At 43.3% G+C, this 72,089-nt stretch overlaps 2 protein-coding genes across 4 annotated transcripts in view; one reads left to right on the top strand and one right to left on the bottom strand.

The window, feature by feature from the left end:
* Window positions 1-35,786: 35,786 nt before the first annotated feature.
* TRMT61A (tRNA methyltransferase 61A) lies at window positions 35,787-65,114 on the bottom strand. Its single transcript, XM_024217180.2, has 4 exons — window positions 65,059-65,114; window positions 62,717-63,081; window positions 47,214-47,480; window positions 35,787-37,226 (listed from the first exon to the last, which is right to left on the bottom strand). The coding sequence occupies exons 2-4, from the start codon at window positions 63,045-63,047 to the stop codon at window positions 36,898-36,900; spliced, it is 927 nt and encodes a 308-aa protein (XP_024072948.1). The 5' UTR covers window positions 63,048-63,081; window positions 65,059-65,114; the 3' UTR covers window positions 35,787-36,897.
* Window positions 65,115-71,378: 6,264 nt separating this feature from the next.
* CKB (creatine kinase B) overlaps window positions 71,379-72,089 on the top strand; it is an 8,680-nt gene continuing 7,969 nt past the window's right edge. For 2 of the 3 annotated variants that reach the window (XM_026654290.2, XM_026654289.2), the window contains exon 1: window positions 71,379-71,456. The gene's annotated coding sequence lies outside the window, so the exon portion shown is untranslated. The remainder of the gene's footprint in view (window positions 71,457-72,089) is intronic. The other variant, XM_026654292.2, reaches the window with a different exon arrangement.

Genomic DNA, 72,089 nt, shown 5'->3' with positions numbered 1-72,089 from the left:
ATTTGTGGGAAATCTACCCCTTGATGCAGAATTGTGCTTCAGAATCCAAGCTTTCATTTGCATAAAACTGTTTTAGTCGTCATTGTTGCAAAGTCTTCAAAAATATGAACTGAGTGTAAGCAAATTCAACCTTCTCTTCCTGAGTCTGCAAAGAGCCTGAGAGAATAGTTCTCAAAGCTGTGAACTGTCCTACCCTTCCCAGTTTGTTTGTTGACCTCAAAACCTCTGTGAGTGTAAATATCAGTGTTGTCAACTTTTTCCACTGGTGATCATTTTAGCAGGCCCACCCAGCTAGTGCGCTTATCTCACATTTCTGGGTGCTACATGTCCCAGCTGTCTCATACTCAGCTGCCAAAGCCCCAGTCTTCACTGATCACAATTATGCCAGACACAAATCTTTGACACTGAAAAAGTAGACAGAAAAAAAAATCAAACTGAATACAGGGGCTGCTGCACTAACTGTATTATACGTTTTCATATAAAATTCAATACAAATCTCCATTTTATATTTAAAAGGAGCCTGGAAGGAATTTCAGTTCTTCAGTGTTGGCTGTCTGAGAATCCAAGGAGTTTTGCCACCAAATTTAGGTCCAGCTTGTTGCAAAATACATGGGGCCTTGCAGTAATAACACTGTTGCAAGGGGCTGCAATTGTGCCTGGCTCTTTGGGCCTTCCGCAGCCCCATGACACATACACTCAAAGGCCAGAAACATTCTAGTCCAGAATTCTTTGAGTTGGAAGGAAGCGCCAGTATGCTCCTCACAGGGATTAATAGTTCAAGGGTCACTGTCAGGTCCTGTAAATGAAAGCAAGGTACAACCCCCCTGAATTGGGGATAGACTCAGGCCTGGTCTACACTACGACTTTAATTCGGATTTAGCTGCGTTAATCCGAATTAATCCTTAACCCGTCCACACAACGGAGCCAGTTACTTCGAATTAAAGGGCACTTAAAATCGATTTCTGTACTCCACCCCGACGAGCGGAGTAGCACCAAAATCGATTTTGTTAATTCGAATTAGGGGTAGTGTGGCCGCACACCACCGAATTAATGTGGTTAAAATTAATGGGGTAGTGTGGCCGCACACCACCGAATTAATGTGGTTAAAAACCAAATTAATGTGCTTAGTGTGGCCGCGCACAATCGAATTTATACAATCTGTTTCCCAAATTCGAATTATCTAAATTCGAATTAATCTCGTAGTGTAGACGTACCCTCAGACTTTAAGGCCAGAAGGAATCGTCAGGATCATCTAGTCTGACCTCCTGCACATTGCAGGCCACTGAACCTCATCCACCCACTCCTGCAATAGGCCCATAACCTTGCTGGAAAAGATCACTGGACTCCCTCAGAAAGAATTGCTTGGGTACAGAGGGAATCCTGTCCAGCAGAGCTGGCATAGTAAGACCTGGCACTGCATCAGTACAAGGGGTTCTGTTAGGCAGGTCCCTTCTGCTGCTTTCAAAGTGTCATGAGGATCACTGTCTGCTGGCTGGACAACTGCAATGCCTGGTCTGTCAGTCTGAACAATTTTATAACTTTAGGGAACACTATTGTGTAGCTTCTCTGGCAGGAATTGGGGGTCTCAGTCCAGTTCTTAATGGACAGATGTCCATATCACATCACAAAACACATCATTGCAAGTGCCACTAACTGGCACCTAGTGGGCAGTCTTAGCAGAGAGGTTGAAGACTGAATGGGCACGAGACTTTAAAATCTTTGGTTTCAGAGTAGCAGCCGTGTTAGTCTGTATCCGCAAAAATAACAGGAGTACTTGTGGCACCTCTCTAAGGTGCCACAAGTACTCCTGTTATTTTTTTAAAATCTTTGCAGCCCTAGAGGTGACCCAACCAGGTTTGGGTTGGGGCACATTGCTAGGGCAGCATAAGGAACTTTGCATTGGTGGTACCTATTCTGCATCCCTTTTGTCAATACAGGAATTCAGGGTCTAGGGCTGTCAGCCCTTTTCACTAGCAGGACATTCACTTGTAAAGTGTTTTCCTAGCAGCGGTCAGCCAGTCCAGCCTTCCAGCTAAAACACCATCTGCTACTGAATCAGCCCATCCCCGGTCAGGAGTGTCTGAATCATAAGTAAAATTAGTCCTTCACTCCAAGTTCAAGACAATGTGAATCAGGACTGGAACCAGCCCTTCCCCCTCACACCAGGAGGATCTGAATCAGACTCTGAAATAGGCCTTCCCTCTCAGATCAGGAGGGTTTGAGTCAGGAGCTGAATCAGGCCTCCAGTTCCAGATCAGACAGAACTAACATAATATGAAGGCAACAAATTCAGTCTCCAGGTGGGGGAGATGAGAAGAGGGAGAGCCTCACACTACTCAACAATGATCCTTCCACATGGCTGAAAAACAGCACTGACGGGCTCCAGAGGGAGCCAGGTCCAGACCTCGGCTAAAAGGACAGTTACTGTGACATGGACATTCAGTGTGGAGAGAGTGGTGGGAAAGAAGGGAGGGAATCTTTGGTGCTCCAAGGACACTCCTTGGAAGAGGGAATCACATGTCTATTTTAATAGAAGAGCCCCCTTGGCTTTCTGGTGATATCTTCCAATTCCAACTAGTACAACCAGTGCTCCTCTAACCTCTGGTTTTCTACGAAGTTTTGCACTTCACTGCTCATACACCTTATCCAGTGAGATGTCGTTTCTGCTGTTATAGTTTATATTATGGTGGTTTCTCTAGACTCCAGTTGAGATCAGAGCTCCATTGTGCCAGATGTCCTACATACATGCAGTAAGAGAGGCCCTGCCCCAAAAAGCTTAAAATCCAAGTAGGCAAAAGGGAGTATTATCCCCATTTTACAGATGGGGAACTGAGGCACAGAGAGATCAAACGATGGGTCTAAGGTCACACAGGGAGTCTGTGGTAGAGCTCAGAACTGAACCCGGGTCCCTCGTGCCTTAACCCACGTGCTCATCCCTTCTCAGTATATATTCATAGCCCTGTTTTCCCTGCAAATACACTCCTAATAGCATGATGATCATGGGCTCTCTCCTTCTCTAGATACATCCTTTGGGAATGGGGAAGGTGTTTTTCAGTCTGCCAGTCTTTTTGTGCTCACTCCAGACATGCTAAATCTGTGAAAAAACTGCAGAAATTGGGCTTGTTTTTGGCTTAATTGGCTTGTGAATTGCTTGTTGGCTAGTTTTTGGCTTGTAGCTTGTTGCTTCTTTTTTTTGATCGGCTCCTGGCAAGCAGGGCAAGGGGGGACAAGCGGGGCAAGAGGGGAGAGAGAGTCCGGGATGCACAGCAGGCCCATCACAGTCCCAGACTGCACGCCAGGGGGATCTAGTCACATAGAGTGTTGGGGTTCTTAGGGATTGGCTTGTTTTGAAATGGGATTCGCTTGATTTTTGGCTTACTGTGAAAGTCGGGGTGCTTATTCACCACGTGAAAGTTGGCAACTGTGGCTCACTCCTCTGTCTTTCTTAAATCCATCAACATGCTAGTGATTAGAATAATTGCAGGGCAACTGCATTCCTGTATGCAATCGTCCACACTCCTTACCTTATTTATTATTCTCTCTGACATTAATGGTGTTCTCTGGTTGACATCCTTAAGATTCATGCGACACTTATTGTCATCTGAGAACTTAGCTGACAAGACATATTTTCTTCCAGCAAGCGAGGGTGGAATCATCCTCTCAGGCTCCTGTATGTGTCTGAGAGTTGCCACAGTGCAATATTACTATTGCGAGAACCAGCCAGGAATACGGAAGTTCCTGGAACTTTTTGAATCGTATTATGAGGATTTTAACTGATTTCCTAAACTGTGGGATAGGTGAGGGGAAAATGGAGAAAGGAAAAACATAATTAATTAAAAAGTATGAGCCATACTCTGCCCTCAGGTACCTGTGCATAGCTCTGTGATTTTAGTGCATGAGAGGAGAAGGTACACCCATGTTTTACTGCTAACAGCTGAAGTTTGTTAGATATAAGCACATCAGCCAGGATTGCCTGATATTTTTTTTTGTTTACTTTGATGTGTTTCTGTCTACCTGCAAACACAACAGTGAACAATATTCCTCGTGTTCCTGTGTCTGACTCAGTTGTGAGAAAGGCAAAAGACCTCAGAGGGGAAAGGAGGCAGAACAGAATCTCTTAAGATTACTTGAGTAGAAGATATATTATGGTTTGAGACAGGGTTGACTGGAGCCTATGCTGTTAAACATTTTTATCAAGGACCTGGAAGAAAACAAAATCATCACTAAAAAGATTTGCAGATGACACAAAAATTGGGGTGGGGGGGTGAGTGGTAAATAATGGACAGGGCAGATCACTAATAGAGAGATCTGGATAAATTGGCAAGCTGGTTGCAAGCAAACACTATGTGGTTTAATACAACTAGGAACAAATAACATAGGCCATACTTACAGGATGGGGGACTCTGTCCTGGGAAGCAGTGACTTTGAATGAAATTTGGGGATTGTGGTGGATAGTTAACTGAACTTGAGTTCCCAGTTTGATGCTGTGGCCAAAAGTTCTAGGGCGATCTTGGGATGCATAAACAGAGGAATCTCTATTTTACCTCTATATGTAGCACTGCTACAACCACTGCTGGAATGCTGAGTCCAGTTCTGGTGCCCACAATTAAAGAAGAATGTTGATAAATTGGAGGATTCAGAGAAGAGCCACAAGAAAGATTAAAAGATTAGAAAACATGCCTTATAATGAGAGACTTAAGGAGCTCAATCTATTTAGCTTAACAAGAAGAAGGTTAAGGGGTGACTGATTACAGTGTAGAAGTATGTACAAATATTTGATAATGGGCTCTTCAGTTTAGCAGAGAAAGGTATAACATGATCCAATGGCTGGAAGTTGAAACTAGACAAATTTGGACTGGAAATAAGGGGTAAATTGTTAACAGTGAGGGTAATTAGCCATTTGAACAATTTACCAAGGGTTGTGGTGGATTCTTCTTCATTGGGAATTTTTAAACCTAGATTGGATGTTTTTCTTAAAAATCTGCTCTAGGAATTATTCTGGGGGAAGTTCTATAGCTTGTGTTATACAGGTCAGGCTAGATGATCACATGGGACCCTTCTGGCCTTGGAATCGATGAAGCCTGGCAGCAATCATCTGCACAAGGCTGATCTATGTAATCTTATTTTTCCCTTTCCTCTTTTCCTTGTCTCCCCTCCCACACTGCTCAGCTGCTTGTAATACCCAACTATTGCATCTTGTCTTAGGGTAGGTCGACACTTACCTCCGGGTCCGGCGGCAGGCAATCGATCTTCTGGGATCGATTTATCGCATCTTGTCTAGACGCGATAAATCGATCCCGGAAGTGCTCGCCGTCGATGCCGGTACTCCAGCTCAGCGAGAGGAGTACGCGGCATCGACGGGGTAGCCTGCCTGCCGCGTCTGGACCCGCGGTAAGTTCGGACTAAGGTACTTCGAATTCAGCTACGTTATTAACGTAGCTGAATTTGCATACCTTAGTCCGAAGTGGGGGGGTTAGTGTGGACCAGGCCTAAATTTAGGATTTCATGCAAGGGCTATTGACGTTAATGGGAATCCTTCAATTGATTTCAGTGGGCTTTGGGTCAGACCCCTCATCTATAAATTATCTGAGCAGGTACTTTCTCTATTTATGTTTGTACAGCACCCATAATAGGGCTGTTGGGAGCTACCAGAACAGCAATTATGAACAAATAAATAACTGAATGGCATCTTCAGCTTCTGAACAACACAAATAGTAAAAAATAAGTTAGATTTTCCATAATGGAATTTTCAGTTTATAATCTAAAGTGTTATGAGGAAAGAATGTTTGTTGTTTAAATATACATGGATGATTTCTAATGTGAGTGTTCTTTTAAAAGGAACATTCATGAGAAGCATGTTTTTCCACAAGTAAGGCTATGTCTGCACTGGAGAGCTTACAGTGGTGCTGCTGTACCAATGCAGCTGTGCTGCTTTAAGATCTTTTGTGTAGTTGCTCTATACCGACAGAGAGAGCGCTCCCATCGACATAATTAATCCACCTCCAATCAGCGGTAGTAGCCACTGTGCACACTAGTGCTTATGGTGGTGTAACTTATGCCACAGGGGGGTGGACTATTCACACCCCAGAGTGATGTAAGTTTTGCCGAGATAAGTGGTAGTGTAGACATAACCTTAGGGTTGTTTCATTGTATTAGGCTAGGAAATAATCCTGAGGCTATGTCTACACGGCACTTTTGTTGTTAAAACTTTTGTTGGTCGGGGTGTGAAAAAACCATACACACCCCAACCGACAAAAGTTTTAACAACAAAAAGTGCGGGTGTGGATAGTGCTATGTGGCAGGAGATGCTCTCCTGCTGACAGAGATACCGCCCCTCATTGGGGGTGGTTTTATTTTGCTGGCAGGAGACCTCTCTCCTGCTGGCAAACCGCAGCTACACTGTGTGCCTTACAGCAGCACGGCTGTAGCGGCACACCTGTGCTGCTGTAAGGTACTCAGTGTAGACTAGCTTTGTGTAGTAGGTCAACTCTGGAATCAGCTTCTGAATAATGCTTAGTAGGGGTTGCAGACAAAGGGTAAGGCTTGAAATGCGAAATAGTATGCCACCTGCGTACAGAGCAATAGAACAAGCCATATTTCTACATCCACACGAAGCTCGAGGATTTTACAACATCAAGAAACCGTTAGAGGCAAGCATACCAGAAAGCAAGAATCCAGAAAGCAAGAAGATGAAACCAACTTTTGGTCTTCGGTCCTAAAATGACGTGAACGTACGTACGTGTGTAAAAAAGAGACACTGTTAGTTTTCACTGTGCTGAAATGTATGCAATTTATGTGGTGATTATCAAAATGCATCTTGGGTAAAACAGCTGGCACACACTCCCATTCCACACGGTTGATGTATTTTGTGTGTCTAATGAGGTATCAGCAGTGGACATTTGAACCCACTCAAGCACAGAGCCAGGGCTGGCTCCAGGCACCAGCCGAGCAAGCTGGTGCTTGGGGTGGCAGCTTGTAGGAGGCGGCATTCCGCCCAATCCTAGGGCGGCACGGCTGCTTTTTTGTTGTTGTTGTTCTGCTCTGGCCGCCCTGTAGGGGGCAGCGGTGTGGAGGACGAGAGCACCCTGCAGCAAGCCCAGCAGGGCAGCCCGCGTCCTTCCCTCCCAGCCGACCAGAGCGGTGCAGAGCCCTCCCAGCAGGGGGCACGGCGGGAGGGACCGCGTGGCAGCGCCCCGCTGAAGCCCTGGCCACCCCCTTCTCTTTCTTCCCCCGCTCCCTCCCCCTCCCCCTACTAACCGGGGCACATCTGCAGGGCAGGGAGTCCCACTGCACCCTGGCTCCGGCCGCGCCCCAGGTTTTTTTTTGTTTTTTTTTTTTTGCTTGGGGCGGCCAGAAAGCCAGAGCCGGCCCTGCACAAAGCCCAATCCTACAAACACTTGCTACTGATATAGGGCCAGATTTTGATCCCTTTGATCCCTAGCATGCAGTATCTTACTCCATGAGGGGTCCATTGACATCAATGGGCTACTTGTGGAGTAAAGTGCTACTCAGCATGAAAAAGGGTATCTGCATCTGGCCCATGGACCTTACTATTGTGAGCAGTCCTGCGGAGTACAAGAGGCCTATTCACTGTAGCAAGCAGTATCCCAGCTGGTAAGTGTTTGGGAGTCAGGCCCTTAGTCATTTCAATCTGAGATCACTTTTTTCAAATGAATTACTTGTGAGAAATTCCATTTCTCTAGCTGAATTAAAATGGAAGTTGCTCTCTCCAGACTCATGTCCCCCAGCTTGACAAGACTGTGCAGTTTTAGCAAAACAAACTGAGATGAACTGCTTTTCCCTCATAATGAACCTGGAGACATGCACTAAACAGAGCAGAAGGCTTATTCTCCAGAGCTGCAGAACAGGAAAAGAAGTCTAGCCTTGGGCTTAAAGCAGCAGGCTGGGCATCAAAGGATCTGGGTTCTAGTTCTGGCCCTGCCACAGACTTGTTTTGTGACTGTGGGTGAGTGGCTGAACCTCAGTTTCCCTATGTGTAAAATGGAGATACTACTTTCCTACCTCACCGGGATCTTGTGGACAATTTTCTACAAGTCTGTATCAAACCTGTACATCAGGCTCAGCCTAGGACAGGCCAGAAATGTTTGTGGAGTTTCTAGATTAGCATTTACAAAGACGTTAGTTAACATGAGCGAACTGTCAATTAACACAAGTTACAACAGAAGCAAAAACTCTAGTCTACAGCTATAGATTTAATTGCAGGAGGTGAGAACCTGGATGAATTTTTGTTTTATTATAGGCATTTTGCATTGTTCAAGTATTAGTAGGAAGAATATTCTTAAAAAGCTTCCAGGATGACAGGTGGAGAGAGAATGACTTTTATATGCTTTCAAAGAATACCAGCCAACAAGAACTAAAGTAGGATTAGGAGGATTAGCTATTTATGTGATTCCACATAGCATTTGTAGTTACATTAGTCAGGGTGAAAGTGACAATGGTTATGGATCCTCATGCTTCAGGGCATAAACCTCTCACCAGCTGGCGTCAGGAAAAAGTCCCCAGCTCCCAGTGGTGTGGTACAGCACAATTACACGCATCATGGGTGTTTTAAGTTTCCTCTCAAGCATCTGGCATTAGCAGCTGCTGGAAAGTGGAAATTAATCTAGATGCACCTAACAGGACAGTAACTATGATCCTAACCTGTAGACAGGAATGTCATTGGTAGCAATTACTCCCCCAGATTTGGGTCTCTCCAAGTATCTTACCATCCCTCCCATCAACGCGAAGCTGCAAGGAGCAAAAGTAAGTGCTTTTGTTCCTGCTTTTTAGACATTTATTTTCCTTGCCTGCAGCATCACTAAAGGCTCCAGATTGCCTGACCCTGTCTGTTTTCCCTTCTCTGCTGCTCCAACTGCCAGTACCAGTGTGCCCCAGAAGACTTTGCTTCTCCGTTACAGTGGAGTAAGCACTTCTGGGGTTGTCAGGGCTGGAGGCAGGTTCAGAAGCTGTAAGGAGACAAAGAGGAGGAAACTGAAGATAGGATGGAGGCAGACCAGGGGAAGTGGTGGGTAGCGGCATTTGGAGGAAGCGTGATGGCTAATTGATTTGGGACCAATTTGTCCTCACTTGCCCCAGTGTAACTCCCCTGACTAAAGTGAGTTAATCCCAAAGGCCCTGGTGGTAGTGAGAGCAGAATCAGGACCTTCAGGTCCATACTGGCTCTCATGAGGAGTGTGCTGTTTTGATTCACATGCATTTAATGCTGTTACTGAAAGAGAGTTTGGGGATTTAGTGGAGGAGGCCTAAGTGCTGTGGCTCACCCATATAAGATGAGCTCATCTCTCTGACATTTTCCTTCTGATACCTTTTAGAATCTACTCCCCAGATGCACCATTTCTCCTGCCCGCTGCAATCTGCTGTACTTTGGGATGGGGACATTCTAATAAGTAAGTGACAAGCAGACCAACTGAATCATTTTAAAAAGGCCAACAATGGCCCAGAGATAAGAAAAAGTACTCATTCTCCCAGCCCCACATTTTTTTAAACAATACTTCTGCTTGCAGACAGAGTTCTGTATAAGAACATTTATTGATTACTTTTTTGGCCTGTTATTGGCTGCCCGGGGAGCAAATAATGTTTTAATTTATCAAGCTGATATATTGATAGGCAGGATATGACAAGCAGTGATTAAACACCTTTAGGACCTGAACAATTAAAAACAATTAACTGTAACATATACATGTACTAATAATAAAGAAGAAAGTTTACTCATTGCAGGGGGATGAAGGATGTTCCAGCTACTCCAAATCCCATCTCACTAATAAACTGAGAAGGATTTCTATGGGAAGGTAAACTCTATAAATATACTCTGGAAAACAATACAAATTTCCTCTCCAACTGGAAAGCCAGCATGACCCACAGAAGTTAGGGTTTGATCCAAAGACCATAGGCGCTGACTCTGTGGGTGCTTCAGGGCTGGAGCGCCCACTGTCAGCCCCCTATCAGCACCTCTCCCTTGCTCCCAGCACCTCCCACCCACCACGGATCAGCTGTTCTATGATGTGCAGGAGGCACTGGGAAGGAGAGGGGAGGAGCAAGGATGGGGTGCCCTCGGGGGAGTGGGTGGAACAGGGCAGGAAGAAGTGGGGCCTTGGGGGAGGGGGGGGAGGGGGGGGGGGGCAGGGTCTGGGGTGGCACCCCCCCCCCCGCCACAAGTCGGCACCTATGCCAAAGACCACTAAAGTCAATGGAAAGACTTTGGATCAGGCACGTAAAGCCTGACTATTACCACTAGAGCCTTTCAATTTAGTTAGTTAAAAACACACCATCATATATGGCAGCCTTGGAAACTACTCTGCAAGCTACTATATTACCCGCTCCATTCCCAGCCCCCAGTGTAGGGAGCCCTGCAAGAAAAGAAGCATAACTGGGATGTCCCAGCACTTCAGCAATGTGGCTACCAAAACAGCACCTTGGGGTTGTGGGAAGCTGATGGTAAGTTACCTCAGCCCTGTCACTGATCTAATTTATGCTTGAGACTGCACTGGCCTGGCCCCTAGCCAGCCCCTTGCTATTTTTCTGTGCTGAGCCCAGCTTGGCTAGGCTGGGGGAGCCAGTCCCATGGTTCTCTATAAAGAACAGAATGCTGCAGTAAACCATTTGGAAAACCTGTATGACAAGGTGATCTTGAGGTTAACACATGACTTTCCAGTCAAAGAAGAATCCATATATCATTTAGTGACGTGTATATAGTTCACCACTCAGCCTGGTACCATGCATTACCGTTGCGTAACCCTGGATCATGATACCCTAATCTAATATGCCTGGGACCGGGAGCACATGCAGATTTATCTGTTGATATGAGCTATATGCACAGAAAGGATGGATTTTTACATGATTTGTGGTGAAATATGCTCCAATAATAGGGTGACCAGATAGCAACTGTGAAAAAACGGGACGGGGGGTGGGGAGGTAATAGGCGCCTATATAAGAAAAAGTCCCCAAAAACGGGACTGTCCCTTTAAAAACGGGAGATCTGGTCACCCTATCCAATAAAATAGTGACAGAACTGGAGAGATCCCCTGACACTCTTGACATCCTAGATTATTTTATCAAAAATAATAATAATAATAGCCGCTCAGTCACTGGTACCATTATTTTCAATGTGGCTGAAAGGCATTTCAAAGAGTTAGACAGCAGGTGGTGAAAATATCAGCAGTGAGATAGGAGTAAACAATTGAAGGTTATAAATTCAAGGGTGGAGCAGACCAAGGCAGGGCTAAGGAGTGAATTTAAAGTCAGGCACTCACCTTGCAATTTCTTGGCTACACATGAATTAAAAGGAGTTTGAAGGTCAATGATTACATTTTCTATCAGGCTAAAGCAAGAAAAATGTATGCAAATAAAAAGTTTTCATCTGGAGTGTGTTACCATAGAAGCAAAGTTCACTTTGCTTAACAAGGGCAACAGCTCCGTAAAAATCTTTAACCCTGCTGTGACGCTGGCATTGCTCTCCAGCAGTATATGGCCACGCAGCCTGAGAAGAGAGGAATGTGGAGTTATTTCACACTTACAGAAGTTATTACACTAAAAGCTATAGTTAAAGAACTATAGTAGCTCCTAGAAAATTCTACTTATGGCCCTGGTTCTGCAACTCTTTGCATACAAGCATTGTTCAGTGAACTTTCTGCTCAGGCACACAGACTAGCCACATACAACAAGATGCAAGATCGGGGCCCTAGAGATGAAGGTTGGGAGCAACTCAACACAAGTGCTTCTTGTAATAGGCTTCCTTTTCCGTCCTTCGAATCACCAGAAACCAGGCTGGAGGCTTCCAAGTTTATAGGCCCCAATGTGTTATTTATTGGGTCCCTTCCACCAGTACACTGTGTATAGCAACATCCAATTGGAAGTAAACTTCCCCCTTAGTCCACTCTCTGGAAAGGGAGAGATCACACAATCCTGTATCTCCCAGCCTCTCCCCTGCACAGCCTTCCTGTCCTTTTAACTGTTCCCACCCCACAGGTTGATTGCTCTCATTACCTTGTCAGCCTCTTGCCTAGTTAAGCCATTGACCACCTATCCCCACCCAGTTACATCCACTCCAGGGGGGAAAATAGCTAGTACCTTATGCCTTGTCTACACTACACATTTTTGTTGACAAAACAGTGGAGGTGTACACACTACAATGCTCCTTCCACCGACAAAACTCTCCTGCTTTGCCGACAAAATAAAGCCACCTCGATGAGAGGCATAGAGCTTTTTGCGGCAAAGTGTCAGTGTAGACACTGCGCTTGGTTATGTCACTAAAATTGGCCTCCATGTGGTGTCCCACAATGCCCATCCCGACCGCTCTGGTCAGCAGTTCGAACTCCGCTGCCCTGCACCCAGGCATCTCCCCCTTTAAAGGCCTGGGGATTTTTGAAATTCCACTTCCTGTTTGCTCGGCGTGGACAGCTCACATTGCATCTTCCCAGCTGATGATGACAGCTCCACGCAGCAAACGCTCTCCTGCTTCGAGCGCACCTGAGTTGTTGGATCTGCTGGTACTATATGGAGAGGAGGCTGTGCAGTCCCAGCTCCACTCCAGTCCTAGGAACTTTGATACCTACAGTCAGATTATAAGAGACTAATTCTCAAAGTCTGACCTTATTTCCATGGAAGCAAGTGGCAAAACACCCACTGATTTCAGTGGGAAGAGGAACAGGACCTTTGTCTTTGGGTGTCTTCTAATTAAAATGGATATTCCCTTGTGATATTTCCTAATTGGCTCCACTCAGCCTTTGACAGCCCTGCTGAACTGTCTTGGTAGAGTTAGATGCAGTGTTATATAACTGATGCTCTTTTTCAGACATAGCATGATTTGGAGGAGGGGTGAAAAAAGAAGCTCTTACTTTGGAAATATGCCAACACACATAAAAGCTTTCTTTCAATTTTAAATGATATGCTATTAAAAAATAAAAGGTTCTCCTGAAGAAGCGATGTTCATTAAAACCACCTAGAACATCCCTGTTACAAAGGAGTGGCCTTTTCATCCAGCTCTGCTGCTGTGTATTTATAATGAGAACAGGCTGTATTTGGAGGACATTTTTCAGGCTGTTTTTTAAAAATTAAAATGAATGAACATCTTGTTCACTGACATCCTGTATTAGATAACATATTGCTTAAGAGAATTGCCAGCAGTGTGAAAGGACAAGCATCTTAGTATATTCTGGGCAATAACATGGCTCCACTGGCTGAACATTCTAACCCTTCCTTTGGGAGCTGAGATGCCAGCTTGAGCCGCATAAATGATTGATGGACTTTTCCATCATGGGTCTGATCTTGAGTCTACTGAAGACAATGGCAAAGCTTCCAGGGCCTGATCCAAATGTCACTGAGGTCAATGGGACTCAATAGGCTTTGGATAAGGCCCTTATTGATTTCAGTGTTGCACAATCAGGTGCTATTTGTGGAAGGATTTAAGATATATATTTATGCAAGTAAAAAATAATTAAAAACACATGAAAGGTTCTTCACATTATTTTAAGAACTGATCCAGCTGGTGAGAGGTCTTCATAGCAGAATGTCATTACACCGTCATTTTGGGCAAAAGCACCGATGTTATAAAGGTTAGTTGGGAGCAATTAACATAAGGCAAACAAGCTGATGGAATGGTTGAGGATGACTGTAGGAGTGAGACGAGGATGCACGTTATCACCAGATTTGTTCAACTTGGTACTGGAATCAGTAATGGCTGTAGCATTGAGGGATGAAACAGGAGGAGTCATGTTATGTGGTAGGACAGCACATAACCTTAGATTCGCAGATGATATTGACCTCAGAGCATTGAACAAGGAAGATTTACAGAGAATAACTGACAAGGTAGACCGGGATAGCCTAAGATTCAAATTGAAGATCAGCATATGAAAGACAAAAATTATAGCAATCGGAAGACAAGACAAAAAGGTACAGATCAAACTCTGATAAAGAAATAGAAGATGTGAAAAAAATTACGTACCTTGGAGGACTAGTATCAAGGAATGGGAATAGTGAAAATGACAAAAAGAAGAACTGGAGTAGCAGTTTCTGCATCAGAAAACTCTGCAAGATCTGGAAGGGTAAAGACATCACAATAAAAATAAAAATCAGCGTATATGAGACAACTGTCATGCCGATATTGCTGTATGGGTTGGAATGCTGGAGTTTGAGGAAAGCTGGTGAATTAAAGATTTTGATTGCAGAAAAGGATTGGCTGAGTGGAATGAGAGTTTCATGACTGCAGACAATAAAAGAAAGGAAGCGATAAGAAAACAGTTCGGGCAAGAAATAAATCTGTTACAGAAGATTCGAGAAAGACGACTGTGATGGTTTGGACATGTGTCAAGAATAGACCTGGAAAGGATACCATGCATGGTGATACATACCAGAGAGCAAGGAACTAGAAATAGAGGAAGACTGAGGATGCATTGGATAGATATAGCGAAGATAAATGAAGCTGTGAAGCTGATAAAAGATAGAAAGTGGTGGAAAAACTTCATTCGGCCTCATCGTCACTGTTGAGCTGACGGATAGGAATCAAAGAGAAAGAAAGAAACAAAGCAGGTATGCATGGCGCACACACTCACCCCCCCGCCTTCTTGAATCCTGTCTGATGCTAGCTTAATGTATTTCCTACCTAACCCACATTTTTAAGAGATCCTGGCTATAGCAACAATGCTTTAGAGACCTCTAAATGGTTTGCTTTCAAATTGCTAAGAGGACAATGAATATTGATTGCCTGTCTCATATAGAGGAGAGACTGAATTATCAACTGCATTTGATCACTTCTGGACTTTGGGGAAATTTGAATCTGAATCCCAGGTGTGAAATATGTGGCTCACGCCTGCTGCTAATTTCATTGTATATAAGAAATAACGAAATAAATGAATAATACAATAAATACTTTGCACTTATAAAGCACCTCTCTCATCTTCTTTTTTATAAAGATATTATTTATCAGCAGGCATTAATTGAGCAACCCTCATGAGACTTATGCAAGGCAGGCAAGCATAAACATTTAGAGGGTTTAGTGTGAACTGAAGCATAAAGCTGTCCAGGCCCTGATCCTGCAGCAAAATCTGCTAGCGTAGATGCCAGGCTGCACTTGTGCAGAGTCCCAGGATCCTGGTACAGGACTGGGTCCTAAGTGACTAGTCCAAGGTCAGATCATTAATCCGTAGACTGAGCCAAGCAGTGACACCTGCCTCCTGGTCTAGCTACCAAGTGGCATTCTCATGCGTGTGTATTAATATTTTTCTGGATTTCTTTTCTTTGAATTACTCAAGAAACTGAGTACATAGGGCCAGAGTCATGTGAAAAATACATATACAGGTTGGTGCTACCCAAACCCAGATGGATTCATTGTTTAAACCAGACACACACAAAAAGGAATCAATCAGTTTGGCCCAGACCTATTTTACAACTAGGGCTTCTGGCTTTCTATATTTGAAAATAGAGTTTTAGTTGGAAGGAAAAGGGTGGAGCAGCGAAGCAATCGGACTAATTTCAGCAAGGAAAAGAAAAAACAAACCTCCCAATTTCAGGCTCTGAGATTTGCAGTTTTTCAAGATGTCCCAGATCCTCATGGTCCCTAGGTTATTGCCAGTGCCACATACAGCTTCTCCAATGTGACAGAGGAAGAGTGATGTTACTTCAACAACTGTGAAAATTCAGGAATGTTGAGAATAATGCTAAGGACTGATGTACACACACACACACACACACACTGTTTTTACCTAACTCCTTCCATCAGGCTTTTACCAATAAACATAACCTCATAGTTTAAGGTGAAAGCAGGGAATTTCTATCTCCAGGGATAATTGGGCTACTGGACATCATTGGATTTGTAGTTCATATTCATTAAGGAGTGTAGTTTTGTGTATTTGAGGTATGACTTTGGTTTCCCAAAGCTAAATCTGTAAAGCAGAAAAGAGCAAACTGGTTTCTGAGTTTTCAGTACACGGTACAGTCAGTTAAAGCAATAAAGGTGATCAAGGAGATAAAGCAAAGACTGCTGACTGTGTTACATTCACATATGCTAAAGTGCCAACCTGCTTTCAGGACATAGGACTGACCTACTCTGTACATATGAGTGTGCAAAGCCATGACATCACTGAGAGCCAATGAGAAGGCACAGCAAACAGAATACTTGGAATTGCTCCTTTCAAGAATGACCTTTAAAGTTAACACGCAGCGTTAAAATGGCCCAGGAAAGGTTTTTAAATGGTATATTAAAACTTACAGACCAAACCTAAAAGTTATAGATCTGATTTTGAAATGTGCTTAAAAGTCCATGGGACCTGTGCTCTGAAATCACCTGGGTGCTTATGTACACCCCACCACCTATATTTCTACATAACTCTTTGGAAAAGTGAATTCCTGATGGAGTTCAAAATGCAACAGGGGCTCAAGGCCACTGAATATATATTTGTTCTGTCACTGAAAAAAGCCTGATTTCATTTAATGCCTTTACATATAGCAATCATCAGAATTTGGAAAAGAAGCATGTTTGTAATGTACATGTTTACACAAGATTTATTAGGATTATTGATTTGCTAAGCAATAAAAATTTATTATACAGCACAAAATGAGACTGTCCCTGTTTCTGAAAACTTACAAAACAGAGCAGACAGGACAGGACACACTGAAAAGCCCAGAGGATAGATTAATTTTGAATCTTATCTTCATACTGTTTTTCCCTGTTTATCTAAAAGGTCTCTGTACTGATTTTTAAGGTATTTAATTATAGGAATTCTCTCCAGGATATGGTGGCATTTAACTTGTTAGTTTTCTTTTCAAAATTTTATTTTTTAAGCAGAAGGAAGAAAACAGGTATTAAAATATGTAGATTTTATTAGAGATTAGTTAGATCCTCCCAGCTCCCCCAAGTTACTAAATCCCAATGAAAAGCATTGTGGGTAGATGGTATGTTAACTGGTGGGAAGGCACTGAAGTTCATCGGTTTACCACTCATTCTGCAGAAGACAACTACCACACAACACTGATCTTGAAGAGGTGGGAAATATTTTTTCCTTATATTTAACTCCTTGCAAGATCAATCGGTTACACTCTTGTTCACATAACATCAGTCGCTGAGAAGCTGTGATTAAACTGAGCTGAAATTCATTGCAATGCTGTTCTGGTACCTACTGATTGTTCCCCTGCAAGTCTACTCAGTTCAGAGCATTTTATACTCCGAGTGCCAGATTCTGATCTCATTTACACTGGTGTAAATCTAGAGTAGCCCCATGGAGTTGCATGGGATTTAATCCAGTACAACAGAGATCAGAAAATGGTCCCTAGACTCTCTTTAGACATTTTCTTTTTTCCCCCACTCCCCATTTTATTTTTTATTTCAAAGATCCTGGGCCAAGTTTAGGGATGAAGTTTGCTCAATAACTTTTAACTGTCAGTAAGAACAGAAGAGTCCTTATGTAAACATGAAGGGAAAATCCAAATTATTGAGGAAAATAATTATATAATATAGGTACATCTATTGGAGTAAGTCCTCAAAGTGAAGTGGTCAGAGATTAATCAAATCAGATAAACTAACAGAATTTTACAAGCCTAATAGGAGCCTTATTCAGATTTTACTTACACCAGTGTAAATCGGGAGTGACCCCAATTATGTCACTAGACTAAAACCAGCGTAAATGGGATCAGAATCAGAAACTTACAACTTACTACAGGCCAAAAAGATGTGTTAAAAAAAAATCCTCTTAAATTTAGCTCAAATATGACTAAATGTCACAGCGTAAATGACAAGACTGTTACTGTGCGAGTTCTAAAGATAGCTTTCAAAACATACACATATTGTTCTTCCATTACCATTCAATTTCCATCAAATGAAATTCCACCAATTCCATAGTTTGTAAAAGATGTGCACAAAGGCCTGTTCAGAAGTATTTGTCCAGCAGTTTTCTCCAGAACCAGCACTAACTACACTTTAATTTGTCAGTGCATTTATCAGATTCTTGTTTGATATCAACAGTTGTTTGGATGGGACATTCATTCTTGAGGCTATTGAGGTTTCCCTGTTTTATGAATTAATATCATGGCTTCAGTCATTCATTCAGAATGTCTCTTACCCCTTCCTCAAATATTTAGTGAATTTAGGGTCTGATCCAAAGCCCGTTAAATCTTTGGGGGACTTTCCACTGACTGCAGTGGTCTTTGGATCAGGCTTGTAGCGAGTGGTTTCTATTATGGTTCTCCATCATTGAATGTAACATCTGTTATAACACCATCTTTGTGACGTTGGCGATCCACTCGGCTGCTTCTCCTATGACTACAGGGATGCCTCTGGATGAAAGAGTCTTCTCTCATAGCCAGGGGCGGCTCCAGGCACCAGTGCACCAAGCGCGTGCCTGGGGCGGCAAGCCGCGGGGGGCGGCCTGCCGGTCGCCGTGAGGGCGGCAGTCAGGCTGCCTTCAGCGGCATGCCTGCGGGAGCTCCGCCAGTCCCGCGGCTTTGGCGGCAATTCGGCGGTGGGTACGCCGAAGGCACGGGACCGGCGGACCTCCCGCAGGCATGCCGTCGAATCCGCATTACCAGTGGACCTCCCGCAGGCATGCCACCGAAAGCCGCCTGACTGCCGTGCTTGGGGGCAGCAAAATACATAGAGCCGCCCCTGCTCATAGCTCTGCAGAATGATCTTGGCTTTATTCTCAGTTTTGTCCACCACTGTAGTCATTTTCCCTTTTTCTTACTGATTTTACAACCTTCCGTTTTCTTTGAATGGGTTTCTTGGTAAATTCAGTATTGATATTCCTGGCCTCTTCTTTGTCCTTATTGGGCCTGGTTCTGATCTTACATTAGTGTAACCCCATTCACTCCAACAGAGTAACTCTTGAATTGCACAGGTGTAAGTAAAAATCAGAATAAGGCCCCTATTCCTACAGGATTTAAAAGAATTGTGATTGCTAATGTACAGATCTCCTAATTTCCCTGCTTTCCCTTAGCAGAAACTTGCCATATAGCTAAATTCCCAGCCACTTCTCCAGCATTTATCTACGTTGCAGAATGGTTCTCTTTGTTGGGGCAGGATTTCTTTATGTGGCAGCAATGATTCTCCTCCCTCCCTCCCTTCCATTGCTAACCTCTTCCAAAGTTCTGAGTTAGAAATCCAGAACTCTTTTGGTGTTCTTATTTATTCTGCATGATCTGCAGGGAAGATCTGGAAGTCTTGTAGAATTGCTACAGCTCAAATTGAAATACCACAAATGGTTACATTAGTAAAAGGCCCCCCAAAAAAGTGCACAGGTAATAATGTCACGCGAAACTCTACTCACAGCTGGAGGCACCTCCTCCTGGCTGCTCTGGGGATTAGATCCTTCCAGATGCTACGCCCTCCTCTGGTGGTCTCTCCACCCATCTCTCTTTTGCTCCTTGTGACTCAGGGTACTCTGTCCCCGTGGCTTGGCCCTTTGGCCAGGTCACTATAGTCTTCCCCATCTGGGGTATCAAAGTCCTGCCACACCCACAGTCTCAGGCAGTCCTCTCGTGCACTGCCCTGATGGTGCCACTTCCCCAGTGCCTGGTGGAGGAACCTGGGCCTGCCCTCTACTCCAGGTTCCAGTCCAAATGTGGTCTGCTTTCCCTCAGACCCTGTTGGTCCTTTCCTGGACTCCTTCCTACAGCTTCCTAGTCCCCCACCCCAGGTGTATCAGCTGCAACTCCCTCCTCTCAGGAAGTAGCTGCAGACTACTGAATCCTGTACCCTCAAACACAACTCCCTACTTCCAAGGAGTGGCTACACACCATTTTTCTGCAGCCTCTTTCTGCTGTCAACTTCCTGTCTTTATAAAGCTGGCCCAGCTCCTCCCCCAGCTGGACTTCATCAGCAAATTAGGCCTTAGCACTGCCTGGCTTTCCTCCATGTACAGCCAATAGATTAATTGGTCTAATTTACCCCTTCAGGCCTTGCGTGAGTTATAATAATGATTGTTAATAAATCACGAGAATGTAAAACATTTATTTTAGCTTTTCATTGCTAAAACTCTCAGCCAAGGTGCAGTGCAGGTTCCTTGTTATTATTATTTTTTTCTAACCTGAAAGGAAGGTCAGGATGTAGTAGTAGTCAGCCGATGCCGACCTGCCATAGGCAATGCTAATCATGAATGATAAGAATGGGAATACTTTACCATTCTGTATCTTTCAGCTGATAATCCCAGATCACCATTTCCTATGGGAAAACTCACTGGAGGGGATTGGGGAAAAGGGAAAAAGTGTGAGGTTCCCCTATGGAATTTCCTTCAAATTCTTCCATCAAAGATGAAGTTGCTCCTCCCATGGGAGAAGTAGGGGCGATTAGCACCAAACTCTACTTGTGCCCCAGGATGCACACAGATCTAAAGGATTTGCTGGATGCTAGGACCCCTTGCCTTGTCCAGTTCCTCGGCAGTGTGGCCACTGGAAGATTTGAAGTGGGGTGTTTCACAGCATGGAGCATGATTATCAGCCACTGCTGTGTTGCTTGCTCCATAGGCAGAGGAGTGTTTAAGAAACCCAGAGCTGTTAAGTATTCCAGAGGGTGTGAATAAAAATGCATCTTTTGCGCTGTGCCATTTTACAAGGTCACTCCAGCTGCCTGACGTTCACAGAAAAAAATCGCAGGAGACAGAAAGCTCAGTGAACAGGATTCCTGTGGAAACTGGCTTGTGGAGGGATGAACATAACATTTTAACATTCATATTCTGTATTTTCCTTAGGGTTCCCTGAAGGTTTGGGGAAGCTAAAAAATGTCTCCTCATCCCACTGCCCCATACACAGGTTCTGCCCCACCTTCCCACATTGAGCTTCTCTGTAAGATCCTGAAAAGAAGGATGAAAGAAAGATGGGGCCAATGTCCTCTTCCTTCTGTGCCGGCTAGGGAAGATCCACACAGAGGGGAATCTTCTGTGCTTGAATGTGCAGGAAGGTAATAATCAGGTCCTAATACATAGAGCCTCAAATCATCTGATTTTATAAGAGGGGAAACTGAGGCACCTAGAGGCTAAACGACTTGCCCATGGTGTCAGCGGCAGCATCAGGAATAGAACTCAGGCGAGTAACTGCCTTGACTGTGCTATAGCCACTTCTTCTGAAACACCAGTCATCTCAGAGGGCTGATCTCCTTTTCTAACAGCACAAGCTCATTTAGAAGATAAATACAGGGTAGAAAATAAGCCAAGCATAATTTGAATGTTTATGGATGCAGCTGAGTGAGCCCAGCGCTTTTCAAAGGGTTTTAAATGCTCAGGAAATCAAATAATAATGAAAAACCTCCCATCGTACAAGTGGGCAAATGTGCTGCTAAGAAGCACTACAATTTTGGTTCACAACAACATATGCTCTATTAGAGCAGCATGCCAGCCAACAGCCCTGGTACTTGATTTTCATAGATACCAAGGGTCTATTACCCTATTCTGGCATTGTCAACGGGCTTTAAAATGGCACTACCAGAGCCTTAGTGTAAATGGGAGCTGGGCCCACAGATTAGTTACATTAATTCATCTCTGAGCATCATTAGGAAGTTTAAAATGGCAAGTGGGATGGGGACCTGAGAAGTTCTATCTTGGTACTAAGAGCCGGAATGGTTGTAGTACCTTGAGCAGCCCCATTGATTATGGCTACTCAGGGAATTAGGGTCTACAGCAGTGGTTCTCAACCCTTTTGGCCTCAGGACCCATTTGTAAATATTTATGGCCTGTCATGACCCAGTAAATAGTCTGGGGGTGGAGGCCTTGGGGTGATTTCAATCGGGTCCTGCCCAGCTCTCACCCCACAATGGCAGCTCCTTTGCTCTGGGACTCGCTGGCCTTGGCTTTCTGCTCCAGGCGTTGCAACCTGTGGGGTTGGAGCGCTGCTCAGGTTTGGCCCCATCCCCTTGACTGGACCAAATTCATGTGAGTGGAGTTGTGAGCTGGCTCATGGGGTTGCAGTGCCGCTCACTCAATTTGGTCTACCTGGAATCCTGTCATCATGATGGCTGGGCTAAACCTGAGTGGCGCTGGGATCCCAGAGGTTACAGTGCCTGGAGCAGGGAGACGAGTCCAGCCAGCCCCGTGGGACAAGAGCCACAGGAGCTGCCACTTGACCCTTTGAAATATTCTGGTGGCCCAGTTTTGGGTGCAGAGGACATAGCAATCTGGCTTTATAGGTATGTCAACATTGTATGCTTCTTTTGGTGGTGTACAGAGGACATATACGCATAACCCCCGCCCCAGCAAGGATATAAATAGCAGGGCAGACAGTAAGGTGTGTAAAGACATGCCTGAAGGGTGTGGATATGTAGAGGACTACATAATTTAGGGCATGTCTACACTTGCCATTTAAAGTGGAAAAAGTCCCTTTTTTTGTGCAAAAACTGTGGGAGCGTCTACACTTGCCAATGACTTTTTGCAGTGAAATGTAGAAGTTTCACCGCAAAAAGAAAACCACCTCCACGAGAGGCATACAGCTCTTACCGGTGATGCTTTTGCGGTGATGTGCAAGTGAAGACATGTTCTTCCTGTTTTCAGAGCTTTTAGCCTCTGCAGAATATCCCACAGTGCCTAGTGACCATTCTGGACAGCAGCTTTGCGGCTCTGACGCAAGGTAAACAGACATCCCTCCCTCCCCCTGTAAAGCCCCAGGAACTTTGAAACTCCCCTTCCTGTTTTCTTGGGCAGTCTATGGATTAGAGGGCTTGAAATTCTCTCTTCTCAGCATATCATCCTGTATTAGAGGTGGAGCTGGCAGCATCTCCTGGAATGAAGGTTGCCTGACAATTGAAGCTCTGGGCTGTGCTGGATTTGGGCACTTGAACTGAGAGCAGGGAGCCTCTCTCTCTTGTGCTCTCAGTGGACCCCTCCTGCTGGGCTCAGGCAGTGTGGAGGAGGAAGATGCCTGTTTTGAATGCAGAGGGGCCAAGAGCTGGACCTGTTGGGATGTGGGGAGGGAGTAGATTGGGACAAGGAGCCTGGGGCAGGGAGGGAGAGGCCAGCAACTGGCATTGGAGATTAGCAGTGGGAGGAGAGAGAAACTGGGACAGGGAGTTGGGGTGTTAAAGAAGTATGGATTGGATGAATGGACTATAAGGTGGATAGAAAGCTGGCTAGATCGTTGGGCTCAATGGGTAGTGATCAATGGCTCCATGTCTAGTTGGCATCTGGTATCAAGCGGATTGCCCCAGGGGTCGGTCCTGGGTCCGGTTTTGTTCAACATCTTCATTAATTATCTGGATGATGGGATGAATTGCACCTTCAGCAAGTTCATGGATGACACTAAGCTGTGGGGAGAGGTAGATATGCTGGAGGGTAGGGATAGGGTTCAGAGTGACCTAGACAAATTAGAGGATTGGGCCAAAAGAAATCTGATGAAGTTCAACAAGGACAAGTGCAGAGTCCTGCACTTAGGACGAAAGAATCCTATGCACTGCTACAGGCTGGGAGCTGACTGGCTAAGTGGCAGTTGTGCAGAAAAGGACCCGGGGATTACAGTGGACAAGAAGCTGGATATGAGTCAACAGTGTGCCCTTGTTGCCAAGAAGGCTAATGGCAAATTGGGCTGCATTAGTAGGAGCATTGCCAGCAGATCAAGATAAGTGATTATTCCCCTCTATTCAGCACTGGTGAGGTCACATCTGGAGTATTGCATTCAGTTTTGGGACCCCAACTACAGAAAGGATGTGCACAAATTAGAGAGAATCTAGCGGAGGGCAACGAAAATGATTAGGGGGTTGGGGCACATGACTTATGAGGAGAGGCTGAGGGAACTGGGCTTGTTTAGTCTGCAGAAGAGAAGAGTGAGGGGGGATTTGATAGCAGCCTTCAACTACGTGAAGGGGGGTTCCAAAGAGGATGGAGTTTGGCTATTCTCAGTGGTGGAAGATGACACCAAGAAGCAATGGTCTCAAGTTGCAGTGGGGGAGGTCTAGGTTGGATATTAGGAGACACTATTTCACTAAGAGGGTGGTGAAGCACTGAAATGGGTTACCAAAGGAGGTGATAGAATCTCCATCCTTAGAGGTTTGTAAGGCCCAGCTTGACAAAGCCCTGGCTGGGATGATTTAGTTAGGGTTGGTCCTGCTTTGAGCAGGGGGTTGGACTAGATGACCTCCTGAGGTCTCTTCCAACCCTAATCTTCTATGATTCATGTGTGGGGTGTGTGTGGGGTAGACTGGGACAGGAAGCCTGGGGCAAAGATGGGAGGGAGTGGGACTGGGAGCAGTAGTTGGGAGGAGATAGATTGGATGAAGAACCTGGGAATGGCAACTGGGATGGGGAGCCAGCAAGGATGTGGGGGAGGAACAGTGACCAGAGGCCAAACTGAGGGAGAGACCCAAATCAGATGAGGAGCCAGGAGGGGGGAAACTGGGACTGGTTGGGCAAGAAGACAGGGGCAAAGGAACTGAAGGCGGGGGTAAGAGCTGAGAATGGCTGGGCAAGGAAACTGGGACTAGGAATGGGTGGCACTGGGACTGGTACAAGGAGTCTGGCTGTGAGGAAAATGAGGACTTGCTGGGCAAAGAGACTGGGAAGATAAGCCTGAGGAGCGGTGACTGGAACTGGGTAGGCAAGGATAACAGGACTGGGATGAGGAGACAGCCTGGGGAAGAGACAAGAGAGGAACAACTTGGAGCGGATGGGCACAGAAAGCATCATGTTTGCAGGGGCAATAGCGTAGCTAGCGGGGGAGCAGGGGAAGCAGCCGCTTCCCCTCAGCACATTTTCCAAAAGCGGCACCTTAGTTAGGGGTTACCATGGCGCCAGCAGGCAAGGGGGGGCAGCACATCCGGAGAAGCCATGGGGAGGGGGCGGCACGGCCGGAGGAGCCATGGGGGGTGCTCTGGGGTGCGTGAGGGGAAGCGGGCGGGTCCCAGGGAAGAACAGAGGCATGCGGGGATGTCAGCCTAGCTGGGAGACTCTGGCTCTTTGCCGCCCGGCCTGAGCCAGGCAAGCGGGGAATGAGTTTGGGGCAGCCAGTGCTCAGCCTGGAGCGCAGAGACTCCCCCAAACTGCCCCGCTGCCCAAAGGGCTCGGACCCGCCAGGAGCTGCATTCCCGGCCAGCCGTGAGGGGTCAGAACCCCTGAGCAGAGCCGGGCCCTGTAACCCCGATCCAGGCTGTAACCCCCTCTGTTCCCTGCACACACACACGGGGCTGGAACTGGGGGGGGCTGCCGCACCCCAGGCTTGAAGTGGGGGCGCAGCATGGCCGCAGTGTGGCTGGAGGAGCCATGGGGGGGGGCACGGGGGCGGCACAGCACGGCTGGAGGAGCCATGGGGGGGAGGGGCGTGGCGCGGCTGGAGGAGCCAGCCAAGGGGGGGAGGCGCAGAGCGGCCGGAGGAGGAGCCAAGGGGGCATGGCCAGAGGAGGAGCCAAAGGGGGGGCGCCTTTTTAATGTTTGCTCCCCCTGCTCTTAGAACCTGGCTACGCCACTGCGCAGGGGGGATGGGCAGAAGAATCTGTTCCCTTGAAAGCACACTCCACTCCAGAGCCTGGAATGGAATCCAAGGTTCCTGAGTCTCACCATTCCTCTGCTGTCTGCAAATACCTGTGAAACCCACTGGCAAAGCATCCCCTGCCCCCAAAGCTGCTCCACACAGAGAAGGACAATTTACTGCTGCTATCAGTTACCCTGCTAGCTCAAGTGGCAGAGGTCTGTGCACAGGATCTAAAGGTTCCAACCCTGCAGATGACTCCTCTGGCTGACAATATGGTGTCACATGATGGATTTTATGTTTTTTTCAGTTTGCTTTAGGGTTTGAATAGTGTGCAGTAAATAAGGCAGGGGGCACACACTGAACAACGAGGAGCAAGCAAAATATTGAATAGCTGCTCATGAAATGAGCGCCATCCATTCTGTGCATTGAATGTGGCAGGGGTCCAGTGGAAATAATTGTATGTGATCATGTAATTAAAGCCTGTCTCATAATATGTACACGCAAAGGGACCGAATTAAGGTTGCCCAGGCAACCTTCATTCTGGCATTTACTCACTTTTGAATGCTTGATTTTGCGATCTGAATAATGTTCTTTTAACATAATTTTTAGTGTTTAATTTAATAGAGCTTTTGTTACGTGCCATAAAATAAATGGTGGGGGCGGTGGAATGGGAGTGGGAGAAGGAAGCTGCAGACTGCGTGAGGTTTCAAATCACTAAAAGTTTATTTGGTATTTCTGCTTCATTAATTTTACCTGAGGAAATTAAGTGCTGTCTATAAAAGTAAAACAAAATATGACCATCTGCTGTTGGCTTTATTATATTGGTCACAGAGTGTAGCTGAAACCAGGACCATGTCTCATCTGGCAGATGCTGTGAATTTAGCTTTACATGGAAAAAGAGTGGAAGCTATATATAGGCACTGATCCTTCTAATTCCTGGGGAATATTATTTTTGTAGCTCCAGTAAAACATCACATCACATAAGCTTCTTTAACTCATTTCTTCTGCTACAAGACCAGCCATGAACAGCTGATTTTTTGGGGGGGCATATGTATTTATGGGCTTAGGAAAGAACATAAAATAAAAACATTTTCTGCTGCAAAGAAGAGATTGCCATAAATATTTTAATCCTGTGTTAAATTTAATTCAGCTAATTAATGAATGTGACTATTGAGTAAAATGAATTAAGAGTTTTAGAAAATCATGATGCATTGATATGGTTGTGTGTGCTGCTTTGGTAATGAGTCATGACACAGTGAAAATTGTCTAATTACATAGTTTCATTCGGGTACTATAGGAGCTTGTGGGCAAAGCCATCCCTATCGTGGGCGAGTGGGAATAACTTTGCTTTAGAGGATGAGAATACTTGGTGGATATTAGAAAGTTGTAATTATTTAGGACGGAGCATAATTGTTAGTGCACAGCCTTGGGACCCAGGACTCCTGGGTTCTGTTTCTGACCTCACAAGTGACTCATGGTCTTGCACAACTAGCACTCCTGTGCTTCAGTTTTCCCTACCCTTAAAATGAGTATATAATATTATAAGTGTCTGTTGCACAGGGGTGCTGTGAGACTGAGGCTACTGTTTCCAAAGGAGCCTATGAGAATTAGGTGCCCAACTGCCAGTGAAAGTTAATAGGAGTTGTGCTCCTGACTTTTTTCAGCTCCTCTGAAAATCTCCACCTCAATTCATATTTGTGAAACGCTTTCAGATCCTTGAGTAAAAAACACATGATATGAAGGACACAATATTATCCATGTATAACTATCTGGTTTAGGATTTCATTTCACCTCATCCTTTTACCTGAGCACCACCCAAAATATCAAGGTCTTATGACAGCTACAAACATTTCCATCTAAGGCCGTGATCAGGCAAACCCTTATCTAGAGGATTAAATGTTTGCAGGATCAAGCCCAAACTGTACTAGAAATTACAGCATATGTTTCATTATGGATCAGAAATAACCTGTGTGACAGAGAGATCTTTATCTTATTGAAATACCACATTTGGTTCTATTCAGGAGGAATGTTGCTTGATAATTCCCCGTTTACAGTTACATTGAGACCTGTCAGTTGACCAGTTTTTAATCCATTTAATGTGTGCCATGTTAATTTTATATCCTTCTAGTTTTTTTTTAAATGAAAATGTTGTATGATACAAAGTCAAATGCCTTACAGAAGTCTAAGTATAGTATGTCAGTACTACTACCTTTATCAAACAAACTTGCAATCTCATTAAAAAAAGATGAAGTTAATTTTCCATAAGCCCATGTTTATTTGCATTAATTACACTACCATCCTTTAATTCTTTATTAAAGGAGTCCCATATCAGCTGGTCCATTATTTTGCCCAGGATCAATGTCAGACTGACAGGCCTATAATTGCCCAGGTCATCCCACTTGCCCTTTTAAAAACTGTACATTAGCTTTCTTTCAGTCTTCTGCAACTTCCCCAGTGCTCCAAGACTTATTGAAAAATTAACATTTGTCCAGCAAGCTTCTCAGCCAGTTCTTTTAAAATACTTAGATGCAAGTTATCTGGACCTACTGATTTTCAAAATGTTTACCTTTAGTAGCTGCTGTTTAACATCCTCCAGAGATACCAGTGGAATGGAAGGAGTGTTATCATCTGATGAGACTATGTCATGTTTTTCCCAAAATATATAACAGAAATATTTGGTAAATACTTGTGCCTTTTCTGCATTATTATTGATAATTATACCATTTCCATCTAGTAATGAACCAATAACATTGTCAGGATTCATTTTTACCCTAATATATTTTAAAATGTCCTTGTTGTCCATAACTCTGTGGCCATACATTTCTCCTTGTGTGCCTTTGCTTCCCTTATCAATTTTCTACAATTCCTAACTTCTGATGTATATTCATTTCCCCTTTCTTCTCTTTATTATATATAATTTTTATAGATACCTTCACTTTCTCTCTAAACCAGTTTTTTAAACTGTACAGCCTTCTTCCTCAATTGTGGCTTTTTGGGCATCTAGTAAAGTGTTCTTAAATAATTCCCAATTATCATTCACATTTTTCTGATTAAAATCTTCCTTCCAGCTTATCTGGCTCATTTTTTCATCCTTCTCACCCTCCAACCCCAGCCATTGCTCAGCTCACGTCTCCACAGCTGATGTACTCTGAGGCATTCTGCTCTTCATGTATTCTTCAAGATCCCCCAACTCTAAAGCAGCAGCAAACAGAGCTTCAGGGATCTGGACTCACTTTCACTTTGGTGTCTACTCATTCACAGAACAGCACATCTGATGAAAGAACTAATCCAGGGGTTCTCAAACTGGGGGTCGGGACCCCTCAGGGGGGTCACAAGGTTATTACATAGGGGGTTGCGAGCTGTCAACCTCCACCCCAAATCCTGCTTTGCCTCCAGCATTTATAATGGTGTTAAATATATAAAAAAGTATTTTTAACTTATAGGGGGGTGCACTCAGAGGCTTGCTATGTGAAAGGGGTCACCAGTAAAAAAGTTTGAGAGCCACTGAGCTAATTGAAAGGGTGGAAAAAATACAGCGTGGCAGCCAACTTTGAGTACACAGGAAAAGAAAAGAGCCAACAAGTGGGATTGCCATGAATATTTACTTTTGCGGCTGAGTTACAGGGAGGAGACAGTGGAAGACACAGTGTGCCTTACTCATTCCTGAAAGGGAATATCTGAAACAGTGCAATAAATCTTAAGCAACCATACAGTGAACCAGCAAATGCCGATTGCTTAAGGAATAGCTTCATAAGCCACAGTAAACGTGGATACAAGGGTTCACCCAGAAGCACTGAGGAAACAAACACTCTAATTGTCAATGAGTCCTTCTCTACCCCTTCTCGAAAAAGTCTAGACTCCAAACATCCTGGCATATTATACTTTGCTCAGCCACCTTTTGTACAAGCTCAGGAACCTGCCATGATGATCCACTAAGACCTGCATCACCAGTGAGTCCTGTTAATATAGTCCTGAACTTCTTGGGGGAACACACAACAAGCACATAGGTTCCATCAGTAGCTCCTGCGCAGCTCAAGAATACAAACCCTCACTGGTCTCTGGCAAGTTTGCCCCTTTGATAACGCACCTCTATGCAGCACACTAGGTATTTCCATGCATGTCTCCATGGCAGCAGCTCCCATTGTGGCTTTCCCTACCCTCAACTGATGCCTTACTCACCAATAGCTATCTGAGGCAGGCAGTTTCCACAGGCCAATCACCACTATTTCCTATGGGGACGGGAGCTTTCTTCCTTGTAAGCCTGATGCTACATTGACAAGGCTCATTCACTGGAGAAGGACAGAAGAAAAAGTCTCCTTACCTGTATTGAAGTTATGCAGCAGCTACCACTCAGCTGACACCTCCATGATTTAGACCCAGAGGCGATGCTCCATCCGGTGAATATAATCCTTGATCAACACACCTTGTTTGGTGGTGAGAGTGAGGAAGAAGGGTACCTGATCATTGCAGCAATAACTAGGATCTGCTGGCATTGACTGCTGCCAGAACATCCTCCATCACCTTGCTGCAGCCACCTAGGTGGCTCACAACTTTTCGAAATCCCCAGCACAAACTTTTATTGCTGACCAAGAACATTCATCCAGGTCTCTCTTTTGAGAAAATGAGTAGGAAACAGCATGGCCACCAAGGTGCTCATGCAAGTTTCCTAGGCTGTATGGAGCTTTTGAAATCTCCCATAGGTCACTGTGTTAGGAAGACCTATGTAACAAGACCTATGGGATAGGTAGTACAGGGCAGCACAACTGCTATAATGTAGCACAGAGTTAAGGTGGCTAATGGGAAAACCTGGAACCAAAAGAACATAGCAAGGGTAGACAATGCACCAGTGATGCTCTCCCACTGGTTCAACCCTAGTACAGACAGCTTGAAAGTCAAAATTGTAGAGGAAATCTTGGGGACAATTTACAGTAGTCATCTGAGAAAGAGACATGCCCATTGCAGGTGGTTCTTGATGCATGTTTCACTGTAACCATAAACCACCATCAGTGCAGCGGGATTAGACAACATGGTGTATAAACACTTAATGCCTGACTACACTATGTCACATCTGGGTCATGGGCAGCTAGACCTAATAGTCAGAGCCAGAATCCACTGTCACAAGACAGGAATCAGCTGGGTCAGGATACCAGCATGTAAGTAGCAGGAGACAAATTGGAGGTCAGACCCATGAATCACATGCCAGGAGTCATGCAGGGTCACGAATCAAGCCAGGAAAGGACAAAATCCAGAACAATGTGGAACCCAGTTGTTCAGACAGCTTCCTGTTCCTGCTGCTGGCTTAAGTAGGGCCAACAGGCCAATCAGCTACTCTAGAGCTCTGCCAATAGGATTGCAGGGGTGGAGCCACAAACTGGGGCTAGGCTTCATAGGTCCCAGATAAGCAAGCATCAGCAGGCTGCCAGATGAAGGGTTGAGGCGTGGCTGCTCCTACAGACCCAGGTTTGAGACCAACGAGTTATGACACACTATATATTTCCAGCATTTCTACCACTGGTAGAGAATCACAGCTATCAAGTTTGGTAATGCAGACATGGTCTAGTCTAGGGTTTAAAGGTGTGTTGATCACAGAAATGTAGGACTGGAATAGACCTTAATAGGTCACCTAGTCCAGTCCCCAGCACTGAGGCAGGACTAAGTATTATTTAGACCATCCCTGACAGGTGTTTGTCTAACTTGTTTTTACAAACCTCCAATGATGGAGATTCCACAACCACCCTTATAGTTAGGAAGTTTTTCCTAGTGTCTAACTGAAATCTCCATTGTTGCAATTTAAGCCCATTACTTGTCCTGTCCTCAGGGGTTAAGGAGAACAATTTATCACCCTCCTCTTTATAACAACCTTTTACATACTAGAAGACTGTTATTCTGTCCCCACTCAGTCTTCAATTCTGTAGACTAAACAAACCCATTTTTTCAATCTTTCCTTGTAGATAATGTTTTCTAGATCTTTAATAATTTTTATTGCTCTCCTATGGACTTTCTCATTTGTCAACATCTTTCCTGAAATGTGGTGGCCAGAACTGGACACAATAATCCATTGCTGAGTAGAGTGGAAGAATTATGCCCCCCCCCCCTTTTTTTGGTTGCGACAGTATTATATTGTTGGCCAATATTTAGTTTGTGATCCACTATAACCCCCAGATCCTTTTCTTCAGTACTCCTTCCTAGGCAGTAATTTCTCATTTAGTATTTGTGCAACTGATTATTCTTCCTTATGTGTAGTACTTTGCATTTGTCCTTATAGAATTTCATCCTATTTATTTCAGACCATTTCTCCAATTTGTCAAGATCATTTTCAATTCTAATCCTGTCCTTCAAAATGCTTGCAACCCCTCCCAACTTGGTATTATCCACAGACTTCAAGTGTATTATCTATGCCATTATCCGAATCATTTATGAAGATATTAAATAGAACTGGACCCAGGGCAGATCCTTGTGGGACGCCTCTCAATATGGCCTTCCAGCTCGATTATAAACCATTGATAACTATTCCATGAGTACGGTTTTCCAGCCAGTTGTACACTCACCTTACAGTAGGTTTGTCTAGGCTACATTTTTCTTTAGTTTGATAGCTTGATCTAACATCTTCTAAACTCTAGTCAAGACAAAGCTCATTGCCCTTTAGCGTGTGCTACGCGAGTTAAAACCAAAGGGGAGCCTAAGTTACAACTCGATCAACTTAGCATGTATTAAAATCAACACTGCCTGGCAACACTAGGCTTTTAAAATGTGTTTAGTTTACATGATCTAGCAACACACCTTTAAATCCTGGTCAAGCCACGACCAAACATGTCTTTTGGGATGTGCATAGATGACTATCCATTTGGATAGCACTATGCCTGTTGCCAAGGTGGCATGCCATTTTAAAAGATAGCCAACTGCAGATGGATTCAGACAGGCAACCTTGCTAACACTCCAAGTCCCATCTTCTCTGCAGGTGCTCTACTCTCCAACAGCAATGCCATCTGAGTCTTTACAATTAGACACATTGACACTTGCGTGCCAAATGACATCCCAACCCCCCCCCCCCCCCGCCTGGACAGCAGCTGAAAGGAAGAGGAGAGCACTTGTGGCTGCCAAAGAAACAGATTGCACTGTATTGGTCACCTGTGGAGCCTAGGAGCAGCACCTTGGACCTCACATGTGCTAGAAGCACATTCCTGCCACCCCTCTGCTTGAAGACAGGCTCACGGCAGGCGATGTTGGGAAAGGAGAGCTCAGTTGCAAAGGAGGTGCAGTCATGACATCCATAATGGACGTTCCATCCAAGCAACCAGCCAGCATGTGTTCATTTTGCATATGAAGTTACTTCATTATTTAGGGAACCATCACACTTCAGTGTTTCCAGCTTGCCCCTGCAATTATTTTTATAGGTTTCTCATAGAGTTAATCTAAAAATTCAAAACCATTTCCCAGTGGAATCAGAAGAACAGCATTACATGCTGATATTGTCAACAAAAGGATACTGAGTCACAGGTGAAGGTAAGGGCTGCTTATGACGCCCACTAGATATTCATCACTTAGGATTATTTTTAAACCAGCTTCACGGATGATTCGTTTGTTTCCTACGTTCATACTAACGCAGACTAATTCCAATCAGAAGAAATCATGTACAGAGAAAGGAAATAACACAATCTGGCTTTTTTTTTCTGGAACTTGAACAAAACAATTCTTTAAATGCAAACAAACGACCAGATCCATTTAAATGCTCTCCTTTGTTGAGACAGAAGTACCATTTCCCTCTGATGCATACATAGACCTTTCCGTTGTGGTGTCCCTCCTACCCCCCTTATTTGACTTGCCACATTCGTGTATACATTGTTGCAGTCTTATAGTTATACTGCAATGTCTCTCCCATTTTCCTCTATTTTTTTCTCTTTATCTAGTTCCTGAAAAGTAGATACATGTTTTAAATGCCTGCCGCACCTAACACCACTATTGGCTTCAACGGGAGCAGAGTTAGGCCATTCATGAATGCTTTTGAAATTCCTACCCTTTATCTATCTGCCTTTTAAGCTCTGCCCATTATTAAAGAAGAAGGAAGCTTAACATCATCTTTTGTCACCACAGCAAGTGATTGGGAGCAGCTGCTACAATCCAGGGGCTGCAGGAGACACAAGCAGTATCCCAGGCCTGGTTTGTCAGCACTTTGATAGAATCAGAAATGCAATACACTGGATTTGTGAAACATCCACACAACTTGCTGTTACCATCCCTGGACTACAGTCTTCCACTACTAGTGTTCCCAGTGCAGCAATAGCAGAATCAGTCTTTTTTTTTTTTTTTTTTTTTAAACAAATGAACAAATGGCCTGATTTTTCAGAGCCCCTGCAGCTCCTACTGACGTCAAAGGGGAGCCTCACACACACAGCCCCTCTGAAAAGCAGCCTGGTGGTGTCTAGTTATCATATTCCGTCTCCTCCCAAAAGGAGCCTTGCATGACCCTGCGGAGAAGAATGCTCCTTGAAGATAGCAGATGAGCACTGCTTGCTGTGGGCAATTTTGCTGGCAGGGGAAGAATATTGACTCTAACTTTGTGCTGCCCTGTCCCTTCAAGACAGTTAAATGGCTTTTACAATCATACTGTCTACAGCAGAGAATTAAAAGCTAACTTGCACTTACGTGATAACAGCTAGGCAGGTGATGAGCTGTGATCGCTGTGCCTGACTGGCTAAGAATTGCACAGTGGGGTCCTGCTCCATGACTGACATTACCATTATTATACCAAAATAATAATAATAGCAGTGCCCATGTTGCTATATTTGTTACCCCCATATGCCCCAAGCTACCCCGTCCCACTTGTTCATCTCATCGACTTGATACTTCCCATCTCCTAGACTGGGAGCTTTTTGGGACAGGACTGTCATTATATATTTGCACAGCACCCAGCATAATGGAGACCAAGCTGGTTGTGGCTGTTAGGTGCTACTGCAATACAAAAGTTCAACAATAACAACAAGTACCACCTCTGACAATCAGCGCACAAAGTGCAGGTGCCGCTAATGCCCACCTGAACTGCTCAGAATTGTGGGGAGGGAGACAAGGAATGAACACACATTTCGTTTTAGACAGAAGACTAAAAATTGATTCAAAACGGACATCAGAGCCTCCGCGTGTGGGACATAAACAAGGTGACACCAGTCAGATTTACCCAGAATGTGAGGCTGGACATAGGTTTGTGAGGCTGGACATAGCTTTGGCAGCATGGAGTGTTAAAAGAAGTTTATAATAAGGGAGATCGTAAGGGTGTTTAAATTAGGGATGTTCCTCGCTGCACAGCGGATATCCAGTTACACAGCCCCTTATCAGTGGAAGCTATGCTGAATTCGCTCTACTTCTTTCAGCAAAAAGGACACCAGGAAGGGATATGGGGCTGGACCTGGCTTTCCAAGAGTTAACATGGTTGGTATCTGAAACACAAAGGCCTTTTACCATTAGAGCACCTTAAAGGTAGAGGTCATTCTCCTCCACTAGAGTATTTGCTCTTCTTCAATATGGGATCAAATCAATGTTCTGTGAACTCAATGTCAAGACTATGGTTGACTTCAAAGGGCTTTGGATCAGGATATAACAGAGCCAAGCTTGGTTGTCACTCTGTAAGGGCCTTCAGTATTTCCATTTCAAGTCTGCTTGTGGGACCGAAACTTGGCTTTTTCCTTTTTTGTTCTAACTTAAATGTTAAGTCATTAAAAATGTCTGTATCATTGGATCTTAGAATCCCATTCTTAACTCACCCTGTTGTCCCAGGTATTTCAGCACATGTGGAATGTAAACTTTGTCACTGTTCAGAGACCCAGCACTACCTATGCTCAACAAGGTAGGGTAAGGACAGGCTTGCAATATTAACTTGGCATTTCTCTGGTCTTTTCTGGTTTAAGTTAGGTCCTGAGCATTACTTCAATAGCTCTGTGTTTAAACACACACACACACACACACACACACACACACACACACACACTCTATAACTACATAACTAAACGAATGGTATAGCAACCCACTTACTGCTTCCTCCAAGGCCATTAACATTCATAGGGAATAGAATCATATCATTTCAGGAGGAAAGCTACATCTGTAGAACTTCTTATATAACAGATTGAATTCAACAGAATTGCTTTCTGCCTTTAATCTGCTCAACAGTTTATCTGTGCTGTCCTGGTTGGTTGAGCTTTCTTTAAACCATTACAGATTAGTGTTCTGCTGTGACTAGTTAAAAGCTTAGCTTTGTTTATTTTTGTCAAGAACAGGGAGAAACCGGGTTCAAATTTTCATACAGCAGTTTGCAATATAAAAAGAACATGCCCAGCATGGATCAATATATTTTGTTTTGCACAAAATACAACATACAGGGAAGCAATGAGCAGAGAGATATTACCAGTGGCTGGGAAGAACATAATAGAGACTTTATTAAAAAAAAAGGAAAGAGGCATGTAGAGCCTCAGAAATATGTACAATCATTTTAACCCGTAAATACAAAATTTAATCTGATGTTCAAAATAGATCAACCACGCCAACCAGCTTTATATAAGAGACCAAATAATAAGTGGTCTAGTAAATTACTGCTAAAGAAGATTTATGTTTTTATTAAGTTTACATCACTGTTACAATTTATTAAGAGAGAAATCCTGCCAATAGTGATTTTTCCATCATTCAGTTGCAGCAGGGTCAAGTAACGTAACACTTATTTAAAAAAAAAAAAAAATAGAACTCAGATACATTGCTTACAAAGCGGTGTTTAGGTAACATTAAAACACTTTGTGGTAAATTCTCACAACTGACTTACGAAAAGTGAAAGCAGCTGATCTATCATAAGATTTTGGCATGAGTGAGCCATCATGCCTGAAGCCTCTATAATGATGTTCCCAATATATTCTTATGGACCAGATCCAACAACTACCATGCTTGTGAGACTTCAGTATAATCTATCTGATTACTAGATGCCAGTTTGGGATGGGAGAAAGAGACCATGTTCTTGAACACACTGCAGCCAAATACTGTGCAGCCAAGTATTGTTCCAGGGAAACACCCATTCTGTGACCGCTCAATGTGACTGCTGTATGAGCTCACAACTTCAGCATCTAAAATGAGTCAATGAGGATCTTTCCAAAGATCCAAAAATGACATAAATACTGAATAACTTAAGCAAAAACCAACCAGCCAAACAACCCCCCCCAAACAGAGTCTGATGGGGGTGGGGAAATCAAGAAAGGATTCCAAAAAGTAAAAAGAAAACAGCTGATTTTAAACAAAACTTATCAGCAAGTGGCTTTATTTTGCAAATTCCAATGAATTGCCATTAGCTATTAATTTATCTTTCCTCTCTGGCAGAAACAGAGTGCTGTTCCAGACCTTCAACTTTCTGTCTATGCTGGGCTGGTTAGTGCTCATGTGTTATTTAAACAAAGCATATTCCAAATGGATCTGACTATATATGGAATTCCCTGACGAGTAAAAGTTTGGATGACCTTAAAGAACAAACAAACCCAAAGTATGCTAAAATAGACTTTTAGTAGCAAAGGTCAGATATCCAGTATGACCCACCATTTCCTTGAGTGGCACACCACTTTTAAACTGGGCAGTTCCCTGCTGCAGAATACCATATAAGCTACCTTGATTTGATTGGTTCGTGCTGTCAAACCCAGTGCTAGAATTATCCTCGGCTGCTTTTCCAAGGTCAGGGATTTGCAAGCTAATTGTCCTAACATTGTATACTCGAAGCAGAATTTCCAAAGTGTTAATCTCAGTAAAACCATGTTCTTCCATAGCCAGGCAGGTTCTTTGAACTTGTTCAATGCAAGGGGAGAAGGAGCAGATGCGTCCACCTACAAAATAAGACAGGCAGTGGGGGAGAGAGGAAAACAACTTAATTAATCTTCGCCAAATTCTCTCAGTTACGCAAAGCATAACTCTTCGTACAGTGCACGTACATAATTAAAAGACCTAATATGCCTAAGAAATAAAGATCTCCAAGGAGATAACTATGCCGTTTATAGAGTCAACATAAAAATGGTGACGATTTTACAAGCTGTTTCAGCCCACTGTAGAAGTACAAATATGATGACAGATTAATCCATTTTTGGAATACACACTTGTCCATGATTTTAGTTCATGGTTCAGCTGCAGAGTTGATTGCATTAGACTGCTGAATTTTTTTGGAATCAACACATATGACCCCTGGACTGATGCACTAAACTGAAGTTGACTCATGCACTAAGATGAAAGTTAGTTTCTAACTCTGCTCCACATTACAGCATTGCCTTTATAATAAAAGCACACACACACTAAACTGGCTGTGTTTATTTGAGTCAGAGATGGTATGTGTAGACAGAATAAAGTAATCTCTAGTCCATAGATGGAGTGTTATTAAAGCTTCACCCTTCTAGTCAAGCAAGCTCTTCTCATGTCTCCCGAGTATTAAATTAAAAACACATTGTAAAAGGCAACCCTGTGTGCGTTTACTGATTGTTAGATCAGGCAGCTTCATGGCATATGCATCAAAACCTTTGCACCACAAGACAAGACTTTAAATTATATACTGTTACTTTCCTTCCCATTGAAGCACCCCCCAGCCTTTTGCTTTTAATTACTGAGTATTTTTACCCCCCCCCTCCCCTTTCATTAGCCCCAATGTCACCTTTAGAGCTGGGAATAGAACGATTCAGATTTACTCTAAAAAGCCACAGCCAAATCAGATCAAGGAATTATAGAGACACTGTCTACCATAAATCCAGGTCATGTGGTCTCACTCATGATGTAATGTCCCATGATGCAACTGCCCTTACTGAAAACTTATATTGGGGGAGGGGAATGATGGAAGAACACAAAAGCTGAAGCTATAATATTTTCAGATGAAAATGTATATCCATCTGCTTTGCATTCCTTCCCATCTCTCTCTCATGCTCCAGGTCTACTAATCCAGGCAAACCTCCTAAGCACAGTTATGTAAGCAGTTAAAGAACCCATGTATTTGACAGCAAAGCATCCTGCTAAAAATAGAGGCTAAACTGGTCCCACACGAGGACTGGTTTATGTCAATTTTTTTTTGGTTTTTAAAGCTACAGATCTAAAAAAGGACAGTGTCAGGTTTGAATGCAAGTGCTGCTGTAATGCCCCAGTTACAGTGCAGCAATGATGTGCTGGATGGTGACTGGGGGAGAATTCTTTCCGTGACCATTAATCCATTCTGCAGTAAATAGGTTTCAGATTGGATTTTATTTTAGTCTTCTAATAGAGTCTTCCGTGCCAAGGATACTTATCACACATCTTCAGAACAAAGCAGCCTTTTGTCAAGCAATTCCCCGAAGTCACAATTAAAAAAACAAATCAAATAATCACCTGCAAAAGTGACTTTGGGATACTGTGTATTCCACCAAGCTTGATGATTGCAATTTAGTTGCACATCCATACAGCTAGTACCAATTAAACAAAATGTTATATGGATTAACCTGCATGGCTACCAAAAGTACTCTGAAGCTGACATGATTCTTTTTGAAGGGGGGGGCAACTAGTACATATTTCTACTACAGTCTTTGTAGACATTACTGCATAGAGGAGAAGCTGGGAGGGGAATTTCCGTTATATAATTAGAAAGCTAGTATGATATATGCATGTTGTAAAGAAAGACATTACATTCTCCTTGTGTAGGAAACCAAACAAGTGTCTAACTTTGTTAAATGTCATTTCACAATAAACTCTTTGTCTTCAGAGAAAGAAGTTGCAGAGAAATCAGTGTTCTACTAGTGCTTCATTCAGTCTTTTCTTTTTTGGTGGTTTAAACAACAAAGCAAAAATGCTTTTCATTTGTAGTAAGTAGATTCTGCTGATTTGTTTGGACTCCGAAGATGGCTTTAGATATACAAATCTGCATTACTTGCCAAAAGCATGAAGCCTGCACGCAGCTGTTGCAATACTGGCCATCGGCAGGTCTTATCAAGCCTTGAAACCACAACAACATGCATTTTTGTTTCATGGGGTGGTTAGCTGACCACAGAATGTCTATACCAAATTTGGTGATGATTAGCAAAACAAACACTGACCGCCCACACACTAGACTGTTCAGAGAGCAAGGGGATTACACAAATTGGCTGTTCAAACCACCTGGTGGTAAAGGAAGAGTTTGTTTGAAATAACTAAGATAACATGCAGAAGGAAGTGCAGAACAAGGGTCACATTGCTTAATGCACTATGGGAAGGCGCTCAGATATTACAGTCATGAAGGCGGTATAAGAACCTGTATGTTGTTTTCAGTTTTTCTACTTATTTTGGATTACCTGTTTCCTCTTGTTATTAAATAGAAGGTGCACCCCGTAACACACCTAAAAATAAGCCTCGGTGCAGTAACCACCAAGCATCCTGCTTTAAGGCTTCCACTAGTTGGGAGAAGGGTCCCACATACTTTTTCCTGTACAGACCAGCCAGCAGGACAGATTTGATTTTTATGACATTGGACTTGCTGAGGGGGGAGTTCAGCTGGAAGGGATTCAGGCTACTATTCTGCAAGCAAATAAGAGATTTGAGGGGTGGGGGGAAACAATATGAAAGACTGAGAAGCTCTGATTGACGTGGAATTTCTGGAGTAGGGAAAACACTGTCGCTTGAGACACATAACTGCTCATCTGAAAACTGGCTCAGCCTAAGAATGGATGTGAGGCTTGCTGACAGGACAGAGGTCGACAGGCTTCCCCCGCCACATCAAGCTCTGGAAGTGCTGGGGATGGATAGTTTTGAACTTCCCCGACAGTGGGTTGCATTGTGCGTCATACCCTTTGGATTATCAGCTATGCAACACTGGGTACATTACAGTCGTCACACAGATGTAAATCTAGTTTCCAGCATTCACAGTTCTTATGAGCCCTGTTGTCCTTTAGACAGCAAGAGGCATTTAGAGTTTAAGAGACTGGGCTTTGAATTGCTTTGTTCTGCCACGTTGAGGAGTCCTTCATGAATGGAGTAAAGACACGTGCTCCCCATTCGCTTGCATGCGCACTGCTCTGTTTCTAGACAACCAGGGGTGGACTGGACCCAACAGTAGTAAAAACAGCTCAAAAGCTGAAACTTCTTAACTGAGTTTGGCTCATTTGAGTGCTTTCCTTTGAGAAAAATCTACTGCTACTACATTTGTTTAATGAGATCTATGTGTCATCATAAATTGATAGAGTAATTATCTGAGATTAATCCTGCTCACATTGGGAAGCTGTGTGAGCTTTTTGATCTGAGGCGCTGTCTAAAAATGTATGTTTATTCATGTATAATGCATCTGACAAGTACTACAGTTGAGGGGAAAAGAATAATGAGTCTGTATGAAAGCGCCTCCCCCCCATTCCTGTTATAGGCAGTGAATTTGTTGGAAATGTTTAACGCAGAGGTTAAATCTCACCAAGCTGTAGGCTGGGGATGAGCCCATAGAGTGTCTGGCAGCCACTATAAATAAGTAGGGGATTGAGAGTTTACAGAAGTCAAAGCACAGCTCAAGTTGGAAAGATTAGAGAGAGAGAGATACAAAAAGATGGGGTGGGGGTAAGAGATAATACTTGGCACCTGCATAGTGCTTTGTATGTTCAAAGCACTGGACAGACATCTAATTAATAATGAAGGGACACAGCTTAGTAAGGACCAATATCTATTCTGGGTCACTTAAGTGAAAACTGAGAATAACTCTGCTGACTTGAAGAGTAATTCCAAATTTAGCAGAATTTGGCTCTTGGTTATTTGCCTGAGCAATGATGAACATCTCCTTGCAGTCAAGAGGAATTTTGCTTAGCTAAAAACTGAGCTGCTACTTCTAGATATGACCCCAGTTAAAAAAGAAAAACTGGAAATGCCCCCCCTTTCACAAGAATTCTAACGCACACTTAATATTCAAAAGGATACATAATATAAACACAAATTATGCACTCTTGTCTTTTGCAAGTTCTCTCTTGTAGATATAGGTGTTCTGCTAGGTTAATTTGTCACTGGTGTGTTCTGAAAGACTACGAGCAGAGAATCTGGAGTTAGCAAAGCACCATTAAGTGCCACATGAAGGGGCCAATTATTCTGAACGTTGAAAGTGATTCTGTGATGTAGGAGATACAATACGTAATTTTATTTTTCTTAGGAAAAAAGAACATAATTCACAGTGTTTTGGGATTTCAGTGTAGTGTCACAATAAGAGCGTTAAATTACAAGGATCCCAGAAAAAAATAGGCACTAATAGTTTGTGGGGGCGAGGCAGCAGTGTCACAGAAAAGCATCACGATGGCATTTACTCCGTGCTAGTAGGGCACTAAAAATATTGCATTTCCAATGGGGGACAGGATGTCCTTTAAGCAAGTGTACACGTGGGTGATGCAATGAAATTAGAGGATCCGGTTGTCAGAGAAAATGAAAGATCTCTTGATTCAGAAAATATTCACTGAATCATTTGCCAGACTGTTAACAAGAGTTTTATGTACAATATTTTTTGGGGGGTGGGTGCATTCCCAAAAGGCATTGGATAAGTCAGCTGTTATTGCACCACTGTGTGCAAGGCTGGTCTGAGGAGTTGAGTGGGGGGTATTTCAGGTTTGTTCCATCCCTGTTTCTTACTGTAGGAGCAGCATAGCTCAACTGCTTGGGCCTTTGGTTCATACATAGTTACTTGTGTCTTAAGAAATGTCCACAGCTGTGGGATTGGCGCTGCTGTGAGGCTCCTACCTGCTCGGGGGCTGTATGTGGAGTCTGCTGAATCTGAGCACTTATATAGGGCTTTACAATCACTAAGTGTCACAACATCCCTGAGAAAGGTGTAGAATACCTGTTTTACAAATGGGGTAACTAAGGCCAGAAGGCTATAGGACTTGACCAGGGCCAAAGAGGGAGGCTGTGTCACAGCTAGGAGTAGAATGAAGGAGACTCTTGTTCTCCATCCTGTGCTTGACCAATTAGACTACATGGCCTCTCACGCTACAGCCTCCCCTCTGTGGCTTTGTTTATAGTGGTTTTTTTTAACCTCAAGTTAATAGATTGTAAATGTGTTAGCTGTCTGGAATTAAATAGCAAAGGCTAGCTCTGACACTCTACAAAGGTTTATTCCAGGGGGCAAATGTTTGTAGTTGATCCTGGAACAAACTTACGTGGCAACAAGAGCGTCACCAAAAGTTTGAGTATTGTGTGTCCTGGGGGAGGACGGTCTTCCACTTAGGGTGCCTGTCTGCTAGATTTAATTCCCTGCCTTGCCGCAGACTCCCTGTGTGACCATGGGCAAGTCTTTTAGTCGCTCTGTGCCTCAGTTCCTCATCTGTAGAATGGGGATAACAGCATTTCCCTACTTCACAGGGGTGCTATGATTACAAACCAATTAAAGACTGCAAGGTGCTCAGATACCACAACGACAAGGTCTTCAGTATTTATAATGCCAAGAGTGTCTGTACTAGCCTATAAAAATGTGTTAGCGACCTCTAGTTAATTGGCAAGTGATTAACTTGAGGTTAACCAGTGTAGACAAGTCCTCTGTGACTCAAGTTCACCACTGCTCAGTAGAGGAATCAGCTCAATTGCAGGTGATCAGCTGGGAGGGAGCTTGCAGCAAACCCTACTATTATTAGCATCAGTCCTTATGTCACTGACATCTTCTCCCTACCAGAGTCTGGTCAGGAGTCTTCCCCACCAACCCCCAAATTGGGAAAAACCTGTGGCATGGTTTTCACTTCTCCCTAGGCCAGCCCTGGGTGGCTATAGGCAGGGGACCATAAATAACCTAGGAGGCTCAAGAAAGAAAGTCAGTGAAACCTTTTGCATGGTGGAAACAATGTACACTGAAGGTTTTTTAAAATTGAAAGCTGAGGTTAGCCCAGTGCAAATAATTCCTTACCCTCCTCACAGGGCTGTTGGGGGGGATTATGTAATATTTTTATAGACACTTTCTGAGAGAATAATGAGACCTAACAGATAATGATTACAACACAGCATTCTATATTATTGTGCTGGGGAAAAATAGGAGCAAAAGCCCTGTTTTAAACCTATTTTGAACAAAGAAAACAAAGTTCTTGGGAAAAAAAAGAAAGAATACTCTGATGAAGTGCAGAGCATCGGAGTTGTACTGTACTGTAGGTAGATGAACAGACACAAGCCCTCAGAGGAAGACTTTTAGAGGAACCTTTCACTGACAAGGCATAATCTCAGTGGACCAATTATCTGCCCTGGCCAAGCACCACAATAGGCTAACCTGCCAACACTGTGTCATCTGCCTCAGTCGATATCTTAAGAGTAACTGCAAGTTTCTCTCTTTTAATTAATGGGTGTACGACACTTAAGTTGAAGCGGGAAGTCTGGATAAAAGGGTTAACGCTGCACACACACAAAAAAAGGGATTGTTTCTATAAGTTCAGTACTCAGACTGTTGATCTAAGCAGCACCAAAAATTGGTTTATAAGACAAGGGTCTTGAGTAAAACCCACTGAACATACAGCTGTACTTTGCCCGCATCGTTACAAGAAAATGTAAAAGCCTGCATGAACACAATTATAGAAGCAAGCTTCTGCCTAGTCTTCTGCAGCTTTGAAAGCATTGGATAACATTTACGATGGAGGGAAAGGAGGTTGGGAAATTAATATTAGAAAGCTTTGGTTCAACACTATTCAGCTGTGAGACTTCTGTAAGTAACGAGTTCCAGAATATCCAGGAACTATACACACAGGTTATTTTTGTTAAATTATGGAGCTATAGTGACAGATTTCTAGCTTTGTTGTTTTGATTCAGCCTGAAGGGATTAATAAGATCTTAGCCAAAAATCAAGGTCAGACACTGTGAACAGCAGCCATTACTGTGAAAAAACATCAATCAGCAGATGCTGCCGAGGAAAGCGCATAGGTCTGGGAATGGAAGCAAGACAGGCAGTGATGCACTGCCGAGTCACTGAGATATTAGAAGGCAATGTTTTTTGCTGAAAGTATGAAAAGTGAAATCAGCAGAGAAGGATGCAGCTAAGGTTCAGAGGAGTCTGAATGGGCACAGAGCATATAATTAACAACAAATAAGGGCCTTCGAGCCACAAACCCACTGGCCATTTTATTCTCCAAGCTCTCTACAATATAGCAGTGCTTTAAATGGGAGGCCAGGACAATCTGAGGCAGGAACATGAGTGATAAATGTATCCTTTAAACAAGGCTATTAACCATCAGCCTATGAAAATAATGAATTACAGCTATTTAGAGCTTGGGACTGAGTAGAGGAGGAAAAATAAATACTTCTCTTAAGGCTTTGTTGACCATGTACTCTAAAAGTTAGCTCTTAATATCCTCCTAGGTGATATTTTTATTACAAATACTGTTTTTGTTGTGTTTTGTTTTTTAAGGAAGAGACAAGAGAATGGTGTACGTTGCACCTGCTTATTCCAGTCTTAATTTTAAGCATATATCCTTAAGACTTTAAGAAATAAAATGACTACTATCCAACAGCAATGTAGTAATTTTTGTATTATGCATTGTGGCCATCTTACTTAGAATAAAATCTCCTGTATGAACAGCTTATATGTGACCGCACATAGGGAGGGATGTGTGGGAACGCATTTTCTCTAATGATAATTACCACTCAACTCATCAGTAAGAGTTTCGGTGAATAAAGACTCTAAGTGTACTCAGTATTCCCACTGCAGAATAGCTTTTGATTATGTGAAATCAGCCAAACAAAAGGCACATTCAAATATTCTGTTGGGGGTTTTCAGTCACCTTGCTAGCACTTCTTAGTTTTCCAAAATATATAAACAATCAGCATTGTTTCTAGTTATACTATACCCACAAAAGGAATAGATTTTCATCACTGATAATGGAAAAGCTATTTCATATTGTAGCATAAATCAGTCTTCAGCACAACAAGCTAGCACAAAACCCAAATGACGAGTTAGGGTACGTCTACACTGCACTAAGCCTGGGCTCTGACTCAAGTTTGAGTCCAAGCCCCCATTCTGTCCACACACAAATCAGTCTGACTCAGGTCAGCAAGCACTCACGACCTGGCTCCTAGAACCTTGTTGGTGGGGGAAGGGAAGGGGTGTCTGAGCCTAAGTACTGCTGTGCCTCAAGTCCAAGCCCTGCCAGAGTGGACGTAGCACAAGCGACAGACCCAAGTCAGAAGGTCTGCGTACTGCAGTATGCACACATTAGCATGGCTGAGAAACCCAGGTCCAACAACTGTAAACCCAAGTTTACAATGCAGTTTGGACACTCAAGTGCGGGCTTAGAAACACCGAGTCCACAAGCCCAGATGCCACTGATCCAGGCTTAGTGTGCCGTACAGACATACCTTTAGAGCACTGTCAGTTCTCAGGTACTGTGGTTTGTTTACAATGATCCTAACTACAAAAGGCGATAGACAATTTTGCCTTTCTACTGCTATGTAATACAGGGTGACCTATAAGCAACCACGTGACATTTGTTCTACTTTGCACTGGGTAAGCGGACGCTACATTACAGTACACAGTAAGGTATAGCTCCAGAGCTACATAGATAAATCAGCTTTCCAGGATCTCAAACACTGGAATGTTCCAAGGATTCGAAGCCTAGAAAGGCTCAAGCATGGCTCCTTAGCAGTCTCAACATATACTGGCTAAATAATTCAAGTTGTACTGCGCAATGCAGCTCCTTCATCTGAACCGAGGAGTCAGCTGAGCATCATGCTCACTGGATTAGATAATTTGAGCATGGGAAGGGCATTACACAGCGCAGTATGAATTAGTTTCTCTCTCAGCAGACACTGGAAGCAGCTATGAATGCAGCTGTAACCCTTGCAAGCACAGACCATTTATTATGGGATTTTTGTTGGTTTGTTTGTCATTTTAAAGTATATGTTGCTTCTGGCAAACTGTTAGAAATTTTTCAGTGGCAGCTGAGGGAACTCCACACATAAGAAGCTGGCTGAATCAGGGCCTAACATGTGCTGAACTTTAAGTATATGCTAAAGTCCCTTGTCTTAAATGTGACCTAAGAATGTACTTAAAATTAGGCACAATCTTCCGTGCCTTAATGAACAGAAATGGACTTCAGAACGTGATCAACTAAGTCCCTTGCTGAATCAGGGCCCTAGCAAGGGGTGCTCTTGATTAAGAGAACTCTCTTTGTGGCTAAACTAGAGCATCTGGTAAGGACATCACAACTCATCCAAGGTGTTGTCTACACAGGAACTTTTGTTTTGTTTTGTTATAAGTTAAGGTGTGACTGTAAACCAGTGGTTCTCAACCTATACCTCTACCCCGATATAACGCTGTCCTCGGGAGCCAAAAAAATCTTACCACGTTATAGGTGAAACCGCGTTATATCGAACTTGCTTTGATCTGCCGGAGTGCGCAGCCCCGCCCCCCCGGAGCACTGCTTTACCGTGTTATATCCGAATTCGTGTTATATCGGGTCACGTTATATCGAGGTAGAGGTGTATTTACCATTGTGGGCCGGAAGTGTTGTTTAAGATCTATTATACACACACACACACACACACACACACACACACACACCTTTCCAGTGAAATGTCAGAGATTTGCTTTCGTCAGTTATGTTACTAGTTCTTCCCACACACTCTTGGAGCTGTTAGAATACGTTTGACAGAGGTTCAAAAGCTTTTTATATGTGGCACATGACAACTGCAGCAGCTGTCACAGAAACCTGTGGGAGAAAGTTGTTTTTCTTCTGCTAAGTCTTTCTCTGTAAATGTGAAGACTTTTTTGTAGTCTGAGAAAGACACCAGACTTGACACCAGAATGGAGATCACACAACAGAATGGGGATACCCCTAACATGTAGGCTCAAAGACAGAAACCATGCACCCACGCAAATACAGATCGATGTACAGAAGAGAAGATACCTTCAATTTTTAATGCTGATTGTGCATGTCCTATAGCTTCCCACGGTGACGGAATGTCTAGGAACACTGCATCTGCAACATTCGAGACCCCAAACCCGTTTTTACAGACATCCTGATTCTTCACTGTAACAAGGTGTTCTACTTTATGCTCCTGGAACTCCTCCTTCGCTTTCTCTGCCCTCTGTTGGTGGAACTCCACTGTGTACAGATGCCCTGTTGGAGCCACTGTCCTGATGATAGCATGAGAAAGGGAACCACTTCCAGTACCTAAACAAAAAAACAACAGCTTTGAAACACTTCTTGACATGAAGCTCTAAGTGACTGTGGAATTGTCTTCCCAAGGAATCAGCATAAGTAGGACCCTACCAAATTCAAGGCCATGAAAAACATGTCAATGACCATGAAATCTGGTCTTTTGTGTGCTTTTACCCTATACTATACAGATTTCACAGGGGATGGGGGGGGACACCAGTGTTTCCCAGATTGGGAGTCCTGACCCAAAAGGGAGTTGCAAGGGGGTCACAAGGTTATTTTAGGGGTGTTGTGGTATTGCCACCCTTACTTCTGTACTGCCTTCAGAGCTGGACGGCTAGAGAGTAGCGGTTGTTGGCTGGACACCCAGCTCTGAAGGCAGAGTCGCCGCCAACAGCAGCGCCGAAGTAAGGACGGCATAGTATGGTATTACCACCCTTACTTCTGTGCTGCTGCCTTCAGAGTTGGGTGGTCAGAGAGTGGCGGCTGCTGACTGAGGACCCAGCTCTGCAGGCAGCAGTGCAGAAGGAAGGGTGGCAATACCATATCATGCCATCCTTACTTCTGCGCTGCTGCTGGTGGTGGCTCTGCCTTCAGAGCTGGGCTCCTGGCCAGCAGCTGCGGCTCTCCAGCTTCCCAGCTCTGAAGGCAGCACCGCCACAGTAAGGGTAGCAATACTGCAACCTCCCTAAAATAACCTTGCGACACTCCCCCTCCCCAAAACTCCTTTTGGGGTCAGGACCCCTACAATTACAACACCATGAAATTTCAGATTTGTATAGCTGAAATAATGAAATTTATGATTTTTAAAATCTTATAACCATGAAATTGACCAAAGTGGATCATGAATTTGGCAGGCCCTATGCATAAACCCAAATTCTTAGAATATTTTAAAAACTAGAATGAATAAATCAATTAGTAAAATTTATAACAGCACACAGCCTTACGTTAGCAGGAAGACGGACTAGATGTTTAGATTCTATGAACACTGATCAAAACCCACATGGGACTTGAATATTTCCTTTTAACCTTTTCTTCATGAATTTCCCCCCTATCTTTCTAGTTTATTGTTCACAGAAGGCAATTTCCCCATGGGATCCCAAATCACTTGTTGAGCCAACAAGTAAGTTGAGAAAGAAAACTAGATTGTATGGAAAGCGCCTATCTATAACTGTGATAGGAGATATAGGAATAAATGGGTAAATAAAACAAACACTACAGGCACATGAATCACAGGTTCTCCAACCATTATCTAACACTTCTTTTTTGGAGAAAAAAAAAAAATCAAGAACAAATTTTTAAATCTCACTTAAGACTCGATTAAAACAAAAGGTGAAATTTTGCTGACAAGTATCAATATCTGAAAGCCCTATTTGTGTCCACACAAGCAAAGCCCTTCAGGACAAAAACGCTATCACTTACTGTTATTGCTCCTTAGTATTCAGTGCTACGTATACTCAAGGTGCTATAGGCCAAATCCCTGTGAGGTGATGAGCGCCCTCAATTCCCACTGAAGTCAATGAGAGTTAAGGGTCCTTGGCACCTTGCAGTATAGTGACCTACAAGACCCTGATTGAGCTCGGTACACAAGTACATGCCTGACTTTAAGCATGTGAATAATCTCAATGAAGTGAAATGGGACTACCCACATGCTTGGAGTCAGGTATGGGCTTGAGTACTATGCTGAACTGGGGTCTATATCAATAAACCATAGGATTTTGTGCCTTACTGATTTAGGGAAGGTTTTAAAAAATGACCCTCTGCCCTCTTAAATAAACAGATGAATGACTAATCAGCAATGCTTTAATAAAAACAACCCAAAACTACTAAACCTCCTCACACTAGACTACCCACCTAAATTTTAATTAAAAACAAAACCAAAAAAACCTACTACCTCAAACTTGTTTTTTCATTTTAATTTGACAAGAGCACAGTATTCCAAGTTGTACTTTGATTTGTAGTCCTATAATCAGAACACATTTATCCCGCAAAAATTAAAGAAAATTCATACCCAGCCCAGCCGCCTAATGGGAGTAATTTTTGACTGCCATGCAGCAAACCAGAGTTGAATGGTTGGTCCAGGGCTCTTGCTCCCTGGCCAGAGAGGGGTGGGAATATTGTGGTGGTATTGCACTCTCTTGACTGGTGCAGAAAGTGAGACATTAGGACTTTAAATGTAGAGCCCAGGGGCCAAATTCATCACTAGAGTAAGCAACTCCATTGCAGGTTCAAAGCTGCATCCCTGTTTACGCCAGCAAGGAATCTAGCCCCAGGTTTCTGCACTGCGACATAGAGCTCTACCAACAGGCTTAAGGAGCATCACTGCACAACCCTTGTCCCAATCCTGGTGGTTGTGATAAGGGGGTGAGGCAAGGAGAGACAAGGAATGGGTGATCCCTGGCATTCTGATACAGACCCAGGCCACTGCCAAGGGAATAATAATACTTAGCTCTTATAGAGCACTTTTCGTTAGTGGATCGCAAAGCACTTTACAAAAAGGTGGTATCATTATACCCATTTTACAGATGGCGAAACTGAGGCAAAGAGGAAATGATTTGCCTGAGGTCACCCTGCAGGTCAGCAGCAGAGCCAGGAATAGAACCCAGGTCTCCTGAATCCCAATTCAGTACTCTATCCATTAAGTCAGACTGCACCCCAAGGAAAGTGTCTGGTGCCTGAAGTTCTTCCCTGCAGACATTTATTCAAAGGAAAAATTAGCACATCCATGTCAACATTAAAAACACACCAGGCAAGAGCCAATAAACATGTGCACCTAAGAAACAGTACACAGGTATTTTATCTATGAGTTGTAGATGCACACACAAGCATTCCCACCTCTTAAAATGATTCTGATATGGTAAGCAGGATACTATTAGAACTCACTAACATATGTGCACAACAGTGTAATACTATCTTCTGATTGATTTTTAGGACAATAGCAGTGAGCTATTGATCATGAGATGCTAAAGTGACTGAAATCCTGTCCTAATGTCTCCTGCCAGAAGGCTAGATTGCATGACAGAACTTTTGCAGCCCCTGGGAATGTAATTATTTTACCTTCCAACTGGCTAATGTTGCACCTTCTCTGGATCTATCCCCAATTTATCTAAAGAAGCAAACAGAAGGACTGTCAGCACAGCTGTGACATAAGCAGAAAGGGAGGCAGCTTGTGTGTATCTCATTTCCTTCTTCATATTCTTTTACATTTTTAATGATTTTCCTTTTAAATCTGCTCTTAAAACACCACAGAAGATGTTTTTCTCCTTTCTCGAATCCCCCACAAATGCTTCAAGCCAAGACCAGAAAAAAACAGGATGTTAGATGTCGAATTTAAAGGGAGGCATTTGCAGATGCATATTCTGAATAGGGCAATTCCTTAAGTGAAGTTACCAGGAATCACTCTGTCATCACTTGAGTACTATGAGCATAAGAAGAAGAATACATGTAACCATAATTCTATTATACTAATGTCATCAACGCTCTCATTTCTAAAGATGCTCACAGGCAGCCCTTTCTGCCAACATTCTCGGTTTCCCATTGTTATGAGAACAAAGTGTTTATGAGTCACAAAACCTTGTAGAAATTAGCTTTCCTAAAGGGACTCTACATTATGGACCCAATCCTGTGAAGTGCTGAGTTCCTGCCCCGCTCTGGCACTCAACACCACACAGAATAGGGCCCTTCACAGATTAGCATTTCCCCCCCCTGCATTCACAGCAGTTCACTGCATTCAGCATCATTCCACAGGGTAATCAAACACAGCCACTGCTACCCAATCTGCAATATCTTCAGAATGCAGGGCGTTAATTGTACGTTTCTCTGGTGTAGTGCGAGAGAGGTTTTACTTCTCAAAAGGTTATTTCCTCCTCAGCTACTGATCTGTAACAGTAACATTCCTTGATAGTTTCCTCCTCTCTCCTCAATTTGTTCTTCAATTTCTTCCTGAGTCCCTCTAATCAGCAACTGAAGAGTAGAACTCAGCAAAATGCTGCCTACAATGGTTCCAACAGCAGCACTCCAAAGTGGGCTTTTGCTAGGAGCAGGAAACTGGATCTAATCAGCTCAGGCTGCTGTCCCTGGGATACAGGACCATTTAAGCAAGCAGCAAAATGCAGGGGGGCACTGGATTTCTGCGATCTATTGCACAAATTGTGCTACGATACTATCGCATTGCAATAATGTCTCCAAAATAATATTCCCCCCTTCCCCCAAAATACCCCCTCAACACCAGGAATATTTAAAATCAGAAGAGCTAAATTCAGCACTTGACTTCAATAGGATTTCATTCCCAAACAGTAGCAACTAATTTGTCCCAGAAGTGTGTTCGCTGGGTATGTGCTGAAAGCAGAACAATTTCTGGGACAAATACAGTTTGTAAGTTTTACATCAAATTATTTGAGTTTTTGATAGGTTGTATTATAAATGATCTTAAAAATTAAGTTTGCTCTCTAGAAGAGAACAATGCCCATTTGACTAGAGCACATTACCATGTATGTATCAGGAATACAAAGACAGCAAAATCTAGGTTACTTTACCCTCATTAAAAAGCTGTTCTTAATTGTAGCTGCTGCTTTAGAAATCAGGTATGCATACAAATACCATCTGTGAATCCCACTCAAGCCGCTGCAGGTCCAGGCTAAGCCTATGGTCATTATTAATGAGCTTTGCAAACCTGATGTTTCTCTCTATTGACTAAATATTTTATGATTTAAAAGTTCAGCCACAGAGTTACATTACTGCAGTGTGTGCACATAATGGCATCAGGCAGATTCCTGTTACAGATCTCTCTCACTGTGGGCGAAATTCATAACCCCAGCTACAGACATGGTATGAGGGGGACCAACCTAAGGATCAAGGAACCAGAGGCAGGGATTAAGCTCCTGTGCCCAAACCTCACGGGCTTTCTGGCTAGTGACTCTGCAGACCAATGGGCTGTGCTCCACCAGCTCACTCACAATCCCTTCTTCTCCTCTGATGAGCCTCAAGCTCTGGGGAACTAGGTTTGTGCTACTCCCAGCCTCCCCTGCTGCAGGCACTGCAATGGTTCAGCCTTCCATGGCTAGAAGGATTTGTGCCAAAAAATACCATGCAGTATTTCTGCATCTTTCAACTGCTCCCCTCACTGTGGAGGAAACGCAGCAAATTAGCTTGGTTTTCACCTTGCAAGGGATATTTAAATGTGACAATCTGGAAACCCACCAACTCTTGTATGTAGGAAACCAGATTTTGAGTTGCATTAAGCTTTCGTTGCCACAGACCATGTGCACAGGCAGGGGTGCTGGAACAATTTGTATAGTGGGAGTGCTGAGAGCCATTGAACCAAATTGTAAACCCTACATATAATGGAAACCACTTCAAGCCAGGGGGAGCAATTCTAGTTCCAGCAGCACCTATGTGCACAGGATCTTCCCCAGAGTCTCTAATCATCGGATTCTGCTTTTTTTTAAATAAACAAAAAATTTAATTTTTAAAAATATAGATGTGTGTGGCTGTACAGATGTGAGTGTATCTGACTGATAGTCTACGCTGCCATCCCAGTAATTCAGGGGTTAAGGTTAGAGAAGCTCACAAACCCACAGGCAATCTCAGATTGCTCCAAGGTAAGAAAAGTTAAAAATATAAAAAGCATTATCAAATACCATGTCAGTATAATATCAATCAAGCTATCAGTAGAATTGTGGTGTTGACTGCAAGATTTGGTCACATGTATCATACTTTTGGGCGCAGTAAATACAATAAAATAATGAAAGTGCAGTCACATTTGTCTGTCAACTCTCAAAGCTACCAAATAATAATAAGGTAGTGGCAGGCCATCAGTCAGCAGTGGGAACTGATGGAGCCTCACAGGGCAGGAAAGAAATAGTCTCTAGGCAGTACTAATGCCTCTCCAGATTAATGTTTGCCAAGAGGCAGGAAAACAAGAATAAGCACAATAAATGCAGGGAACAGGAGAATTATTATTCATTATTTTCAACACCCAAAGGCATGCTATGGACTTCACAGAAATAATTCAAGCCACAGTTCCTGTCCTAAAAAGCTTACTGTCCAAAGTCAGGCATGACACATGCAGTGGGGATAATACAAAATAAAAAGAGAGGGAAGGAGAGAGAGGTTACAATAATACAGTCTCAGGGTTACTTCAGTAAGGTAAACACGCATCTCAGAGGGTTCCTTCAGAGAAGAATAGCTCTCTCCCACACTCTCTCTTCTCTCATGGAGGACACAACTGATGTGGGTTTTTAGGAAGATGAATGAGGAGAGGGTTATTGCTTGGTGAACAGGTTTAGAAAATGCACTCCCATGCATAAGGTCATACGTATGGCCCTACCAAATTCACAGTCCATTTTGGTCAATTTCACAGTCATAGGATTTCAAAAATTTGAAATGTCATGATTTCAGCAATTTAAATCTGAAATTTCACAGTGTTGTAATTGTAGGGGTCCTGACCCAAAAAGGAGGGGTTTTTTTAGGGGGGGGGATCACAAGGTTATGGGGGAGGAGGGGGTGCAGTACTGCTACCCTTACTTCTGCGCTGCTGCTGGCAGTGGCAGAGCTGGGCAGCTAGAGAGCAGCGGCTGCTGGCCGGGAGCCCAGCTCTGAAGGCAGAGCCACTGTCAGCAGCAGCACAGAAGTAAGGATGGCATGGTGTGGTATTGCCACTCTTACTTCTACTCTGCTGCCTTCAGAGCTGGACCCTTGGTCAGCGGCCACCACTCTCTGGCCACCCAGCTCTGAAGGCAGTGCAGAAGTAAGGGCCAACCCCCCTGCAACTCCCTTTTGGGTCAGAACCCCCAATTTGAGAAACGCTGGTCTCCCCCGTGAAATTTATATAGTATAGGGTAAAAGCACAAAAGAGACCAGATTTCATGGCAGGAGACCAGATTTCATGGTCCGTGACTCATTTTTCACAGCTGTGAATTTGGTAGGGCCCTAGTCATACGGGAAGGAAGTGGGAGAAAGTGGTGAAGAAGGTATCAAGGCTGGCGTCACGAGCAGACAGGATGGGGAACATGAAGACTGAGGTTTCCCTTTTAGAGAAGAGAAAGTCAGATTCTCACAGGAAGTCATCTTCTGCCAAAATGGCGATGTTTGGGCAGTTCTTAAGCTATACAGCAATATCCCTCTTGGGCTACAGTACTGTCAGCAGGGGTAGCTTCATTAACTACAGTTGCCAAACACTCTGGAGATCAAGGGCCTTTCCTAAAACTCACTACTGTCAATGCAAAGACTCCCTTGACTTCAATGGGCTTTGGCTAGACCTACTTGTACATCAGCAGAGTGCCACATTCTCTCATGTGTTGACAGATGAGGCCAGGCTTATACTGCAGACGTTTTTAAACAGAGATCAGCTTCTCACTTTCTTTTCAGATTCCTTTTGCTCATGCAGTAGCCAAAGGGTATATCTGGCAGAAGTTATAAGCTTAGGCTTAGCGTTAATACGTTCCCAAGTTGAACGAATCGTTACAGGGCTTTGGGTCATGCTTTATATTAGGAGTGCATATATAAACTTTATATATGATTAACAGATGTTATAATCATGTTATAGACATGCTAGTATGTGTTATAAGTGTTTATAAGCACATTAGTAGAAGGGGTTATTGAAAGTTTAAGCAGCCAATTGACCCGCTGGATTCTGAAACCACAAATTAATCTGGTATTAACCCTTTAATAAACTCTATATAAATGTATCCTTAATATAAAGGGTGACCAGAATGAATTTAAACATTTCCATAACTGATTTACAGCACCTCTAGAACAGGCTCGGGAATAGCTTGGTGTTATTCTTAGGATCTCCACAGTCAGCCAAACAAGAAGCCGTACTACTCTCAATATTGAGGAATCCAAAAATCTATTTTCATATGACACCGAAGGAAGATTTAGCAATTCTGAATACAGGATTTAGCCATAAATATTCCAGTGAGTGTTTGGCTCAAGTGGGTTTGAGTTTGTCCTAGGATTGCTGATTGTTACATTATCATTGGTAGAGCTGGCCGGAACATTTTCAACTAAATGGCATTTCATCGAAGCTAAGATGTTTCAGAGATGTATCTGTTTCGAGGAAGTTTTCTGAGGTCCAAGACTGATTTCTGACCAGAGAGAGAGAGACCTTTATTGAAAAGCTCAGGTTTTCCATCAGAAAACAGCTGTTTTGACACAATTCCATTTTGCAAAAACATTCAAAAGGTTTTAGTTTCATTCCAATGTGAAACAAAAATAAAATTTGGGATCTTCAAAAGCTGCTGCAAAACCAAATTGTTCTTGGGGCAGCTCTGGTCACTGAATAGAAAATAGCCGTGTCTGGGATGCTGATGTCAAGAGTAGTTTTGGAGACAGTGACATGAAAGAAGATTCAGTTCTATCCCTTAATCTAGACAGAGCCTACAACATGCAGCAATTGCCAAGTGTAGAGATTGATTGAGATTAAAGCTACCTGACAGAGATGGAAGTCTGAGAGCAACAGGCCACTTTCAACAGACAGGTATTTTAACCCTCTCAGGGCTATCTTGAATCTCTTTCTTCTCCGCAAAGCTCAGGCTGTGTATCCTGTATCTGACTTTTTGCAGGTTTTCTCATTGTGAAGTTGCCCAATTCTGGGAGCAGTACTCTAAAAAGTACAGTACAACCTCAGAGTTACAAACTGACCAGTCAAACACACATCTCATTTGGAACCGGAAGTATGCAATCGGGTAGCAGCAGACAAAAACAAGAGAAAGAAAAGTAAATACACTACAGTACTGTGTTAAATATAAACTACTAAAAATAAAGGGAAAGCAGCATTTTTCTTCTGCATAGTAAAGTTTCAAAGCTGTATTAAGTCAATATTCAGTTGTAAACTTTTGAAAGAACAACCACAATGTTTTGTTCAGAGTTACGAACAACCTCCATTCCTAAGGTGTCTGTAACTCTGAGGTTCTACTGTAACCTTAGCTCTAAAAGATAGCGCTGGCTATAGTTAAAACAACATTATTTTTAAAAATATAGATAGCAGCAGGAGATGGGGAAGAGGAAAGGTTCACCCACTAAATATCACAGATGAGACATTAGCCAGATTCCTAGATTCTTCAAAACCGGGGAAGAGTGCATTTGTATCATTTTAATAGTCGGGCATATATCTGAAGACACTGGCAGCAAGCCATTCTTTAAAAATAAAGTAGGTAGAAAAATAAGCTGTAGTAATACTTTTATATCACATATGACTGCATTTTTAAATATCTAAACCCATTTCCAGAACTCAATGGTACAAAATTCAAGATTCTAGTCATCTTATTTTTTTCCCTAAAAGGATTTTTATTTTCTTTTACTTAAATTGCTAGAGATATAGTATTATGCAGAATTTACTCCATTTCATTTCAGACCAAAAGCATTACATCTTTCCCTCCTTATTTCAGTCTTATGGGTATGACAGAAGAAATGAGGAAATTCAACACCAGCTGTTAATATAAACATTAAGCTAAATTCTACTCTGTTTCACTGATGTAAATGCAGAGCAATTTGCTGCAGTCTGTGAAGTTACTCTTAATTTACAGCAATGAAACAGAGCAAAATTTGACCCATTCATTGCTATTATGCCAGCAGTATAAAATAAAGTAAAATAAAAGCCCAATGCTAGTTAATGCTCTGGATGGATATAATACCAGCATCAGTAGGAAGCAGGCTCAGAATGTCATTCATTGCTAGACTAGATTTCCTGGCTTGTTTCTGTTAATCACTGCAGGCTTGTTCCCGGTTAGGCCACACAAGGTTAATCTAGAACTAATTATTTAGGATTGCTGGAATATAGTCTGATTTAGGATCACACCAAAGCATGTTACATCATACCAGCCTTGGCCCTACTTGTCAACGCTTGTAACATTTTTATTCAAATTGTCATTTCTGGTCACTTGCATTGTGCTTCTACATAAATTCATTTATTTCAAGGAGTAACCAGATGAAGCCGGAGCAAATGCTTTTTCTTTTATTAAAAGTCAACACTTCAAGCACTACAAGCCACAGGTACAGTAGTTAGTTGTTATTAGAAAGGTCAAAATGTAATACTTTGTCTATAATAATATAGCCACTAAAACAGATCAGTGGAGAACTTGCCACAAACTATCCTTGTTTTACTTAATGGAATGATCTTTGAGTGAAACATTTCTGGTGTACCAGAGCTAAGTGAATTCATTTATTAGATGTACAGAAATACTTAAAAGTGCCCCTCTCTTTTTTTTCTAGGCAGCTTTGACATTTCTTAAAATTCTGAGTGATAGGCATGTGTAGAACCCATGGATCTTGAAAAGTGTGTTGTGGGGGGTATTGATCATCATAGCAGTGGATATCTCTCTGCAGGTTTTGCATCTGTTGTTTTGGCAAGGTCTGGTGCTGCTTTGAGTTAGTGGGTCAGGAGCTTGCTTCTGATGATGAGCTTGGTGAGCTTGGGGGGAGGGAGGGGATTGTCTGAAGGCCAGAAAAGGGGGTTTGGGAAAGATTTATTTCAGGCGGTGGTCCTCATAGAGTACAAGAGCATAAGTATGGGTATATGAATATGGGTTGTAATTGTTTAATAATAGCCTGTATGGGTTCTGATGTGGTGGTGGTGTTAATAGGGATGTACAGTCAGAGATTCTTCCCCCCTGTATTGAACCAAGTTCTCTCAGGATATTTGGGTGGCCTATTCCATTATACGATCTACTACTTTGGTGGAGTGTCCTTGTTAGATGAAGGCGGTTTTAAGTGTGTTAAAGATGTGTATCCCGAACTTTCTCCTCTGAGAATATTCTGTGGTATCTGAGTAGAGAACAGATTTCTTGGTGTGTTTGGGATGGTTACTGGATCTGTGAAGATAGGTGTGGTGATCCGTGAGTTTCTTGCATAGTTGTCTGTAGCATTGTTGAAGCTGACTGTGGTGTTCAGGAAAGTGATGCTGGTGTGGGAATGTTCTAGAGAAAGTTTGATGGATGGGTGGGGTTGTTGAAGCTGTAGTGGAAACCAGTGAGGAATGCAGGTCATCTGTCCAGAGGATGAAAATATCATTGATGTACTTCAGGTATATAATTGATTTCATAGTGCATTTGTCCAGAAATTCTTCCTCAAGGTGGCCCAGGAATAGGTTGGCATATTGGGAAGCCATCTTAGTACTCATAGCTGTTCCCATGGTTTGGATAAAGTGTAAAATTGTTATGGGTGAGGATGAAACAGATGCAGTGATGCAGTTATTGTGAGGGATGTTGGTGTATAGGGAGGTGACATCCATGGTGGCAAGGATGGTGTTCTGAGGGAGGTTTGTTAATGTTGAGGAGTTTGTGGAGGAAGTCAGTTGTGTCCTAGAGGAAGCTGGCCCCTTGGGTGATGAGTGGCATGAGGATGCTTTCTGAGAGTCCCGATATTCATTCAGTAAGAGTGCCATGGCCAGACATGATGGGTCCCTTGTTTGTGTATCTGAGAAAGCATGTAGAAGGTTCTTGGTGTGGGATTATGTGTGATGAGGTTGTAGAGTTTCTCCTGGAGTTGTCTGGGGAAAGATTTCATGATATCCTTAAATTTCTGGGTGAACTGTGGTGTGGAATCTTCGAATTCTTCATAATAGGTGGAGTCAGAGTTGTTGGTTGGCCTCATTGATGTAGTCATCATGGTTGAGAACTACAATGACCCTCTTTGTCTGCTGATTTGAGTTGTGACCCACTAACCCCAGTTTTTTGTTAACGGCCCACATCATCTTGAATAGTTTTTTAGAATGTGTGTTAACTACTTACTAAACAATCTGTTCCACCTTGTATTTAGCTGTGACATTGAGAATACCTTTCCCTGATCTGAGGGCTCAGAGACAAACTTTCCAGCTAAACATTCACCAACAGAAGTTGGTCCAGTAAGAGAGATAAATTTTTTATTAAAGCTAATGTTAAAAAAATTATATAATACATAGTTTGGGGAAAGAGTGTCTGTACATCTGGGTATAGTGCTTAGATTATCCACAAATACAAAGTTAGTTTTTAAAAGTCATATGATACATAGAGTGCATAATCAGCAATAACCCAAATTTAGGTGAATAGATTTAACAATACAGTTTAGATATTAGAAGCCGAATACTCGGGTACATCACTCATGAAAAGTTGTACAGAGATTTGGTTGTGGAAAGCAAAATATATCAACGTGGCGCCCGCCAGGGCATCTAAGTGCGCCCACGTACTGGCTGGCGGACGAGCATCTGCCGAAATGCCGCCGACAAGCAGCGTCATCACCGCCAAAATGCAGCCGATTTTCGGTGGCATTTCGGCGGCGACGCCTCTGGATGCCGCTGCTTGTCGGCGGCATTTTGGCAGCGACGCCTATTGACGTTGCTGCTTGTCGGCGGCATTTCGGTGGATGCTCGTTCGCCGCCGCGGTCCTCCGTGGCTCGTCGTCTGGCGCCTGCCAGACGAAAAAGGTTGGGGACCACTGATTTAGAAAATACAATCCATGAGGAAAGTATTTGTTACTTTCCTGACTGTGCTTCTCATCGGCACTCTAGCTCATCCCTCCTGGTATTGTCGATGTCCAGGGACCAGCTGATGGCGTCAGACAGCATGAGTTGCTGCATCAGCAGAGCGCAGCGTTGACCGATTACGCATTCTCTCAGCACTTGCTCGTTACTGGGGTTCCATGAGCCTAAGGCTCTGACGATCAGTGTCTGGACCTGGTAACCCTTAGCTCTGAAGGTTTTCGGCCAGAGGGGCGTATTTCTCTACCTTCTGAGCTCAGGCATCATGGAACACCAGGGTCCTGTTCTCGAAGGGCACTGTGATATCCACCATGATGATCTTCTTCCGGTCCTTGCTGCTGCTGCTGCTGATGTCCGGTCGCAGTTGGCTGTCAGTTCCGGGGATGGTGGAGTTTACGGCAACCGAGATGTTGGTACGCTTGCCCTTCCTTGAAGAAGATTATAGGTTCACCCTGGATCTGAAAAGACGTTGCCTGGACCAAATCTCTTCTACTGCCATCGATATGCAGGGATGCACACGTCCAGTTGGCAGCCTTGCTGGTCATGTCAAGCATTTGTTGGAGACTCTCGGGGTTGTTTGCAATCAGGACCAGATCGTCTGCGTAGGCCAGGATAGTCACTCTGTTGTCGTATAGATCGAAACCACCTAGACTGCTGGAGATCGCTCGAATGAGCAGCTCCATGGCTAAGTTGAAAACGATGGGGCTCAGGGGGCAGCCTTGCTTCACACTGCTACGGATAGGAATTTTGGGTGTCTCTCCTTCTGTGCAGCAGATGGTGGTGGTGCAAACTTCATGCAGTTCCCGGACCAGTTGGAGAAAGTTTTCAGACATCCTGAACTCTCACAGCGTGGCAAAAATGTGCTGATGGGTCATCGATCCAAAAGCATTAGCCAGGTTGAGCCATGCTATGGCACATTGTCTCTGTGCCCTGGCCGTGTGGATGCCTCACTCACCTTCTCTCTCTAATATCCTGGGACCAACACAGCTACAACAACTCTGCAATTCCAGCCCTAAGACTATCATTGTACAAACTAGAATCTGGACTTGTGGGGTTCAGAGTTTCTGCAGTATCAAGGACTTGCACAATAGTGCCTTATGCATCTGGAAATACCAGTTTCCAGCATTCAGGGGTTAAATACACACACACACGCACATTCCTGACCCACAAATTTGAAACAGAATGACAGATGAAATTTTAGCTGCGTGTGAAAAATAGCCATGCCTAAAAGGCTGCCAAATATTATGCAAGACTGGGAATGGGAAACGTTAACCAAAAATACGGCACAACAACATTGTGCACTCCTTTTATGCATCTGCTCTTGAGAGTCAAGGGACAAGCAGGTTTACAAAATGATTCAATGGAGGCAGACAGAATAAATGCCTCAAAAAGAAAGGCAGCTATATACATTAATAAAAAATATATATTTCCCCTACAGTACAGGAAAGTAATCAAATGGCAGGAAATTGTTAATAATGCTGCCTGCAGTAATAAAAATATTAAAGATAATTATAAAATATATTTAACCAGTATGATAATGAACATTCAGTATAAAATATAACAACTCCCCTTTTGCATCGCAAGCAACAGCCTAGCATTTATAATGTTTAAACCACACTTTATAAGCAAAACAAAACACACCAATAACCCATTCAGAGGGTTAAAATCATCTGCATGAAAAGCAGTGGGACATAGGGCACAGATCACCATTGGCATCAAACTACCCATTGTACATTCCATTGCAGCTGACCTTTGTGTGCCGTTTCAGTACTGCATATAGCACATACATAGTGTAAGAAGGGTCAAATATGTGGATTATGTAGCCTGGTGAATGCTCCCATTTTATCCCACATATTACCAGTTTAACCCATACCATTTTGTTCTCTTTTTCAACCTGTGTAAGTTCTACCAATGCTCAAGTTATTTTAGAAGAATGTAGAGTTTATATCTGAGGTTTGTCGGACAAGCTGTTCTGTAGACATCTTCCAAAAGAAGAAAAAAGTTTCAACTCCCCTCCAACACACCTAATACTATTTAAAAAAAACTGAACTATTTCATCGGAAACTGGCACATTCCCAAAGACCAACTCATAATTTTAAGAGGAACCCCCCCAAAAAACCCCACTAATTCACCCTCCCCCCGCCAAAAAAAGGGGGAAAAAAGGTATAAAATTTTTTATTTTAACTCACTAACCTTGTTATACACATTTCTGCACATGGTGCCCGCCGTACTGAGCCAATGTCACATAAGTGTCTTTTCAGTACAGAAAAACAGAGTATTTGCTAACATTCATAAATGAAGTAGAATTATTCAAGCTGTAGGCCAGGAAGATTCTAGCAGCAACAGAACAAAATATATATATTTTTAAAGCTTAAAACAAAGTCTGTTGCTAGTTAAAGTGTTGTTGAGAACTGCTGTGTTAACTAAGGGGTCCAAGGCCCCCTGGGGGGCCGCAAGCAGGTTTCAGGGGGTCCACCAAACAGGGCTGGCATTAGATTCACTGGGGCTCAGGGCAAAAAGCCAAAGTCCAGCCACCCCAAGCCACGCCATCCAGGCCTGAAGGTGAAGCCTGAGCAGCTTAGCTTCGTGGGGTACCCTGTGGTGTGGGGCCCCAGGCAATTGCCCTGCTTGCTACCCCCTACTGCCGGCCCTGCCTTTTATATGCAGAAAAACAGCTGTTGTGGCACAGGTGGGCTGTGGAGTTTTTAATAGCATGTGGGGGGGGGGGGTGCTCAGAAAGAAAAATGTTGAGAATCCCTGAGTTAATATACTAAAATCCCTTATTAAAAACTATTACCTGATTCACACACTATGGATCCTGGCTTCAATTCCAGCATCATGGTGATTAAAGAGATGTCAGTTGAATAAAGAATTTGTGTTCTGTGAGGAAGATTCATAGTCCACAATTCCGGGGTTGGATGAAGAATAAACACCCAGCCTCCTTTACTGCAGGTCACCTTTGAGCCGTACCTTTTGCCTATGAGATCAGTGGAATGTCTAATGACCCCATACTTAGTCTGAGTTTTACTGCCATGTTGGACTTTCACAGGAAACATCGATTCATGGCCCAAGAACACGATAGCTGTGTCTCCATCTTTTATTGTATCTCCGTATTCAACAAAACTCATTGTGATAATCTTCTAGTTGGCTGGATATTTTCACCTAAAGGAGAAGAAACATACAAGAGAGTTTTATACCTTTAGACCAGGATGGAGTTTTATATGGAATTATGAATGATAAAAGCAAGAATATGTCATATTCTATATCTAAAGCTTGAAGAAACTATACACAAGATGGCTACTAAACTTAATGTAGTTTAAGAAACATTTAGAAGTGTAACAAAAGACACTGGACCAAATCCTTGTCCCACGAAAAGCTTTCATTGACTTCAACGTGACCAACATTTGTCCCATTGTACACTGAGCTTCATTTATAATTTTAAACAAGTTTAAGCAAACAAATTCTTTCTTCAGCTTTCAACAATTCTTTCCACATTGTTACAGAGCTAGCTACCAGGAGATATGAACTGTAGCTGTCTATTAAACCCTACTGCACAAGTTCTCAAGCACGCCTGTTAGGTAGTGACTTCTGTTCTCTCTCTCTCTGGTGATTTATGACTTAAGACAACAAACATCCTATCCAGAGCAAGAGTCACCCCTAGAACCGGGCAAGCTTAACTGCCATCCATGGTGTCAAAAGCTAGCGGAAAAATTTCTACTCAATTGGTTTCAAATTCTGGTTCACTAAGGCTTCAACATAACCAAAGGTTGACCCATGTTTGAGTTAAAAAAAAAAAAGAGACTAAATGGAGTGAGGGATTCCCCTGGCATGAAGATTTCAGGTCAGGTCATCCAAGAGCCTTAATGTGATCCCTTTAAACAATTAAACATTTACAAATATGCATCTTTAAACAGTCTTCCATGAACTTAAAAGCCAGAGCAGAAGAGTAAAGCTTTGTGGGGCTTTCAGATACCAAATATCAATTAATTGTGGATTTTAGCTGATGTGGTAACTTGGATATACTTTTTACCCAAGATATTGGGTTATTTACTGTTGGGTTTTGGTTTCTACCTGCAACAATAGAAGTAGTTAACTCTCAAGTTGTTGTGCATATATTGAAGCTGCAGTTTTTCTCCCATTGTATTTATTGAGTGACTAGCTACTTAACTTTATAAAGCTAGAATAACCTGAGCTATGAAATGGAAAAAAATATTTTATATTCTTGTAAATCAAAAATCGTTCCAGCCCTCGAGAAGTTTTTTCCCCACACAGACTTTGCATCTCCAGCTGCAGACTGGGGAGAAGCAGTTGTTTACACATTACTGCAGGGTTAAATTTGTGCAATACAAAATAGAGTCCCCCTTATAAAGGCAGAAATCTGGTGCATTAATCAGGAGCAACAAAGAGAAGTAAGACATAACATTTATGGTGCCTTGCATAGTCCTTCATGTGGGTTTGAAACACAGCATTCTTTTACAAACACTCCTATAAAATATATGGGCCACGAGATCCAGTATTTGGCTATCAATTATAGCGTTGATTATAATCATCCTCCTTGGCCTGTATGCAAAGGAAATCTTTGACTCCTGAACAGAGCCCTAGAGGAAGAACTGCTCTATCTACTTACTTTTTATAAATACAATAACTCAGCTGCTAGGATCTAGAGGCAAATTAGCCAAATGCAGTTTTGAAAACCTAATGGTTGCTTTGAGGCCGCTTTAGAGTTAATTAACTCGATTATCTATTTACTAGGCTTAGAATTAGAAGCACAAATAAAAGAGGCAAGGAGGGAAGACAGGAAGATGCTCGAGGGATTAGAAAGCAGCAGCATTAACCTGTGAAGGGTCCAGCTAGTGACGACACCCCAGTGACATGCTTCTAGGCAGCTAGGGTCAAGCTAACAGTGGCCACACAAGGGGGGCGGGGGAGACACGTGGGTGGGGTGAGCAGGGGGATAGATGGCCCAGAGCTGGGTTCACAGTCTCCCCATCTCCCGGCTCCCCGATGGCCCAGTCTCCTTGCCTCCCGCAGGGTGTCCGCCCGCCCCTCTCCAGGTGCCAGAGTCTCCCAGCCTAAGCCAGTGGGTGCGTGTGGGTAACACCCACCTCCCCCAGCAGCAGCCACACCCGATGCCTTTACCTGCCTGGGTTTCCCGCTCCGGGTGGGGACATTAAGGGAGCCACCGGACCCGGCTGGGCTCACACACGTGGTGCTCAAACCACCGCTTCCTCCTTCCGCCCTGGTCGCAGGCTGCTGACGCTCCGCTTCCCTCCCCCTTAACCCCCTGCGCCGGAGCGAGCTGGCACCTGCCAGCCCAGCAACCCCGCCGGGAGCAGAGTCAGTGCGGGGAGCCCCGCTCCCAGCCCCAGGAGCAGCCCGAGTGCCCCCCCCCAGCTCCTGACCGGAAGCGGGGAGACTCCCCCAGTCTGGATTCCCTGTAAAGCACATTTTTAAAGCTCTCTTATGAGCAGGAGGGTTTCTGCTGCGGGCTTGTCTCGGGGAGGAGCAGTCCTCAGCAGTGCTTAAATTGTGGGCAGGAGGGCTGAGCCCCGCACCTCTAGGCTTAGCAGGTCATAGCCCCTGCACTGCTGGGTTTGCCATGTAAGTTATGGAAGTAAAAAAATTGCTTGAGCCCTGGCACCTCTTTCATTACAAATTAAGCCGTGGTCCCAGGAGTCTCACTCACTTCAGAGGCTAAGCTGTCAATGCAGGGGTCTCTCCCTTATGCACACACCGCCCCCCAAACCAAGAGCCACAGGGATGTGGCACAAGAACTCACCCGAGTTGGCCGTGTGTTCGGTTCTACTCTACCCACTCTTGCTCAGCTGGGGGAAGAGGGAACAGGCTCATTCTGAATTCATTGAAAGGGCGTATTTAATAGTATCTCCCTGTGCTGATGACGGACTTTGCATTGTGTTTCAATGAGACTTTAGAGGACATTGAACGAAAGGACATTGAAGTAGTCTGGGTCCAAAATGTAGTGGGTGTGTTAAAACAGGTTTTACTAAACTTATTAGTAATAGAATTTTTTCATGAAATAAAAAAAAAATCAACAGGTTTTTGCAGCATTTTGCTAGTGCATGAAAGTGAATTTGCCTAGTCTGTTTTCATTCTGCTTAGACCATGAAATGCAACAGGACCCTGATCCTGCACTGAGCTCTGTGTAGGAGGCTTCCCGCACCCACACAGAGCCTCGGTGACTTATTCTTTCCATATTAATAATGATACTTACCTCCTTTGTAAAGTGCTTTTCTATGGAGCCCATTATAAGAGTTAAGGATTGTTGTTATTACCAATATTCTGAGCTGGGAATAATAACTTAAAGACATTTTTTAAAAATATATGATTTTTGTCTTGATGGTGTCTTTTAATGCACTTAGTACAGCACTAGCACAATCTTAAACTTTAAGGATGAAATCCTCGGCCCATTGAAGTCATTCAACTTTTGCTGTTGACTTCAGTGGGGTCAAGTTTTCATGCTAAGTATCAAGGAAAATACGCAGAATTCAGAAATAAGTTCTCTAGCATACATTGCTATTATACAAAGGATCTAATCCTGGAAAAGACAGCTGAAGACAATTAGCCATTACATACAGCTTTTGTAGGCTATAGGGAAAAAAGACATTAAATCAGGATAAATAGAATCAGTGTTCTAAAGACCCAGAGTGATAAACTCTAACCATCACCTAAGCCCCATGTTAAAGGTTTAAGTAGTGTGTAGACCAATGGTCCCCAAACTGTGGGGCGCGTCCCCCTAGGGGGGCATGGAGGGAGTAGGAGTTTGTTTGACTCCTACTCCCTCACCTAGGGAGGGCACAGCAGGACCTAGGCCAGCCCCCAGGGGGGCAGGGAGGGAGTGCCACCCAGCCCCACTCTGTCCCGTTCTGCTCCTGCCCTGCCTCCAGCTTCAGCTCTGGCCCCAGCCTTAGCTCCCAGCCCCAATCACAGCACACAGGTCACAGCTGTGGCCCCACTCCCGGCCCTGGCTCCTGACCCCAGCCCCACTCTGGGCCCCACCCATGGCTCTGGCCCTGCTCCCAGCCACGGCTCCTGACCGTGGTTCCTCTGGGGGGGATAAAGGGGGGGCATGATGGAAAAAGTTTGGGGACCACTGGCGTAGACCTATACATGGGCCTGTGGCATTGGGAAATTTCTCTGTAGAGAGGAAAGAGTAGAAGAATACTTCATTTTTTGTTTGCAAAGGAGCCCCAGGGACCTTGAATGGGAACATAAGAATGGCCATACTGGGTCAGACCAAAGGTCCATCAAGCCCAGTATCCTGTCCTCTGACAGTGGCCAATGGCAGGTGGAAGGGCACACACAAATAGAAAGCACTTGAACCATCTTGGATTTGTAGATTCTTGTCTATGCTGACAAGGCAGATAATCCTATACATTTTTCTTCATTAACTGATAATGTCTAATACACGATAGTTAAGACAAAAATCTTTTAGGTGTCTTCTGCAATAAAATTTTGAAGCAATGAGCAGAGAATTGGACATTAAGTAAAAGGATCAAGGACTGCAGGTGGATCTGAAAACCAATGAAATCATGATCTGTGCAAACTTGGATGGAAGCTCTGTCTATAGGAAAGAATTGATGAACCTCCATCCTGCTCCCTTTGAAATCAATGGGAGCTTTACCATTGCCTTCAGAAGGAGCAGGAGCAGTTGTCTGGTTTACCTCTTGAGTGAACTATGCCTGTTCACCCTACAAATACAACTGTTTTTTAATCAGTTTGTTACACCCTTCTCTGACCAGGACATAACAAATGCAGTTTCTTAGATTTCTTAGATTGTATTACCCCAGATATCCTGCAGCCTTTCTGCCTTACAACCATATGTCTGTGTGTCTGCACCTACCACATTGCCTAACCACTTTGGAGTAATGGCATTCTGGGAAAAGTCGGTTGTTCAAAGAATTGATCCAGCAAGAGAACTGACAGCCCTTGGCTACCTTTAACTTCAGTGAGAGCTGTTCGTGCTAGGCAACTCACAGGAGGTGCTCAGCCCTTTGCACGAATGGGTCCAAGATGACAAAACATTGAAACAAATTGCCAATAAAGATGCCAAATGTGATATTCAGGCAGGTATATTTAATGGTTAAGATAAATTCATCCTCCATTTGTGTGGGAAGAGAAGTTAAGTTAAACAAATGCAGCAACAGCCAAATCCTTCCAGTGTATTGATCCACATACATTCTGGCTTGTTTCCAAAGTACTGTTTTATGGCAATTTATAACCCAGCTTGCCAGCTCAGGAATTGGACACAAAACTGTTGGGGATGGTAGTTCACCATCTATTGCTGTCTCCTCTGTTCTGGACATTCTTCTGAATTCTCAAGGAAATGTTTACCCTGTAATTCTCCAGGCTCATCTTAGGTTCACCTGGTCATTTCAGAAGATGTGTCCACTAAGTAACCCACATCTCCTTTTGCACTCATATACAGACAACATTAATAATTAAGCCACTTGGGAAGTTAATTGCATGGCCTGTGTCTGACTTCCCTTAAATTCTCCACCATCTAAAGCTCAACATGGAAATCTCTGGGATCATTACTCCACATCTCCATCTTGGACTGCATCACTGCAACCTACTCTATAAATCAGCAAGCATCAGGACATTAATTACTCCATGATATAAGGCAATATAATGCTGCCATTATTGCAGCTGGACCAGCAAATAAGGGCTTACCTGAAGAAAATACTGTTTTTCTGCAGGTGAACTAGATATAATGGTCAGTCACTGTCTGTTGGCACATTAACTTTAGTCTACTGCACAACATTTACAATTAAGCCACCTGAGAAGTCTGGGGGTTGATGTAACAGAAAGACTATGGATCCAATTTAGATAAAACTCTCAGCAAATCTCAAAATTCTAGGTGAGCCAAAGATGGCTAAGTCAGACAAGACCACTTCTGCCATATTGACTACAAGAAATTTGCCAAATAATGATGGACAGAATGAGGGGCTATTGGGTACAGTTCATATGTATTTATTACACATGTGAATTGTACATAGCTTGTTTCACTCCTACTCCCTCACCTTTTGCATGTTGCTTGTCTTCTTCAGATGAAAGCTTTGTAGGGCAGGGATTGTCTCTCTCCCTGTGTGTGTTAATGATGCCTGGCAGATTGAGGGCTCTGATGGAGTATAAAGTAATAATAATAGTGATATTCCTGCTTCTGGAATATTGGAAGGGAAAGAGTATGTCTAGTGATTAGAGCAGGGGCCTTGGAATCAGGGCTTCTGGCTCTGTACTGAGTAGCTGCATGACATTGGGCAAGTTAACCTTTCTATGCCACAATTTACTTATCTAAAAATGGATATAATAAAGGATGGTTTCTTGCCTAAGTGTTCATTTGATGGAAAAACATCAACATATACAGAGCCCACCAATGGGCTGTATATGTTGATGTTTTTCCATTGTTGGTGTGGAAACAGGGAATGAAGCCAGGCAATAGGAGATTGAATGAAAGAGTTATAAAATTCTTGCTGAAAATGAAAAATAGGGTTAGCAATGATGCAATGAAGATCATGTGATCTTATCCGGGAATAACCTAAAAGTGACCTTTGTAACATAATGGATGCCTAGTGGGATGCGGAGGCTGGAATTAAAGAGAATTATCACAGCTGGAGCTGTTACCAGAGGAGAAGAGTGCATAACAATTCTGGGAAGAAATCAGAGACCACATAAATACAATATTAAATTATTGGTGTATTATTATTTATAGTTATTATTATTAATATAGCACCAAACATGTTCTTGGCACTTTGCACCAAATGATCCAGAATCTGAATTGTACATGATGTTGGGACATAATAACTTTGACAAAATTACAGAAGAAGTTGCTACTGAGAGCATCCATAGCTAAATGTATTATTTCAAGGACTATGGGTCTGATTTTGCACTCACATTCATTTTACCATAGTGTAACTTACTGTCATCACTGCCGATTTATGGTAGTATAATTGAGATCAGAATTGTGCACTAGAAGTCTGTGCAAACTGTGAACAAACCTGACTGGTACATACAGATGGGGGCTTTAGAAAGTTTGGAGGAGATTTAATATGGTTTGAAAGATAGAAAGGATATTGAGAGGATTTGTTCTTTGGTCCTGGAGACAAGGTGCCTGCCTGAGGACTGGCAGTCCCCAATGACTTCAGCAGTTCTGTGTGCTCAGCACCTCTGAATATCAGATGGACCTTGATTAATTCAGATATTGTCCGTGCCAAACATAATGCAATTTTGTTTGTAGTGGACTGAGTTTTTATTTTATAGTCATGGTCTACGTTCATTCCTTATCCCAAATACTTTTTATTTGCAATACTTTGACTCTTCCTTTATCTGAATTTGGATAATGATGGTGGGGGGTAGGAATTGGGAGAGGAACTTGGATTTATATCCCATGACAGTCATAATTTACATTAAAATAACAACCCTCTTATTTGAACCTATATAAATGTATAATCCCGTCCCATTCAGACAAATGTAAGGCCTACTGTAATAACTATGTTTCAGAAAGAAATATAAAGTGTAACAGTATAAGGTTGAAAGTAAAGTCATTAACTTTGCTTTTTCCTTAGCCTTAGTAGCATCTAACTTTAGGCCCAATCCTGCTTGTTGTACTCACTCAAGTAATCCCATTAAAATCGATAGCACTACTTTCATGAATAAGGTGAGCAAGCTTTAGTCTTTTAATTTCTGTTTTCAACAGGGAATTAAGATCATGCCTTTGTACCATTTCAGCTACTCTCCAATGCAGTCTCTCCCCTACCTATCCCCCTCCCCCCTTTTTTGCACACAATAAAATAAGAGGCTTGGTGTACTTTATTAATCAAGTATGCTTTCCTTCAAATTAAACTGTGAGATAAACTCACTATTTTAATATTTCAAGGAGGCTGAGAATAGGTACTAGATTTTCAGCCATTATTCTTATCATAGTTTCTAACCAGTGAACGCAGAGGCAGTTAATCACTCACATGACTCTTAGATCAGGCTGGTCCTAACATCACAAAGACCTTACTTTTATTACATCAGATTATTCTAGTCATTGTTAAATATTTACTAAAGGCAGCAAGTCTGAATGGCAAAAACGCTGTGTGGGTCTAATAGTGCAGGGAAACACTGTAATAATGGGAAGTGGTTGTGCATTAATACAATATTTGCATTTTACCAGAGCATTGCAAATAGATCCCATATGATTGAGCCAAAACCCCTCATATTTTTAGATAGCCTGGAAGGAAAGTTGTAGCTCAGGCTAACACAGAGAAACCGGAGACAGCCAGCATCACCCTGCGACTAGGACGCATGGCAAAATGGAAGTAACAATAGGTTATAATAGACGAAGGGACTTCGCCACTCCCTTTTACAATCTTCCAGTGGAATGAATGGAATATAAATACCAGCCAATGGGAGGCCAGCTCCTGCTGTATATAAAACTGGTGAGGCTGTGGGGGTGAGACTCCACTTCATATAGGTCGCTCTCTGACAGCTTTGGGGTGTAAGAGCAAGAACAAGGGCGGTTTCTGTGGTGCCCGGTAAGTGCTGGGGGACCTGACTGGCAACACTAAAATTGGAGGATGATCTATTTAGCCTGTTTTAGACAGTTTGATTTAAAACCACTATTTCGAGGCAAAAAAAAAAAAAACCACCCAAAATTGTAACCCGAAGGGTCTATATTGTATTGCAGCTAAATGTATTGTGTGTTAGTGCTAGCTACCAAAGGGTCCAGAATGTGTCTTCGGACCCTGAAAAAGGGAGGGGAGGCGTTGCGGGGGGGCTTATAGATAAAGGGAGAGATGGAAACAGATTATAATATGGACGCCCAGAATGCAACCAAGGAAAAACCAATTAAATTCTAACTCGATGCAGGCACTAGAGGGTTTGTTAAACTGGATCGGCTCTAACTTTAAAGCCAGGTTAAGTCGCTATTTAGCAGGGTATTTACATAGATCTTCACCCCCCACTCGGATGACCTGTAGGGAGGCGTTTGTTGCATAATGGCTTGGTGTAGGGGATTGTTTAACCCTGTCCCCAAAGTGGGTGGGCAGTGCTATTGGGATGGGCGAGCTCTCCCCAGCGGGGCTCCCGCAGGGATGGGAGGGTGTCGGGCTCTCCAGAGCTTGTGCTGGGTATTTGGGATCTTTGTCTCCCCCCAGGCTTGGGGAAGC

Source organism: Terrapene carolina, unplaced genomic scaffold (genome assembly GCF_002925995.2).
Source record: "Terrapene carolina triunguis isolate 2854851 unplaced genomic scaffold, T_m_triunguis-2.0 Scaffold189, whole genome shotgun sequence".
Taxonomy (NCBI): domain Eukaryota; kingdom Metazoa; phylum Chordata; order Testudines; family Emydidae; genus Terrapene; species Terrapene triunguis.
Note: the sequence above shows the minus strand (reverse complement) of the source record. Positions and strands in the feature narration are given on the sequence as shown.

Excerpts from the sequence above, each read along its gene's own strand:
- TRMT61A (XM_024217180.2), bottom strand. The coding sequence starts at position 63,047 with ATGAGTTTTGTTGAATACGGAGATACAATAAAAGATGGAGACACAGCT. Across the intron at positions 47,481-62,716 it reads ATCCATAGTGTGTGAATCAG|GTACTGGAAGTGGTTCCCTT; the intron begins GTAATAGTTTTT and ends TTTTTTGTTTAG. Across the intron at positions 37,227-47,213 it reads ATCAGCATTAAAAATTGAAG|GTGGACGCATCTGCTCCTTC; the intron begins GTATCTTCTCTT and ends CTTATTTTGTAG.